The sequence below is a fragment of the Pinus tabuliformis genome, chromosome 1_1 (assembly GCF_031772625.1).
Source record: "Pinus tabuliformis cultivar Carrire ecotype Pingquan chromosome 1_1, CPIR1, whole genome shotgun sequence".
NCBI classification, from domain to species: domain Eukaryota; kingdom Viridiplantae; phylum Streptophyta; class Pinopsida; order Pinales; family Pinaceae; genus Pinus; species Pinus tabuliformis.
Window position 1 is genome coordinate 318056254 of NC_142297.1, and position 72089 is coordinate 318128342.

Here is a 72089-nt window from a genome sequence, read left to right on the forward strand (position 1 = left end):
GATAATGTTTATCTCTTCCTAACTCTCTGCTTCTAACACATAGTACTGTGTAAAACACGATTAGGAAGTAGCTAAAGACAAATCTAAGAAATGATAAAACTCTAAATGACAAATTATAACACTACTACGCCTTTCTCCAACATACTGCTTCCTACATACATGGTTATGTGTAACAAGTGGAAAAAGAGTTAGTGCTATAAGCCAAGACTACTTCAAAACAAGCTGTAATTCATTAGTATTCTGCTCTCTTAAAAATAAACAATTCATGATAAAGAGACCATTAATCAGTTAGCATACAACTTGTGAAATTAATCTAAAAGCTAACTAGAAAACATAGTAAAAGGGCAGCACTATGAATATGACAACTGCAACTACCACTAGATATAAAGCAAATACACAAGCACACACACAATCCCGGGTTAAAAACCTGCAGAGAAACAAATCTGATCAGTCAAAGTAAAGGCTGCAAATGAAATAGCAATGAAAATAAATCAAGCTGTACATGTTTCAAGAAAAGGAAATGCTGAATGTAAAATAAGGAAATTGCAAGAATATAAACATGAAATACTATACAAGGGCTGTCATGAACGGGGGCCCTCCATCCATAAAACCCACAGAAGACTCAGATGCTTGAAAACGTCAACACAACACTATTTTTCTATTACTCCATATGCAGAAATATACAGTCAAGAGTGCTAGAACAGCACTATAAAAACAGAGTCTTGAGATGCACTAAAATTATAACAAGTTCATAAACCACAGCAGCTAAAAAGTAACATTAAGCGTACGCAGACACAAGTTTTTATAGGCATCTGAAAGATGGCCTAATGCGTAAAGCTAAAACTGAAAAATAAACTAACTGTCATGCGTAATTAAGGTTCAGTAACACGTCATAAGCCTCGTGGATGAGCTGGAGGTTCTGGTCGTTATGGGAATTGAATCCAGAGTTGGATTATGTCCCCCACAACCTGCGTAACACAGACAAATCACCGTTTGCACTGACGTGACCCAACAGCTTACGCATCACCGTTAAGTTGCCTTTGTTGACCGTGGCTTGACCCTCGTTGACCGGAGGTGTAGATGATGTGGCTGGCCGAACTAATAGCACAGGAACCTCGAGCACCTTTATTCCTACGTGCCCATGTGGCTCGTTTTGCAAAATGACACGTGGAACCTTGAGATTAACAAAAAGGCTGTGGAATCATCAGATGGCTGTGGAATCGCTGAATGGCTGCGGAATTGCCAGACATCTGCGAAATCTCTGTAAATATGTCAAAATCTAAACAAAACAGTCACACATTAGCAAAGCTCACTTGATCATGCTTAATGACATCTAATGTAATGATCTGGGTAGGTTTACAATGAAAATGAGGCAAAAGAGAGAGGTAAGTGATGAAAAACAGTAGGTAATAATGGATGATGAGGTGCAAGTTAGAGGCTCTACACTCCCTGCGGGGGTTCGGGAGGCCAACCCCCCCTGGCTAGGGGGTCCGGGGGCCAGCGGTCCCCTGGCGGGGGTTTCAGGGGCAGCGCCCTTGAAGCTAAAAACAGATGTAAAATTTCCTTGCAAAAGTATAGTAATTTCTATTCAATCTGGGTCATTCATTAGGTGGATGATCTGATGGTAGAACTTATGTTTAGTTTAGGGTTTTTTGCCGTAGAAGGCAACCCCTCTCTTTGTATGAGGGCATTGTATTTGAGGCTGTGTAATAGATGTGTATTCTCCGAGTGAGAAACAGAGAGGTGAGACTGTGAGAGAAAACAGAGGATATTACAGCGGATCTACTGTAGGTCGTGTCTCTTCATTTTGCTGGATAATAGAAAGGAAGGACTGGCTGTTCAGGGTGGACATAACCCAAACTGGGTGAACCACGTATATCTGTGTCTCTCTTGTTTTATGTGTTTTTTGTGTTTATATTTCTGCAATATTTTATGTGTTCCATTGCTCCGTAATATATAATTTTATAACATTATCGCCTACCCTAGGGCGGATAATGATCAGACAGAAATCCACGCGATATCATGTGATAGCTATTGGATCTGGCGAGGCAGATCAACGGTGGAGATTTGATCGAGCTAGTTTTTGAGTGGGTGCACGATAGCCGTCAGATCAGATAAGACAGATTGATGTTGGGGATTTAAAGTGCATAAAGTCAGCGTTGAAAATGAATTGGGTGGTGATTGGTCGGGTTTTGCTATGTAAGGTAATCTATGGGTAAAAATTGTTTAAACGTGAATTAACAGCTTCCGCTCAGGCGTTTCATACTGAAGGAGAATGGGTGTATGAGTGAGATCTGGGAAAGAGGGTGGAGGAACAGTTGACTATGAAATGACTGAATGACCATGGAATGAACCAAGTAATAATGTAATGAACCCAGTGATTGCGTTAAACAAAAAACTCCCTGTGAAAACCAAAACCCTATTTTTTTGGGGTTGTTGCAGGGTTTCTTCCTCACGTCATGGTCCTAGAGGGAGGAGGTGAGGCCGAGACACCTGTGGGAAACCTTGTGGATCTTTTCTTTGCTAACCTGCTAATTGAATGAAAGCATAAATGAAGCAAACTGAAACATAACTAATCTACTCTACACTACTGTAATGAGATTGCAACTGCTTAAACAAATAAATAGTTAAACAATAAACCTTTGTAATGGAAATGCAACTACTTAAACAAATAATCAGTTAAACCATGAATCATCTACTCTATACTGTGGTGATGCAAATGCAACTACTTAAGCAAATAAACAACTAAAACATGAATCTATGCTAGTGTTGTAATGGAAATGAACTACTTAAGCAAATGAACAGGAAACCATGAATTTGTACTACTGCTGTAAAGAAAATGCATCTAATTAAGCAAATGAATAGAAAACATGAATCTATGCTAGCATAATAATACAATAAAGAGGAGCTTTGGCTACTAGGGTTGGGCCCTAACCCAAGAGCTTTAGCCCTCGGAGTTAACTCAGTGCTGCTCAAAACAAAACTCATCTTCATTATAAATAAAAAACTGTTACAAGGCTTGTAGCTTGAAAACAAAGTAGAGTTCTACAGTGAGAACTCCAAATTCTTGCTAACTCTATGTAACCCTTGGTAACTAAAAAAAAAATGAGGTCCTAAGCCTCTCTGCTTATACATCTAAAGTCTCCAATTACTTCCTTCAAAATTAGGGAAGCATAGCTCCCCATTCAATGATAAACTCGTGCTTTTCCTTTCACTAGTGCGACTGCCTTCTAGTAGGGAGGCTTGGCTCCCAAACTCAAATAAAATCATACTTTCACTTTCTTGGCTACCTTCTTGTACACAATATTTGGCTTTTTTTCACTCTCACTTTCTTGGCTGCCTTCTAGTACTCCTGATTTGGTTGTTTGCACCCTCACTTGGTTGGCTGCCTTCTAAAAGGGGGGCTTGTTGGTACTTTCAGCTGATGGAGGGATACTCGAATGGAGGGTAGTAAATGAGGAGGATTTACCTCCTGTAATTCCTATCCCTTATCCCATTCAAGTTTTTACCAAGGTCTTTACCATAGTTCCTTGCTTTTATCTTTTATCCCTGCATTTTTCTTGCTTTATTCTTTATTCCTGCATTACATTCACGTTAGACCACAAAGCAAATATCCAACTCTAATCATCTCATAAACAAAATATAATCAAAAGTATGCAATATATTGTGAGAATAGCTAGTTTGACTAAGCTAGGAGGTGAATTAAGGTCAATTAAGGCCCATATAATTACTCAATGATGAGGCTCATCATCACCCCCTACTGAAAGTGTTGCTCATTCTCTGAGCAACTTAGTGGATTTGGTAGCCTCTCTGACATCTCATGCTTCTGATGTGGTTTCTAATTCTTGCTTATAGAAGTCTTCTTTCCTTTCTACTTCTTCCCACTAATATTCTCTGGTCTACAAGCTATGTGGTACTGTTTTCCATCTCCTTATGAAGGCATGTATATTATCATTTCTTGGTAGCCTAAACATGTCCTCAGAATGTGAAATTGCTTGCTCTTGGGTAACAAGATATCTAGGTTCTAGCTGAGGATCATTTGCAATTAGATTATGGGTGGTGATTAGGGCCATGGGATTTGATTGTTCAGTTCTGAGGAAAAGAAGGTTCATTTTTCTCTTTGGCGAATATTCTTTTCATCTCTATAGCCCTTGACTTCTTATGGTTCATTGATGATGCCAAAGCAATTGATTATAGAACTCCTAGCTCTACATTAAGATCCAAAATATTCATGTCTGTGAGGGCCATGTTATGCAAGTAAAACTCAGCCATTTTGGCCCCATCCTTTAGTGCTCTTTGATCACAAAGATCAGTAAACTGTCTGTAGTCCTAAAATGGCATGGTGCTCCTTTGTGCTAGTTTTTTAATATGAAATTGTAGCCATTGTTCTCTGAGTTAAAGAGCATAGGATTTAGCTGGCCTCTTACACTAGATGGCCTCCAAGGAGACACTGGCTATATATGCTAGTTGGTCTTTCTTTTCCTGTAGCTGTCCTCTATGTTTTTCTTATCTCCTTCCTTTTGCTGTTCTTTCGCATCTCCATTAGTTTCTTCCTTTGTATCCTCCTCTTGTTTAGCATCATCCTCCTTGTCTTCTTTCAGCATGTTCCTCTATATTAGTTTCTTCTTCATCCATCTCTTCCCCATCTAGCTCTATATCTTCTTATTCTTGTTTTTCCTCCTCCTTACTAACAGAAGGACTAACATCTTAGATGAGGCTTTTGATGTTATCCCCTGCTGGTAAGTCTCCGAGGACTGACCATGTTATAGGGATCTTGAGGATGGAATCCTCAATGAGGATTCTGGTCAAACCATGGTGAACTATATGTTTGGAATTTCCTGTCTTTTCTTTGTTGCTGGAGTCCATGAGTGATTGCATCAGAAAATAGGGTATGTTGAGTCTTTGGTGAACTGGTGTTTCTACCCCAAATCATATTTCTTCAAGCTCTCTAAAATGGTAGCCATAAACGACACTGTATATACCCTCACATGAGATATACTTGATGAGCATCTTGCTTGTGAGGCTTGAGGAGGAAATAAGCAAATTCTTTGAGAAAAAACAGAGTTTCCTGTGTATGTAATTCACTAGCTTTCTAGAGGAAACTGGCCACCTTTTTACTTACAAATCAACTACCTCTTAACGTTTACAACTTTTAATCAAATGATTCATATGAGTGAGTGAGTAGGATACTTACCTATGGCCTTAATACCACGTTGTACTTGTCAAAGATCAGAGGTGTTGTTGATGGTCATTCTCCTTCCTCCTTTTTTTGTCTATTGATGGTTTCTTGACTGTAGATTTGATGCTGCTAAATGGTAATATTTCTTCCTCCTCTACTATCTGTTGATGGTTTCTTGACTACAGATCTGATGTTGCTGAATGGACAGAGGGAGTAGGAGTGTGCGTGGGTGCAAGGATGATGGTAATGGATGAGGTGAGGGGTTAGATCATGCCTAGAATGAATTTTGGGGATGTAACCAATCTACCAATCAGGGGATCCTATAGAAAACACAATTTTCACCTGAATTGGAGCAATGAAGTGAAAAACAATGGAATTTATGGAGGGATGCATGGTAAGGAGTGGAGGAGATGAACATATGTGAGGCAAGGCTACCTTTGGATTTTCTCTTTGCTCTCTGATTGTCTTTCTCATCCTCCTGCAAATAACAATTATGTTTTTTTTTCTCTTATCATATATATATATATATATATATATATATAAACACCTAGGTTTCCTCAGGGAGGTTTTCACCCTATATTTTCCCTGAATGCCTCAAGGAAGGTTTTCACCCAGTGATCTTCTTTTTCTTTCCATTTTTCTCATCCTTGGGCCGCCTCATGGAGGTTTTCAACCCAAAGATGGGACTCGAGTGCCTCATGCAGGTTTTCACCTGAATCCATATTCTGTTTCTTTATTTTTCAGTGACCGATGAGGGAGGAGTTGAAACTTGCTCCACCATCATCATTGTCTTATTGATACTGTCAATGAACTCTTGTTTAGATAAAGGCCTCTTGGACATTTTCAATCTGTGTCCATTAACTAGTAATGGAATGGATTTTTCATCTATAGTTCTGATCTGCACTAAACCATTTTCATGACATCTTTCCACCACATAAGGTTCGAGCCATCTTGTCCTTAGCTTGCCCTTGAAGTCTTTATACCTGGAGTCATATAACAATGCCTTGTCTCCTTCTCGAAATTGCTTCTTTTTAATATGCTTGTCATGTGAGATTTTCCTCTGAAGCTGAACTATCTTCGTATGGAGGAGGGCCTGCCTTCTGAATTCATCCAAGCCATTCAAATGGAATAGTCTTTCTTTTCGTGCATGACTGAGATCCAAATCTAGTTGGGCTGCCATCCTCAATGTATTATATTCAAATGTAATGGACAACAATGTGTTTTTCCCGTAGACCAACTGATAGGATGTAAATACAGTGGTGGTCTTCCATGTCATATTATAGGCATAGGTTGTTGAAAATGGCAACAAGAAATGCTAAAAATAGAAATGCTATAAATATCATTGCTATAAATAGAAGTTTGGGTACTAGTGTTGGACATAGCAACAATAAATGGAAAACGAAAGTGCTAAAAATAACATTGCTATAAATAGCATTTTGGGATGGATTCCAATTTTAGTTAGTCCCTAATCTAAAATTGAGAAGTAAAATTTGAATTTGTCATTAGCAGTTGTTTGCTTAATAATTAGTTAATTCATCTTGAGTTAATTAGTTGGAGAAAATCAAACCTGAAGTCTATGTGAATACATGCAACAGTTTCTCCATCGATTGAGGAATTTATCCCTTAGTTAATGAGATGAGTATGACTTGTATTTGAGTTGTAATTAGTTAACTCAGTTAACTGAGTTAAGTCCAGTTAGATTAGTTCTAACAGTTTGTAGAATTAATTGTGAGCTTAGCTAGTTGATGCTTGCATGCATGTAAATACTAGACTTCAGATAACTGAATATTCTCTCATAAATAACTCATGCATGTCAGTTCAGTCAGAGACCCAGTTGAGATCAGAGCAAGGGAAAGTGTACTATCGGTTGGAGGATTTTTCCTATATAGGAAACTCATCCATGCAGAAGGAATTATCTCCTTCAGGATTGCGCAGTTACTACTGAGCCAAGTGAGCAGTGTGAGGTGGGAATTCACAGAAGTGGAAGCACTGGACACCAGGAAAAACTGTGCAAGGAAATAGGAGGCTTGGAGGGCAGAGGAGAAGGTTTGTGAGAAGCCTTTGACTGTCTATGAGCAGTAGAGGGATTGTACTGAGAGCTGGATAGCTTATGAGCTAAGGCTTTGTGTAATCCTGACATATTTCCAATTGTATGATATTACAAAGATCGAGGTTTTAGGTTGAGGCTTTCCCCAGAGTATTCCTCTATGTTCATGTGTGATTGCTTTCTCATTCTCAGTTATATGTGTTCTATTGATCTTGTTCATATTCGATTAAGCTTCCGCAAAGTTTGTTGTAGAAGTAGATCTTGTATTTTTCTTTAGTATATTGCATAATATGTTGATCTACAGTGGGAAATTCTACATGGTATCAGAGCAAAGGTGATCAAAGTAGAGAACAGTATACACGAAGAAGAGAATTCGAAGTAAAATAAAAAATAAAAATTGGGCCGCGCGTTTTCAGAGCGGATCTGAAATTTTTTGTGAAAAATATTCAGAAACAAATAGTAGATATATATTCCTTGTGGAAAAATACCCAAATTCAAAAAAAAAATCATCCGAATCGGAGTTCAGATGAGGGAGATATCGCAGACTTAAAATCAGCTCTATTTCTAGAAAATTTCGTGACGGTGGGAAAGATGAAACAGATTGGTGTGCTAGCCAAGAACCTGTATGCACTTGAGGTACAAGGTGAATGCAAAGCCTTGAGGAGCAATGCAAAGGTTAGATACTTGGTGGTTGAGAGGGAGAGTAAATTACCTCTCAACATACAGCACCAGAAGAAGTCTCAGACAATTGTGGAGGAGCCACAATTGGTCAAGCAGCTTTAAGAGGTTGTGGAGCAGCCACAACTGGAGAAGTTGAGAGGAGATTGAGTGGAGACATCCACTCATGCAGAGACCTCTAGTAGGGGAAAATTTTGAGCCAAGTGGGCAGAGGGATCACATGCATCCATACCTCCAGGTAGGAGGTGGGATGATGTGGAGTGACAGTCCCAAGAAAGCTCGAATAGGGGTAGGATCATTGAGGTACCCAACCTCTTTGATTAGACCTTGCTACAGGAGCATCAAAGATGAGTAGCAGGACTGGCTGAGTGGGTAGAGATAGATGTGGATGGAGCGGTAAAGGAAGCTTCAGCATCAGAGGATGTTTCTAGCCCAACAGGGAGGTCAGTTGCGAGATTCGTTACTTACTTCTTAGTAACTGAGTTGTAGTGTAGCAGTGGGCATCAAATGCAACATGATGAGAGGAGGTGCAGTGTGGATGCAGTGCTGGGAGATAGGACCAGTAGCAGCATGGATGCAGCAATAGGAATCAGTGTGATTGATGTAGTTAGAGATCAAAGTGACAGAGGCTAGAGCAGTCAGATACTGAAGAGCACAAAGGTGCAGAGTTTTCAGTTGATAGAGGCAATAACAGTGAGAGACTTTGATGACAGAGGCATCATTCTGATTCAGGTTGGGAGTTTTTTTTTTCTAGATTTGTTGGAGCAATAACAATTGGGAGAAGTGTTGCATGTAGAACATACCAAAGGTTCAGGATTGGGTTCAAGTTGAATGCCTTTCTTGTTGAGAGGGAGTGATGAAAATGGCAACAAGAAATGCTAAAAATAGAAATTCTATAAATAGCATTGCTATAAATAGCAGTTTGGGTACCAGTGTTGGACATAGCAATAAGGAATGAAAAATGGAAGTGCTAAACATATCATTGCTATAAATATAATTTTGGGATGGATTCCAATTTTAGTTAGTCCCTAAACTAAAATTGAGAAGTAAAATTTGAATTTGTTCTTAGGCGCTGTTTGATTAATAATTAATTAATTCATCTTGAGTTAATTATTTGGAGAAAATCAAACATGAAGTCTATCTGAATACATGCAATAGTTTCTCCACTAATTGAGGAATTTATCACTTAGTTAAGGAGATGAGGATGAGTTGTATTTGAGTTGTAATTAGTTAGCTCAGTTAACTGAGTTAAGTCTAGTTAGATTAGTTCTAATAGTTTGTAGAATTAATTGTGAGTTCAGTTAGTTAATGCTTGCATGCATGTAACTATTGCACTTCAGATAATTGAACACTCTCATAAATAACTCATGCATGTCAGTTCAGTCAGAGACCTAGTTGAGATTAGAGGAAGGGATAGTGTACTATCAGTTGGAGGATTTTTCCTATATAGGAACTCATCCATGCAGAAGGAATTATCACCTTTAGGATTGTGCAGTTACTACTGAGCCAAGTGAGCAGTGTGAGGTGGGAACTCACACAAGTGGAAGCACTGGACCCCAGGAAAAACTGCGCAAGGAAATAGGAGGCTTGGAGGGTAGAGGAGAAGGTTTGTGAGAAGCCTTTGACTGTCTATGAGAAGCAGAGGGACTGTACTAAGAGCTAGATAGCTTCCGAGCTAAGGCTTTGTGTAATCCAGACATATTTCCACTTGTATGATATTACAAAGATCGGGGTTTTAGGTTGAGGCTTTCCCCAGAGTATTCTTCTGTGTTCATGTGTGATTGATTTCTCATTCTCAGTTATATGTGTTCTATTAATCTTGCTCATATTCGATTAAGCTTCTGCAAAGTTTTTTGTAGAAGTAGATCTTGTATTTTTCTTTAGTATATTGCATAATCTATTGATCTACAGTGGGAAATTCTACACAGGTGGCCTCAACTAATCTTTCTACCCAATCCTTCCTATCATTGTTCACTTCCTTGGTTAGGATGTTCTCTAGTGCTCTCTTGGTCACCTACACTTGCCCATTAGCTTGTGGATGATAAGGAGTGGAGGTCCTATGCTTGATTTTGTGATGCTTGAGTATTTCTTCAATCATGTTGGAGGTAGACTGGTTGCCTTGGTCTGTGACTATCTCTCTAGGGTACCGAAATTTGTAGAATATATTCTCCCTTAGGAACTTAGCCACCTTTTCTTCTGTTGTTGCCTTAATTGCCTTGGTTTCAACCCACTTCGTCAAATAATCAGTGCACAAAATAATTTGTTGTTTTTGCTTTGAAGGAGGATTGATAGGCCCAATGAGGTCCATGCCTCACTTTTCAAATGGCTTGAAAGTCACTTGAGGTTGTAGGGGCATTTCATCTCTTGGTGATCCGAAATGGATCTTAAACCCTCTAAAAATTTTAAGTCTTCAAACTATTGGAAAACATTATTGTAGAGGAAAAACCATGAAGAATGGTGGAAAACAGAGCTAAGTGGAGGTTGAAGTAACGTTGCACAAGAGCTTTTCAAATCGGACAGATCAACAATCTGGATCAAATCGGTAGATCACGTCGGGGGAAGCCAACGGAGTGTATCAGAGGTAGCCTTATGGGAAATGTGACTGCGGCCCACCGACACAACGGTCGAGTGCGTAGATCAACGACCGAGATTACAGTATCGCATCGTAGATTCCAATGGGGAACGGCCCAAACCACAGGCCCGAAGACCATGCAACATGTGATTGCGATTATCGCATCACAATATTGCATCGTACATAACCAAAGGGGAAAGGACCCGCAACATTGCGAAGGGCCGATATGCGATGTGCCAATATCGGCGATCGGGTAGCACAATCCAAAGGGTCATTGACATGTGACTTGTGATTGCGATCAAGGCAGACCCGACAGGGTTTATAGGTGCGGTTCTATAGAATTCAAGTTCCAATAATAAGCGTTTTGACGGGATTTCTATGTATTTCTTGGCATTTTTGGGACCATTGCCATTGGGCACTGCGACATGCGACTTGCGATAAAAGCATGACCTGAAAGGATTATAGATCATGCTTTATATCTTTTGAGTTTCGGCTTTGGTCTGTTGGTCGGATTTTCCATTATTTTTAGTGTATTTCCATTTTTTAAATGAGAAGTGTATTCCTGGGGATTTCACCCACACCAGTGGTCCTTTCCATTGTAAACAGGTGGCCTTGATGATTCAAGCATTTTTCAATGATTATTTAAACGCTCAGGAAGGAGATGAAGGGACAACGTCAGGGGCCAGAGAACTCAAAAAGGAATGCAAATCGACAACACTATTAGGCTTAAAAATGTATCCAATGACAGAAGAGGAGGAGTTGAAGATAGTCACAGAAAGATAGACAATCATTTAGATTGAGGCAGATTCGATAGAGGAACAAGATAGAGGGAGAGTCTATGCACTCTTTTAGACTCAAGGTTTTTGAGCAGATCCGTCTTTGATGTCATTGTTGGTTGAGACTCTGCTTTTGAGCTCACTCTTGTAATAATCTGTTCTTGAAGACATAATATAGAGGTCAACACTGATATTTGGACCAAGAGACGTAGCCAGGAAGTTCGGTGAACTCCTTTATTATTTTGGCTATGTTGATGTGTGATTGTTATTTTTTCTAACTGTTAATTGTCTATATTATTTGCAGTATTTTCGATCTTCTTCACTAAGTAATATAGGCATTATCTTGCACATGAGTCTGTAATACCTTTTCTTCTTGATTTAGTATCCATTTCTAATCAAGTGGTATTAGATCATTTGGTTTTGGTTTTATTAAGGTTAGACAAGCTTGTGCTGGATTTTGAATGCTAACTATATTAAATCTCAGACTAGGAGAAGGAGAACTAGTTGAGGCTAATCCGGAGATTGGAGGAGTCTATTCTTAGAGGGGAATGGCAGAAGAAGCTCCATTGGGATTAGAATCTCAATTTATAGAAAGTTTTATGATAGTCTGAGATATGGTGGAAGAGATGTATCTGGAGTTTAAGAAGGGTTGAGGTGAAAATACTTCAACATCCAAACCAGACAAAGGAGCAGAGGAACCTTTTCTATTTTCCTATCCAGAAGGCAACGGAAAAGGAGGAATGACTCCTCCACCATATGCTCCATCATCATCCTCATCATCATCATCTTCTAGCTCTTCTAAGAAGAAGAATAAAACTTCCTTAATCAAATTAGATGTGAAGTTTGATTTTCCAATTTATGATGGAGAATTCAATGCAGAAAAGCTAGATAATTGGATAAGAAAAATTGATGTATATTGCAGGGTATAGAACGTTGATTCAGAAAGGAAGAAGATTCAGTTGGCTAGCCTTCGACTTGGAGGAACTGCACTAGTATGTTGGGAAGGCAAGACACTGATCTACAAAAACATGGTAAAATCATTTCTACCTGGAATGAATTTGTTTCTGCTATCAAAAAGAAATTCTTTCCTTTAGCTTACATGTAGCAGGCAATGATGAGTTGGCAAACTCTTTGTCAATTGAAGGGTCAAAGTGTACAGAGTTATACTCAGGAATTCAGAAAGAGAGCTTTAACTCTAAGTATATCATTTGATTCACCTGAGACTTTATTGAAGTATATAGGTGGTCTTCATAGCTATTTAAAGCATACTATTCTCATGTTTAGTCCCACTAGCTTTGATGATGTATCAGTTCAAGCAACACATCTAGAAGCTAGAGGTAAGAATGTAAACCCAGAGGTTGGGGGATCATCTAAATATTCTGTAAGAAAGAACAAGGAAAAGAAGAAACTGAAATGGAAGGAGAGGAAAGCAAACATTGTAAAGAAGGATAAACCTTCATGGACTCACTATCAGAAAGAATGACATGATGAGGAACATTGCTGGTCTTTGCATCCAGAACGGAGACCTAAGAAGTTCGGTGGTAAGAAGAGAAAGAATGTTGCTGCTATTCAGCAAGACTTGGGATCAGATTCAGGTGATGAAACAATAGTTACAGCCACAGGTATTAAAGGTAAAGATTCTAAAGCATCCACAAGTATTCTTCCCAATATTTTGATAATGAAAAATGAGAGGGAAAGAAATGAGATTTTTCGTACTAGAGTAATTTCAAAGCATAATAAGATTGATACTTTGTTTGATAGTGGATCACAAGTAAATTTGATTTCTGAAACAATTGTAATGAAGTTGGGATTAGAAACAAAACCTCATGAGAAGCCATATCCATTAGGTTGGGTGTGTGATAAAAAAAAGCTACAAGTAATGAGACAATGTAAACTTAGGTTTGCTATTGGATCAACATTTGTAGATGAGGTTGAGTTAGATATAGTTCCATTAGATATATGTGGTATTGTTTTGGGAATTCCATACTTGTATGATAGGAAAGATATTTTATATAGAGTCGAGAATAAGTATCAACTCACTAAAGATGGAATAGAATATATTTTAAGAGCTCATAAACTCAAAGGTAACTATTCTCTCATAAACGCAAGGCGATAAAAAGATATTTGAATTCAGGTAAGCAATTTTTACTAATGGTTGTAAAGGAGAAGGATCCTAGAAAAACCAATGCATTTGAAGGCTGTGATTCTAAACAGAAAGCTGATTTAGTTAAAATTGTTTCAGAGTATGATGTTCTATTTTAGGAACCAAAAGGTCTGCCACCCAAGTGAGAAATAGTACATGCTATTTATTTGCATCAAGATGCTCCATTACCTAACATTGGAATGTACAGTCTGTCAGCTTTAGAGAATGCAGAATAAAGAAGCAGGTATAGGAATTGATCGATAAAGGGTTTATACGACCAATCACATCACCATGTGGATCTCCAATCGTGCTGGTGAGAAAGAAAGATGGTTCATGGAGAATGTGCATTGATTATAGAGCACTGAATAAAATAACGATCATGAATCATTATCCTCTTCCTCGTATTGATGATTTATTAGATCAATTAAGAGAAGCAGTTTACTTTTCTAAGTTAGACTTGTGATGTGGCTATCATCAGGTTAGAGTTGCAGAATAGGATGCATGGAAGACTGCTTTCAAGACAAAGCAAGGAATTTATGAATGGTTGGTTATGCCTTTTGTCTTAACTAATGCTCTTACTACATTTATGAGAGTTATGAATGATGCACTCAGACCATTTATTGATGACTTTGTAATTGTTTATTTAAATGAAATTCCTGTTTTTAGTAAGACATTGGAAGACCATGTGAAGCAGACTTTATATGTTTAAAAAAGAGAAAATCTCTATGTAAAACTGTCAAAATGTGAATTTGGCAGAACATCTTTAAATTATTTGGGTTATATTGTAGGGGGTGGTGAATTGAAGATAGATCCCTCTAAGGTTGAAGTCATTTTGAATTGGGCTAAACCCAAATCTACTACAGAGGTTCGGAGTTTCCTAGGGGTAGCACAATACTGGAGAAAGTTTATTGCTAACTTTTCTTTGGTTGCAACTCCATTACATGATTTAACAGGATTGAAATATGTGTTTAAGTGGGGAGGCAAATAGCAGAAAGCCTTTGATGCCTTAAAAGAGAAAATTAGTACAACACCAGTACTAACACTACCAGATATTCAACATCCATTTGAGATTGAGACAGATTCTAGTGACTATGCCATGGGAGCAGTGTTGATACAACACGGAAAACCCATATGTTATCTTTCTGAGACATTTACTTCTGGAGTAGTTAATTATCCCACATATGATAAATAATTGTATGCATTAGTACAAAGTGTGAAAAAGTGGAAACATTACATAATGGGTAAAGAAACAATCATATATACAGATCATCAACCACTTCAATATTTTCACTCACAAACTAAATTGCAGCAATCAAGACATTATAGGTGGATGGGTTTTCTACAACAATTTCATCTTGTCATCAGATATAAGAAGGGCATACACAATAAGGTTGCAGACATGTTATCAAGACCAATCATAAATGCATCTAATATACTTAATCATGACTCAGTAATTCATGAAAGTTACATTGAACAATATGCTCAAGATGTAGATTTTAAAGATGTATATGCAGCTTTAAGTCATCGCAAGCAAGTAGAAGAATTTGATTATTATGTAAAGGACCAACTCTTATATCATTTGGCAAAGTTATGCATTCCACAAACTGAAAGAGTTAACATAATTCGAGAAGCACATACTTCTCTCATATCAGGTCATTTTGGTGTAAGTAAAATAGTTGCACAATTGCAAAGGTTCTGTTATTGGCCAAGAATGCATGAGACAATTTCTAGATATATCAAAGGGTGTACTATGTGTGCTACAAGCAAGCCCAATAATTGGAAATTAGGCTTGTACACTCCACTTCCAATTCCTTCTCATCCTTGGGAAAGTGTTTCCATGGATTTTGTTGGGGGATTGCCAAAATCTAGGAAATGTCATGATTATTTGTATGTCATTGTGAATAGGTTCAGTAAAATATGTATTTTGATACCATGTAACAAGCAGGTTACAGTTGAACAAATAACAAATTTGTTCTTTCAGAATGTATGGGTTCATTTTGGGTTACCCACTTCTATTATATCTGATCACGATTCTCGATTTGTTGGGAAGTTTTGGTCAAATCTGTGGGAGTTGATGGAAACCAGGTTGAAGAAGAGCACAACATTTCATCCACAAACAAATGGTCAGACAAAAGTGGTCAACATGACAGTGATCCATTTGCTCAGGGGCTATTGTAGCAAGCATCCCAAGCTTTGGGATGAGCATTTGTGTTATGTGCAACATGCTCACAACCATGCCAAGCACCCTTCTACTCAGAGATCTCCTTTTGAGACTTGTTTTGGTTTTATACCAAAGTCTCCCTTGGATTTTGTCTTTGGTAAAGACATAGCAGTTGATGGACATAGTGATGTGGACAAAGCAACCAAGTTCATTGAACAAATCCAGGAAATTCACCAGGCAGTACAGGAACAACTGGAAAGAAGTCAAGCCAAGTACAAGGCAAGACATGACAAGCATCGAGCTGAACATAGTTTTCAAGTTGGTGATCAAGTCTGGCTATACATCAGCAAAGATAGAATGTAGGGTGAAGGTAAGAAGCTAAAACCGATAAGGAATGGACCTTTCAAGATACTTTATAAAATTGGTGAAAATGCTTTTTGCCTTGATTTTCTAGCTTATATGCAGATCTATTCAGTCGTTAATGCAGAAAACTTGAGATTGTATGAACCTTCATTGATTGAAGATCCTGAAGAGCAAAGTCGGTTGCCTTCTATTAGGGAATTGTTGCTTGAGTATTTCAATGAGTTACAGGAGGACACAGTTCTGGACAGGAAGGTAAGAACTACGCGTCAAGTGGATGTTGAGTACCTGAGAGTAGGACTCAAAGGTTCAAATCCAAGCAAATCACGATGGATAGAAATTGGACAGGTGAAGGAGCAATATCCTCACTTGCTCGAATGCTAAAAACCAACTTTTGGTGGTCCAAAAGCTTTTTAGTGGGAAGGCATGATCCAAAAAGGATCTTAAACCCTCTAAAAATTTTAAGTCTTCAAACTATCAGAAAACATTATCGCAGAGGAAAAACCATGAAGAATGGCGGAAAAAAGAGCTAAGCAGAGGTTGAAGTAACATTACACAAGAGCTGTAGGATCAGACAGATCAACGGTCTGGATCAAATCGTAGATCACGTCGGAGGAAGCCAGTGGATTGCATTGGGAAAGGCCAACAAAGTGTATCAGAGACAGCCTTATGGGAAATGAGACTATGACCTAGCAACACAATGTGGACCGTTGATCGGGCACACAGATCAATGGCCGAGATTACATTATCGCATCGCAATTTCCAAGGGGGGAAGGCCCAATCCACAGGCCTGAAGACCATGTGACTTGCGATTTTGATTATCGCATTGTAATATCACATCGCACATAACCAAAGGAGAAAGGACCCAAAATATTGCAAAGGGCCAATATGTGATGTGCCGATATCGGTGATCTGTTAACGCAATACAAAGGGTTGTTGACATGCGACTTGCGATTGCAATCAAGGCAGACCCAATAGGGGTTATAAGTGTGGTTCTATAAAATTTAAGTTTCGATAATAAACCTTTTGACGAGATTTCTATGTATTTCTTGGTATTTTTGGGACCATGGCCATTAGGTGCTGCGACATGCGACTTGCAATAAAAGCGCAGACCCGAAAGGATTATAGAGCAGGCTTTATATATTTTGACTTCCGACTTTGGTTTGTTGGTCAGATTTTCCATTGTTTTTAGTGTATTTCTGTTTTTTGAACGAGAAGTGTATTCCCAGGGATTTCACCAGCAGCAGTGGTCCTTTCTGTGTAAACAAGTGGCCGTGATGATTCAAGCATTTTACAATGATTGTTTAAATGCCCAGAAAGGAGATGAAGGGACAACACCAGGGGCCAAAGAGCCTGAAAAGGAATGCAAACCGACAACACTGTTAGGCTTAAAAAGCCATCCAATGACAGAAGAGGAGGAGTTTAAGACAATCACAGAAAGACAGTCAGTTAGTCAGATTAAGGAAGATTGGATAGTGGAACAGGACAAAGGGAGAGTCTGTGCACTCTTTTAGAATCAAGGTTTTTGAGCATATCCCTCTTTCATGTCACTGTTGGTTGAGAATCTATTTTTGAGCTCACTCTTTTAATAATCTGTTCTTGAAGACATAATATAGAGGTCAACACTGATATCTGGACCAAGAGACATAGCCAGGAAGTCTGGTGAACTCCTTTATTATTTTGGCTGTGTTGATGTGTGATTGTTATGTTTTCTGACTATTAATTGTCTATATTATTCACAATCTTTTCAATCCGTAGCACTAAGTAATATAGGAATTATCCTACAAACAAGTTAGTAATACCTTTTCTTCTTGATTTAATATCCATTTCGGATCACTTGGAGTAGGCTTTCCCATCCTATGGCATCGATCACACTGACTAACGTACTTCTTCAGATCCTGATGAAGAGTAGGCCAATAATAGCCTATTTGCAGCACTTTGAATGTTGTCCTCTTTGCTACAAAGTGATCTCCACAAGGCCCATCATGACATGTCAAAAGGATGTCGAAAAATTCCTCGTCCTTGACACACCTTCTCAATATTTGATCTGGGCCAAGTTTGAATAGATTGACCCCAATCCAGGTGAAGGGGGCACTTTTCCTGATTATCTTGCTCTTTTCTCTGGAGGGAAGGTTTGGTGCGAACTGTGTTTATACCAAATAGTTTTCTATATCAAGAAACCATGTGGAGAGCACTGAAATATCAAACAGATGCTTGTTTGATAACTGATCATCCACCATTCTTTCTTCACCTACAACTAGATTCATCCTAGATTGAAAGTCAACAACAACATTCTCCTTACCAGGCTTATCAACAGTAGTTTGGTCAAATTGTTGTAATAAAAGTAACCATATTATGATTCTAGCATTTACATCTGGTTTGTTCATTGAATATTTAATTTCAGCACGATCAGTATGCACAAATGTTTGACAGCCTGTAGTGTAATGCCTAAACTTGTTCAATGAATACACAACAACCAGGAGTTCTTTTTCGGTTACATATAATTTAACTCAACCTTTGACAGGTTTTTACTAGTAAAATAAATAGCATAGGGAAATTTCTCCTCTACCTGACCTAAGGTTGCTCTTATGGCTTTGTGTGAGGCATCAACATGAATATGAAAAGGGAGGGCCCAGTTTGGGCCTCTGAGAATTGGTGCAGAGGTTAACTTCTGCTTTAGAATGTCTAAGGCCTCTTGACAGCTCTTTGACCATATAAATTTAGAATCTTTGGCCAACAACCCAAACAAAGGAGAGGCCAACTTGCTGAAGTCCTCTATGAACCTTCTATAGTATCCAACTAACCCTAAGAAACTCCTGACATCTCTTTGCTTTTTGGGAGGTGGGACCCTTTGGATGATGGATTTTCTGTTTAGGTCCACCTGTAGTCCTTGTTGAGATATGGCATGACCTAGCACAATCCCTTCTGTCATTAAGAATTCACATTTTTCTGGACTAAGAGACAGGTTCATTTCAATGCATTTGTGTAATACTTTGCCTAGGTTAGTTAGGGCTTCTTGAAAATCACCGCCATATGGTGTAAAATCATCCATATAGATCTCTACAACATCATGTACTAATTCAGCAAAAATACTTAAGACTGATCTCTGGAAAGTGGCAGGAGCATTGCATAAGACAAAAGGAAGGACCCTATAGGCAAAAGTGCCCCAAGGACAGGTGAATGTGGTTTTATCCTAGTCTTGTGGGTAGATTTGGATTTGCTTATACCCACTGAATCAATCTAGGAAAGAAAACAATTTCTTCTCTACGAGGCCATCTAGCACTTGGTCAATGAAGGGTAGGGGAAAATGATCCTTCTTTGTTGCTTTGTTCAACTCCTTATAATCGACACAAATCCTCCACTTACTATTATTCTTGGGAACTAACACTAAAGGAGAGACCCACTTACTGTCAGAGATAGGGTAAATGAACCCTGCATCTAACAATTTTTGTAATTCTTCTTTGAATATGTCTTTAAGGGTTGGATTCATTATCCTTTGTGGTTTCCTGACTGGCTTGCAACCTTCCTTGATGTATATGTGGTGAGTACACACTGAGGGGTCTACTCCCTTCATTTCCTTGTAGCTCCCAGTGAAGGCTTCTAGGTTTTCTTTCAACATATTGCATAGCTTTTCCTCTTCAAGAGCAGACAGAGATGGGTTGATTTTCAAAGTTTTCTCTAGGCCAAAGTCTATAGTTTTGACTTGGAGTGGGTTGGAATTGGCCAAGCATAAGTCAATTTGATGATTTTTCAATGTTTCCTTTACTTCTTCTTCTAATGGTAATGAACTAGGAGTTGGACTGTGGAGTAGGTTTTCAATTAAGTCATCCTCCTCTTGTTGTCCTCCTCTTGTGATTAACTCCAAAGCATAAATTTGGGCAGAATAAAGCTCATCTTCTTCCTCCTCCTCCAATCATAAAGGTAAATCATGTTCTAGGGAGGGTTGATTAGGAGGGTATAAGACTATCTGTTTGGACATATGCCCATTCTTGATGGTCATATTCCTATCTCAGCAACTAATGTAGGCATCAGCTGTGGCCAACCATGGCCTCCCAAGGATGAGAGGGTAACCAGTAAGCTTAGCCTTAGGTTGGAGAACTAGGAAATCTACAAGGTACTCACAGGAGTCAACAGAGACCATCACATCCTACATAATTCCCTCAAGGGTGACTGTGGAACGATCTCCAAGTTGTATAACTGTTGTGGTCTTCCTTAATGACCCTTGGAGGTTAAACTTGAGTATGGTATCCTTGGTCATCACATTAATGGTAGCCCCAAGATAAATCAGAGTGTGTGGGACAATGGTGCCATTGATGTGCACATCTACTACAGGGCTTCCAGGGTGTAAGTATTTTGGACATATTACCTGCCCCAGCATTAAGTCAGATAACTTCCTAATGATATTAATAGTAGGGGCATCCCTTTTTCTTCTTCTTGGATGCTTGAAGCACTTCTCCTTAATCAACTTATTGTATATAGGAACATCTTTGATTGCCTGGATAAGGGGGATCTTTACACATAGATTCTTCAATTCTCCCATAAGTTCAGTTTCTTTTGGGGTAGGTTGGAGTGGTTGGGCTAATATTTCAAGAAAGGGTGGATTTGCTTTAAGGTTTCTTTCCTCTCTTTCTTCCTCAACCTCCCTATGTGGAGAGGGAGGTTGGTTATTTGGGAGAATTCTCCCAGATGTTAGATTGATCTCCTAGATTTCTATAGCATAAGCTGGGTATGATGTCTCTCTACTGTATCCTTATTGAGCCTGCCTATTCTTTGGGTTTGGATTTGGTTGGGCAGACATCTATGGTTTCTTAGGTGGAGTAGGGTGCACGAGTTGTGGTAGGGTAGGTGGTGGAGGAAATAGGGCCAGAAGATTGTTGAATTGGGGCCTCTACCCCTGGGGTGGGGTATTCCACTAATGTTGTGGCTAAATGTAAGGTTGAAATGACTGTTTGGCTGGCTGGGAATGATACTGAGGTGGATAGGACCAAGGAGGGGGTGTAGACCAAGAAGGATGAGCAGGGGGTCCCCAAGAAGGTATAGTTGTGGTTTGGTTGGGTCTGTAATATGCATGGGATGATCCTTGCATACCCTGCTGGTATGGTCTAGGAACAGGAGCTCTCATTTGGTTGATGTAGCAAAGCTACTCAGTGACCCTTTCAGCTCCTTGATATATAACTTTGAGTCCAGGTAAAGAAGGGTACTTGTCTGTGGAGTGGTTTTCTTTAGAGACTGAGCAAATCTCAATACATTTCAATGGGAAATCATTCCTAGGATGCCTCCTGGTGCATCTAGGACAAAAGATGGCCAAGGCTCTCTCTACTTCCTCTTGGTTCCTTTTGATATTCATGGTATCCAATTGCATGGCAAGGATTCGCAGCATCTCACTTTTGAAGTCCTCCAACATATTTCCAATTTCACCCTTGATGGATGAGTTGGAAGATGATGTACTGGACATAGGTTAACTACTCCTACCCTTTTTCTTGGTTTCCCTAGAATGGTTTCTAAAGACAGTCTTGATATCCTCATAGGGTAGTTGGTAGATATATCCTCCTACTAACAAATTCAAGGTATCTAGTATATCTTCCCTTACTGCTCTAAGCAGGACCAACTTCAGTGACTCAAGGTCAAGTGTGCACCTGGCCCTTTTGTAACTGAGTTGCAATATTTCTTCATAGTCTTCTAAGGATTCATTCTAGCCTATAGTCATCCTAAAAATCTCTTCTTTAGTGTCATTTTACCTACAACAGTCCCTATATTTGTTGTTAAAGACCTACTGCATCTGAGCCCAAGTTATGATGCTATCTCCAGGTAAACCCATGAACCAGCGCAATGTTGCATCCTTGAGGGTAGATAGAAATAATTTTAACTTTTGCTCATCCTTTGTATAGCCATAGGTTCGGCATATAACAATAAACTCAAATAGGAAAGTGTTAGGGTCCTCTATGGTCAAGCCATGGAAATGAGGTAGAGAAAAGGGGCTCATATTCTTCAATTTACTGTCCCCATTGGTTTCCCTAATGGGGAAAGCACCCTCAATTCTCTCTCTATCTCCTCTGTCATCTTGGTTTTCAGCCATTGGTTCAGTAGGAATGGGTTCTTCCTCTTCTTCTTCCCCTATAGGTTCTTCAAATATGTTAGGTTTCTCACCTAATGGTTCTTCCAATTCACAATCACTGAAGAAGAGAGAAGGTTGATTGTTGAATGTAGTGGGGGTATTTGGCAATAATTTTCCTGAATTATCCCTATTCCTACGAGGCATGAAAGGAAATGTTTTTGGGTTGGTTTTTGTAAGATTTTCTTTAAAGCTGGAAAGTACTCTGCAGAAAGGAAATTGATGATTAAACGAAAAACTACTAACATAATGGAAACTACTTACAAAATGAAATTGTTGATTGAATGGAAAGATTTCTAATAGAAAGAAAAATTCTTACAGAATGAAATTTCTTAATTGAATGAAAAACTACTAAAAAAAGGAAACTACTTGCTAAATTGAAATTGCTGATTGTAGAATGGAAAGGAAAGTAGATAAATGACAAATGAAAGAAAGAAACTAGAATACTTTTGTAGAAATAAACTAATGGAAGAAAATTGAAGACTAGAAGTAGAAGAAAAGAAAGTGAGATTCTAGAAATAGAAGAAGGAGCAGTAATTCACATCCTACTCTGACACCTCCCCAGCAATGGCGCAAAAAAGTGAAGAGCCTAGGTATTGCAACAAGAATGCTGCAACTCCCAGGGCTACCAACTTTACTTATCAACCCAGGGTTTGTACAAACTTGGAGGTGATAGTGCTATATGCACAAGTAGAAGTGAAGGTACTGCTTGTTGTCACTGCTCATCTGGAAAGAGAACCCAGGGGTTCCAATTCAGACTTCTATAAGGTCAGAAGAAGCTTGATTTTGATGGAAGAAGAAAAAATCTATTCTAAGGGAGAGCTACTCTATTGCAATAATGAAGAAATCAATCATGTAATGCTAAACTCACACCATGCCCTAGCTAACCAATTAAACAACTATGCTAAGCAGAATTACTGGATCAATCACTAATCTAATGCTAATTCTCTAAGTTACAGAAGTAAAAACATCAAAACTAGACTAAGGGGTAAGCAAATGGAACTAATCTAAGTCTGTGTTTAAGCGAAAGAGCAGCCGGATATCAAAATTGGTCAAAAGAGGACGTAATGAGCAATAATGCATAGGAGCAATTGGATCAGGCAGGTGAAAGGTAAATGAACGACTGAGATCAAATCGCAGGAGGGTACATGAATGGATGAAAAAATAGGGTTAACAGGAGATGGATGGCTGAGATTATATCATGGAAGCTAAGTCAAGAAAAGGTCAGACAGGATTAATCGGCAGATGGACAGTGGAGATTAGATTGTGGGCAAAGGAAATGAGTGGAAATGGTAGTAGGTTTGTGGAGGTGGTAAGCTATATTTCGCATGCCTTCAAAACCATAAGCTATATTTTTAGATTTCACGCAATTAGCCTTACCATGACACGTAGCATGAGAAAACCACCTTTCTCGTGTTCTCTCAGCCAGATAATGGTCGTGCAAGTGTCTGTGCAAGATTGCATGGCAATCGTTGGATCGAGCAGGGCTGATCTATTGTGCAGATTGACCAAGCTAGTTGGTGATCGAGTGAAGCGACAGCTGTCAGATCAAGATATAGATCAACGATGGATATTAAAGTGGGAGAAGAAAATGTGCGGAAATGACAGAGTGGGTTTAGAGGGCGGTAAGTTGTTTATCGCGCACCCTCAAAGTTGTAAGCAGTTTTCTAAAATTCTATGTGATTAGCCTCCCCGGGCGACACGTAGCATGGGGAAACCACTTTTATCACGTGCCCTTGGGTGGATAGTGATCAGACAAATCCACGCGATATCGCGTGATAGTCATCGGATTTGGTGAGGCAGATCAACGGTGGAGATTTGACCGAGCTAGTTGGCGAGCGGGTGTACGATAGTCGCCGGATCAGACAAGGCTGATCGATGGTGGGGACTTAAAGTGCATAAAGTAAGTGTTGAAAATGAATTGGGTGGTGATTGGTCGGGTTTTACTGTGTAAGGTAATCTACGGGTAAAAATTGTTTAAACGTGAATTAACAGCTTTTTCTCAGGCATTTCATGCTAAAGGAGAATGGGCGTATGAGTGAGATCTGCGAAAGAGGGTGGAGGAACAGGTGACCATGAAATGAATGAATGACCATGGAATGAACCAAGTAACAATGTAATGAACCTAGTGATTGCATTGAACAACAAACTCCCTGTGAAAACCAAAACCTTGTGTTTTTGGGGTTGCTGCAAGGTTTCTTCCTCATGTCATGGTCCCAGAGGGAGGAGGTGAGGCTGAGACACATGTGGGAAACCTTGTGGATATTTTCTTTGCTAACCTGCAAATTGAATGAAAGCATAAATGAAGCAAATTGGAACACAACTAATCTACTCTACACTACTGTAAAGAGACTGCAACTACTTAAACAAATAAATAGTTAAACAATAAACCTTTGTAATGGAAATGCAACTACTTAAACAAATAACCATTTAAACCATGAATCATCTACTCTATACTGTGGTGATGCAAATGCAACTACTTAAGAAAATAAACAACTAAAACATGAAGCTATGCTAGTGCTGTAATGGAAATGAACTACTTAAGCAAATGAACAGGAAACCTTCAATTTGTACTATTGTTGTAATAAAAATTCATCTAATTAAGAAAATGAACAGAAAAGAGGAATCTATGCTAGGATAACAATACAATAAAGAGGATCTTTGGCTGCTAGGGTTAGGCCCTAACACAAGAGCTTTAGCCCTCTAAGTTAACTCAGTGCTGGCTCAAAACAAAACTCATCTTCATTATAAATCAAAAACTGTTACAAGACTTACAGCTTGAAAACAAAGTAGAGTTCTACAGTGACAAGTACGAATTGTTGCTAACTCTCTGTAACCCTTGGTAACTAAAAAAACTGTGGTCCTAAGCCTCTCTACTTATACATCTAAAGTCTCCAATGACTTCCTTAAAAATTAGGGAGGCACAGCTCCCCATTAAATGATAAACTCGTGCTTTCCCTTTCACTAGCTCCGCTGCTTTCTAGTAGGGAGGCTTGGCTCCCAACTCAAGATAAACTCGTAATTTCACTTGTTTGGTTGCCTTCTAGTACACATGATTTGGCGTGTTTTTCACTCTCACTTTCTTGGATGCCTTCTAGTACTCTTGATTTGGCTGTTTGCACCCTCACTTGCTTGGCTGCCTTCTAGAAGGGGGGGTTGTTTGTGCTTTCAGCTGATGGAGGGATACTCAAATGGAGGGGAAGTAAATGAGGATGATTTGCCTCCTATAATTCCTCTCCCTTATCCCATTCAAGTTTTTACCAAGGTCTTTACTATAGTTCCTTTCTTTTATCTTTTATCCATACATTTTCCTTGCTTTTATCCTTTATTCTTGCATTACACGCACATTAGACCACAAAGCAAAATATCCAAATCTACTCATCTCATAAAAAAGATATAATCGAAAGTATGCAATAAGTTGTGAGAATAGTTGGTTTGACTAAGCTCGGAGGTGAATTAAGGTCAATTAAGGGCCATATAATTACTCAATGATGAGGCTCATCAGACGTGCGCAAACACACACCCAAAATCTAGTAACAATCTCAAATTAACTTTAACCCAACTAATTAACATAAACACATTGATGTTCCTAACTAGAAATAAATTATGCACAACTCATAAAACCAACAATTATATCATCCACAGTAAACACAAAATTTCAGCCCGAAAACACAATTCTTATTAGTCATTCAACAAGAATCTAGGGCTACCATACAAAGAAAAATGGCCCTTTTACAATGTTTATAAAATGACAACTACAATACTCTCAACCCTCTCGCCCTGCTCATGACCTTGCTAGAAATCATATGGCCCGTGCACCTAAAAAATCAGCCCAAGGAAATAACTCGGTCATTGTTTTTGGGAAAACTAGTGTCTTTTCGATCTGCTAGCCCTCTAAGATTGGCAGCTATCCTAGAAACAAAAAATCAAAGCAATTTGGGATTTCCTCTATGTCTGATATATAAGAGAGAGGCAAAGGAACCAACCTGGATCTTCCGCTTAACTTCTTGATTGATCTCTCCCCCCCTTGGTAGAGCTTGCAACTCCTCTCCTACTTATCCTGCTTAAAGAATACCTGTAGAGACAGAGTAAGAAAACACCATCAAAGCATCTTGATCTGTTATATCATAAGCATTGTAGAATCAGAAATACAATGAACATACAATGGAATTCACAAATAACAACATTCACAAATATACAATTGTATGGAGGAAAACTCAAAGAAATTTATTAAATATGAAGGGAGAATTACAACCCAGCTGTCTGATCTAGCATCATCCTCCCAGCATCAAAGCCCTCTTCACCTCATGAAAAGCAAGATCACCCAATAATACAATGCTCTTTCTCAAAGACAAACCATCAGCACTTCCTTGCAAATTACAAAATTCCAGCCTCTAGATCTCTCAGATGAGGGATCCATTTATAGATGTGTGCAAGGGTGTGAGTCATCTCTAGGTTTTTGGTTAGTGTCATTCCACTTGTTGTTCTTGGTTCCACTTGGAAATTTCTTGGATCTCTTACTCATCCCCGGGCGAATTCAAAGAGGATAGTGTCATAGGAGAAGTTTCTAAAAGATTCCATGAGCATCCACTTAGAAAACTGTCTCAGAAATTTGTCCATTCTCGCTCATCGCACCCCACAGAAGGCCTCTTTAGTATGCATCACACCTGGCTAGTGTAGAAGTCAGTATGCATCGCACCTTGATAGTGGAGCAGTGAGTATGGTCCAGTTTTGGCTAGTTTTGAGTGGTTTTTCAGGTGGAACTTCTGGGGAATGATGTAATTAGTTGACCATGATCTTTTAGGGTATGAAACAACACTTTTAGGAGTTAAAGAGCCCTAGTTTATTGAAATATAATATTGGGGTTGAAGTGCCCAAATATGTCTATAATAGTTGCCCCCTAAAGCATGAAATCGTAAATCTTTGATGTCGGGTGAAATGCTTTATCATGAGCATCTGAGGTATTCGAACTGGAAGGTGACCTATATAGGATACAATAAAATACATCATCATCATATAATTTTTTCATGATCTAGCTGAGGCAGGCATTCCCATGCTCAGCTTTATCAATTCATTTTCATGTACATAGAACAGATAATCGTTTGCGGTTGCAGACTAGCGATTCTTCATATGTAGGGTCATCATACCTGGCTTGGATGACCATTTGTGTAGCTTATGTGTACATTTGATGTCTTTATATTCCTGAATATATCATAGACCAAATGGATGAAACTAGATCTGGGGTCATCAAACTCGTTCAATATTTGCCCAATGTACAAGTTAATCCATGTGAAAAGATGTTTTGAAGTCGAACATGGAAAGACATCGCTTGATTACTAGCCAATAATGTAAGTTGTTAATAGACACAAGAGTAATCACCGATAATGATAATGACCCTCAAGGTACTACAATATAATTCACATGGTGTGAATATATGATTCGATGTCAAACACCACGCAAAATCTTTCGGTCGAAGGCCATTTATGTCAACTTGTCGCTGGAAGTGAGAAACTTGCCATTGAGGCATGCAAGCTTCAATGTAATAAAAGGGTTGTTTCTAAGTCAACTTCTTGGATAATGAGTTGATGTCGACAAGAAGTTACCCCTCGTAGGAGGGCCTTAATGTATCCCACATCTACGACATGAAACGAAGCTATCGTGCGGAAAGAGTCGATAGTGCGGACACAACCAACCTCCCTAGAAGCCTAAGAATTTCTAGTGACAAACAAGACAATTAAGAGGAATCCTTCTCTAAATATGCATTTATACTATGAGAAATCAAGTGTTTAAATCCTACCTGTAGTCCAACGTTGTTGTAGTAGTCCAGCCTCGTCGATCCGGATGAGCTCCTCCTTCTCTTCGAAACCTGCATTCACTAACAATCAAATGATTAAATAGCACCTGAATATCTCATAAAACAAAGCATATTTAACATACAAACCAAGGAGTATATGAAACAACTCATAAATAACAAATTGTTGAGAAGAATGGACTTATTTGTATTAATAGGAAACAAAAGAAACGATTACAACCTGAGCCTTGGTGTTGTGCAAGTTCCTCCCAGGGTCCAGCAAGAGTTTTCCTTTACTTTGATTAGCTCACCCACTTCCAAATGAAACAAGAAAGGATGACAATCTCTCCTCACAAGCTTCTACAAGGAAGTCCTAATCTCAGCAGCATCTACCCTTAGGAATTTTCAGCTTCCAACCTCTCCTCCCTCTGGTCCAATGCATGTATTTATAGTGCTGTAGAGGAAGTTAATCAGGTCCACCATCAATGGGATAAGCCCCTCTTTGGGTGGGTTAGCTCCCCTCTTGATGGGATAAGTTCCTCTTCCATAGGGATACATGAACCATCTGGAGGCGCTCCATACACGTCAAACAAGCTTCTAGAATGCTCTAGAAATAACCACAAGTAACGTTTTTGGAGTGAAACTTGCGCTTATTGACCTTTACAGGAGTACGCACCCATTTCTTTACAGACAGAGCGTACAAGTACGCAGGTATTGTGAACTTGGATTGCGTACCCACAGGTAAGGCTGAGAGAAACTGCGTACCAGAGATAACTTGACTTTAAATGACTTTTCTCTCTTTCTTTGAGTTTGACATGGAATGCAGAGGCATGAGACTTGCCAAGGAGGATAGTATGACAGGTGATGGAGCCATACAAACTGCAAATAGTCATGGTGACATTTTTTAGTGTAACAGATTGCCCCCTAAAGTGCGAAGCCTGAAGTAGATTTAGGGTTTCAAAACATCTAGGAAGGGTGAAGTACTTTATCATTTCAAGGATTATCTTGTGGAGAGCCTGGTCAGAACCTGCAAATATTCAACACAAAATACATATATAAGATGATATCATCGCTGAGGTAGGCATTCCCATACTCAGATTGACAACTTTAACTAACAATCTAACTACTGCTCTGATACAAGAATGATTTTGCAGTATATCATAATCATAGACTCGTGTAGACACAGTATGGATGCAGCCATCTATTTATAGTCAGTCTATTTTATACAATGAATACAAAACTCCTCACAGCCTCGATGGTGGAAACTAGCTCCAGGGTCTTCATTTCTACTTCCCGAATTGGTACGATTCTATCCATGCGAATAAATGAGTTGATGTCGAACATGGTAGAAACCACTTGATTACCAGTCAATGATGTAAACCGTTAACAAGTGTGAGAGAGACCACCAGTGATGTCAATGGTTCTCAAAGTACCCAGTACAATCCATGAGATGTGAATGAATGAGTCGATGTCGAACAGGTCATGGAATCCTTCGATCGAAAGTCAATGATGTAAACTGTCGTCAAAGGTGAGAAACCTGCCATTGATGCATGCAGACTTCAAGGTACTGATGATTTCTAAGTCATCTCTCTAGATAATGTGCTGATGTCGATAGAAAGCGACCCGTTGCAGGCAAGCCCACAACAAGAAATCATAGTTCAAGTTGAAGAAATATTGCTGTAAGGACTGACTCAGGGATGGTCAAAATGGATGACAAGTATTTTGCATATGAATGGTTTATTTGCAGAGACCTCTTGAACACATAACGACATGACAGATGGCTTGGCGACGATTGACCCAAAGTTAATAACCAGAAATGGTTGAAGACTTTCAAAGTGGTTTAATCAACTTTAAGACAAAGGATTTCCCAACCCAGGTGAATGAAAAGTGTCGTGTTCAAGAGTGGTAATAAGGTTTTTCTGTGACTAACAAATAGGTTCATTCTTCTCTCTTTTCCCCCACCATTTCTGGCAAGTACCTCTTTATTTTTTACAAGCTTGAGGAGGATAACATATGCTTGATTATAAGCTCATCCTTCGGATGAGTCCAACTTAGTTTAGATTCAAACCCTAAGAAGGAGTGGTTCGTTCCTGTTTGTAATCGAACAGGCCCTTTACTGTGAAATTTTAACGAGTCCAGTATAGGAGAAACTCGGCGTTTTTCAATTTTAGAGAGTCCGAAAAAACTAAAGAAGACTCCAGGGTTGAACTTTTTCGTAAATTTGTGTCCCTCAAGCCCGAAAAAGTATAAAATAATACATGAGAGAACCGCTTGAGCTTGCGACCAAGGAGTACTTTCATGATTAGTGCCTCTGACCTGAAAAGTAAAAAGCAATCAAGGACACGTCATTTTATTTCCAGTATCGGGTTTGAAACGACAAAAACCCGGCAATCTTTTCCTGTTTTTACGGTCAGAAAAGAGCTATAAGGGGACCGTCTTTTAATTCCGTTTTAACGAGTGTAAAAGAAACGCTCGGCAATCTTTTCATGTTTTAGGAGTCAGAAAAGGGCTTAAAAGATGACTCTGATTTCTTGGTTCGTGAAAAATGATAGTTTACCCTAAAGTCCCTTTGTCCTGCACAAAAACAACACATTACTCATACCTATTTAAGATAGGCAAAAATACATTGAAAAATATCTCTTTATGGTGAAAAATAAACAAACCTAGCATTCATTTATCCAAAAAACCTATAAAAAGACTTTTTACCATGTCATTTTTACCATTTTACTATTGAGGGAGAGAAAAGGGCTTTTGACAAGAAACTTCCCGTGGACTTTGCGGAGAATCCGACCGTCAGAATCGAACGCCGTCTCTTTCAGGTATTCCACAACATCCTCCTCTTCAATTTCATCCGTTTAGAATTTCATTTCAAGGTTTAGTTTGATTTTTTAGAGGGTTTGGGGTTTTGGGATACGCCTTTCGGGGTACGCAGGTGCCCCATGGGCGACCTGCGTACCCCGACTTTTTTATATATGGGAAAAAGGTCGGAGTACGCAGGCCGCCTTCAGAACAGCTGCGTACCGTCGCTCTGTTTCTGAACGCGAGGTGCGTACTCCGCGCAAAGCAGATTTCCAAACCCCAACCTCAAAAATCAACCATTCAAATTTGATTTAATGAATTCTAATCCATGTTTTTTGATGTGCAGGTTTCCCACCATGCTAGATTGGCGCGAAAGAGAACACGAAGATGTCGATTTGGCCGCAATAGATCATCAACCCTCCATTGATGCTTTGAAGGCATGCGGTCTCTACAAGTACTGGGCCATACCTGGCATGAGGGCCCAGGTGCCATTCTTAGAGTGGCTGGTTGAAAGGTGGAACGTCCAGGAACAATGCTTTTACATCGGAGGGCACCAGCTCGAGATAGAGCCCTCTGACATATATTTTCTCACTGGTTTGCCTAATAGGGGCGAGCAACTGTCTCTGTTCGGGACTAGGCCGGGTGGCCAATCCCTTGCTAGTCTCCGACTAGAGTGGTGCAACAATCAGAACCAGGAGAAAGGGATAGAAATCAAATATATATCCCTGCCTGAACTTATGGTAATTGCCTTCACAGTTACGAGACTCTGCAGCGCAGCCGCCTTGCACATTGCCACCGGGTCCCAAATGCGGATGGCGATAGATTGCTACCGAGGCGCCATTTTCAACTGGTGCAATGCTGTGTTGGCCAACATGAAGGGCCAACTGACTAGGGCAAAGAACGGGCAACTAAAGACCTTTGGGTATGGGCCTTTAGTTGTGAGCTTTTCCCTAGAGAGAGTTCCGATGCTTATCCCTCAGCATCTCACTGTTGCGGTTGGGCCACCTCGGGAGCCAAAGTTGATACGATGGGTTACGGTGATGGCCCGGCATCCTGATGAGGGAGCGGGAGTTGTTCGATTTCCTGCTGGTTACTTTCACTGGTTGGAGAACCAGGTCTTTGCGATTCAGGACTTTCCTTATGCCGGAGTAGATTTTCGCGATGATCCAGACATGGTTCTTCCACAGGGAGAACAATGGGACGACAGAGGTATTTCATTTTTCACAAGTTTTTAAATTATTTACTTTTTATTTGTTTTTTATATCGTCTCAGAACTGACAGTGACAATTTTCAAAATGCAGATGTAGGCCCACAGCGTCCGGCCAATCTCCGGCCATTCGAGAGGAGAGTACCAGTTGCACCAGCACCGACCCCACAGGATGCGGCCGCAGAGGCCTTAGCCGAGCTGGAACAGGACCTAGAGCGTCTCACGGCGGACATACCAGAGACGACTATAGATGATATTCCTATCCGACTTCAGCGCTATGTGGTCGCAGTCCCAGGACCTATCAGAGCGTTCCTGTGTAGGGTAGCGCAGGCAGTGGTCTCGTATAGAGAGCACCACCAGTGATTGGCTAGTCACTTTTTGTAGACACATATGACATTTTTGGTTTTTTGTACTTATCATTTTTGCCGATCATAAGGTGTTTTTCAACCTATGATCGAAGACGATGTATATTTTTTGACACACTTCTATCTATATATATATCATTATTACCGGCTTATCTTGTTAAACATGTGTGATTAAATGTTAATGTTTTTAAATTTACATGTATGATTATTGCAAATGTCTGTCTAACATTCGAGAAGAAATTGCATCTGCTAATGTATTAAAAGACCTTGGAATATGTTGATATTCAATGTAATCAAATTCACGTTCCAAAAGACGCACTCTCAAAAATAACCTTAATAACACTGGATTTCTAATGGCATAAACTCTATTAAGCTGTAATACAACAAGTTCAGAATCTAACCTCACTATCAAACTCCGAATCCCAAATGAAATGGATTCAGATAATAATTCAATCACTGCACTGTATTCTGCAATGTTGTTTGTTGTTTGACCGAGGCTCACCCCATGCATAGAAACTAACTCGTCAGAGGGCGAATAGATAACCCAAGCTGCGGAAGAGATATTCCGTGTACTACGACAAGCACCATCAGCAAATCCAATGTACTTTTGGAGAGGCATCGACATCTGCAATATCAAGAGTAAAACCAAGATAAGCCAGAATAACGACGAAAAACACACTCTCTAAACTAAGCACACTTGTCTAAGCTAAGCACACATACCAGCTAGAAAGAGAAAATTAACCTAACTATCCTAAAAATCTGCACACCCACCATTTAAGCATAGTACCTCTTTAGGTAAAGTCCATTTCTGGGTTTACCCAGAGAGTCCCCATCAAAGTCAACCAGCTCATAGGCCCCTTTTGCTAGCTTCGGCTTAACAATGTAGGGTCCATGCCACATAGGAACGAATTTTCCAGCACCTAATTTATCGTTAGCTTGATCATACAATAGCACTAGGTCTCCTTCCGAAAAATTTCGAGAGGTCACATTTCGATCATACTGAGCTTTCATTCGTTTTGCATGAGTCTCGATTGCCAGTGCAGCATCGCGTCGAGTCTCATCTAATTGAGCTAAATACAATAAACACTTCTCCTCTTCGGAAGTAGCTGGAAGTAATTCGATAGCCATTTGAAGTGATGGGATTTCGCATTCAATGGGCAGCACAGCTTCCAAACCATAAACTAGTTGGAAAGGAGTGAACCCTGTTGATGTTTTCACCGAAGTTCGATATGCCCAAAGCGCGGAAAATAACATGTTGTGCCAATTCGACCGATGAATGCTAATGATTCGTCGAATCATGATTACCAAAACTTTGTTGATGGACTCAACCAGACCGTTGGCTTGTGGGTAATAAGGCGTTGAGCTATCGTGGCGCAAACCAAGCTGGCCTGTAAGTTCTGTCATCATAATGTTTCGAAAATGGCACCCATGGTCAGTGATTATCGCTTGTGGGACACCAAACCTAGCAATAATGTGATTGAATACGAAAACTGCAGCAGTCTTGCCATCTGCCTCGAATGTAGGCATTGCCTCGGCCCACTTAGTAAAATAATCAACCGCAAGGATGATATACGCATGCGCCCCGGCCGAGTGAGGGTTACAAGTAATAAAGTCGACACCCCATTTAGCAAAAGGACCAACGGCAATTATAGGGTGGAGAGGAGCTGGTGGTGCGCGCATCTTGCGATTAAATACTTGACAGTTGTGGCATTTTCGGACCGTAATGATACAATCTTTAAACATGGACGACCAGAAATAGCCAGCACGCAACACCTTCTGAGCTGTGGCATACCCAGACATATGACCGCCACACGCCCTAGAGTGACAGTCATTCAAAACCCTTTCTGCCTCTTCGTGAGTTAAGCAACGTCGGAAAACCAAGTCCGCCCCAAGGCGATAAAGAGTATCTCCAATTATTTTGTATTGCTGGGACTGGAATCGAATTTTCCGACGTTCCGTCTTAGAAGCTTCGGGCCGAAAGGATTGGGTTTGGAGATAGACAATTATATCCCCATACCACGGATCTAAAGTGCTGATGAGAAACAAAGATTCGTCCGCAATGGGTTCCTCTGCCACTGTTTCCGTGTCAGCACGCGGGAAGTCACACATCAACTCTGCAAAGACTAAAGATTTCTTAGACTTAGATTTTTCAAACTCTAAGTCGAACTCTTGCAGGATAACAATCCATTTAGAGTACTTGCCCCCTATCAATTGTTTAGTCAAAATGTAGATCATAGGGTTGCAATCCGAAATGACTGTAGTTTTACGGAGAAGAATGTAATGACGAAAACGTTGGACAGCCTGAACGGCTGCCAGGGCCAATTTCTCCACATGCGAATATTTTAGCTCAGTGGGATTTAACGTCCTACTAAGATAATATATCACATGTTCCGTTGCGAATTCGTCTTCCTGAACTAATACCATCCCAATTGTGGAATGAGAGGCGGCGAGGTACAAAAAGTAGTCTTGGTTGTAGTTGGGAGGATGCAACAACGGTGTATGGGTCAATGCGTGTTCAAGTGCATCAAAAGATTGCTGAGCTATCTCATCCCAAGCGAATTGAGCGTTCTGTTTCAACAACCGTGTAAAACATTTTGTAACCTCGGCGTAGTTAGGAATGAATCGGTGTAGAAAGTTTGCTTTCCCCTGCAAACTTTGGAGTTGGCGAAGACTCGAAGGGGGAGGCAATTTGATGATAGCTTCGACCTTCGAGGGATCGATGCGAATGCCGGCTTTTGAAACTACAAATCCCAGCAATCGTCCCACTTCTATACAGAAGACACATTTGTGTGGGTTCAAACGTATACGGTAATGCCTACACCTCATGAAAATCGCTCGTAAATGGACAAGGTGATCAGTTCGATGTAAGGAATGAGCAGGCAAATCATCGAGGTACGGTTGCACAATGTGTTTGATGTCGTGAAACGCATAAGACATTGCCCGTTGGAAAGTGGCTCTGGCATTCTTAAGTCCAAAAGGTAATTTGCAATAAGCAAATGTCCCCCAAGGACAAATGGAAGCCGTTTTTGGTTGCTCGGCAGGTAGAATATTGATTTGGTTGTAACCGGAAAAACCGTCCATAAAGGAAAATATTTCACTGCCGGCACAATCATCAATTATTTGATCGATATAGGGCATGGGATAGTTGTCTTTTGGACAAGCACGATTAATATCCCTATAGTCGATGCATATTCTTATTGTTCCCTGTTTCTTGGTAACCGGAACAATATTCGATAACCAATCCATTAACGGGATCAGATAAATGAAACCTGCTTTCAATAGCTTCTCAACTTCTGCTTTAATTGTAGCCGCTTTCCTAGGGTGTATCTGATGCAGACGTTGCCGAACGGGTTTAGCGTCCGGGTAAGTCTTGATTTCATGAACAACAATGGAGGGATCAATTCCTGGAATTTCCTCATAGGACAAGGCAAACACGTCGCAGAATTCTTGAAATAGGGCCTTGTATGTTTGAATTTCGTCATCTGTACACGAGGCACCTATATGAATGTTCTCAATAATTCTAGTTTTGACTGAAATACTAATGGCAATAGTTTGGGAAATGTTTCCCAAATTCAACTCTGAATCAGGATGTTTCGTGGGATTCTGAGTGTCCTTAACATATTCAGCCGTAAAAATTGATGAAAAATCATTTTCAAAGCCATCACCCTCAGGTAAAAACAAAGACCTATGATGGAGATCTTCCCATGGTAGATCGTCTACACTTAGGATTTCGCGAAGTTGCTCGTCATATGACACGACTTCGGGAAATGCTATCCATTCTGAGGTTGATGTGAAAAGTGATTCCTCACGGACCACATTCATTTGGTCGATTTGGGTTGAACGATGGTCGGTAAAGGACTGCATGGCCTCATAAGCAATTTCATATGGACTCAAAGGCATAGCATCACCGAATGAATCTATCTCAGATTCAGATGGGACAATCCAAGGATCATCGAAAATAATAGTATCTGATGTAATCATATGAATGGATGCGAGTGAAGGGTCTGCATTGATTGGAGGAAAAGGAAAAGTGCCCAGTAAACTGGAATCTTTAACTAATCCTACGCCAACATCCCGATAAGGGATAGTTGTTTTACCGACATGCTGGATACTCTCTGAAGAGGCTGGGTCGGATGAAAAGAAAGCCAGCTGGTCTATTGTCACGATCTTGCCATTATGTGGAAACTTTATAACTCTGAAGACTGATGAGACGACAACTGTCATAGCGTAAGACCAACTGCGACCCAAGAGAAGGTTGTAGTCTAGAGGGGCATCAACCACTTCCACATCCAGACTAACGGTTTTTCCTTCAACCCCTATAGGCAAATCCTGTAGAATGCCAAATGGATGGAACCCACGGCCATCAAAGGCCTTAAGGATTGTCGGGGATTGGTTCAGTGAGAGAGAACCAAGGGATCTCCAACACTGAATCGACATAATACACGTGGAAGCTCCTTCATCAATTACAGTCCGATGAATAGGCCTGTTGTTGACTATCACTGGAATATGAAAGCCATCTGATGAGGGAGACGCGGTGTACTATTTTCTAGATCAAAGATTATCAGGTTCGGGTCTTGAACGTCAACAGCTCCTATAGCCGACAAAATTAATTTTCGTTGTGCCGGGCATGATTGCAGCACTTCTAAAGCCGACATTGCTGAGGGTGAAACAGCTAAATCCTCAACAATGTTGTAATTTTGGGCCGCTCTCGCATGTGGATTGAAAGCAGACCTTCGAAGTACACCCTTGGCGGGTGGTTTGATTACTAAGTCAGGGTTAGGTTTCTCGATCTGTAGTGGATCAGCACTGGGAGCTGAGGTTGATGGATTTGACTGAGAAGATTCTGCTTCTTTCGATCCATCAACAGGACTTTTACTACCATAATCGTGCGATCGAGTTGCAATCCATACATGAGACATCATCAATATGGGTTCTTCACTGGCATTCGAGGAAGAACCTATCATCTTACTCTCCTGCTTTGGAAATGGATCTTTCAAAACAGCAGGAGTTGGGGAACCCTTGACGATTTTCACAACCTCGGCCCGATGAGGGCAATCTCTTGTAAAATGATCCTCTTCACAAATAATACAAGGATATCGAGGTTTGCGCTTTTCGTCATTGGTTTCCGACTTTTCTTTTTTCTCCTTTGGAGCCTTCTCTGCTTTATCCTTCTTCTTACCTCTCTTTTTTCCACCGTTTTTTGATTTGGCCGTAGATGACTCTATAGCGTGAATATCGGCAGAAATTTCAGGAGAAGATTCTCCTGTCGGGGAATCGGGTAAGGTGATAATGGGTGAAGAATTCTTTGAAGACTTCTTCTTGCTTTTAGTATTCACCGTACCAATCATGCCATCAGCAGCATGAGATCCCGAAGGAGCAGCAGCAATTTGATTCGACTTTGGAAGATCTGGGATCTTTTCGTGTAACGTACCCGACTGAGTATAAACTAAGTTAAGGTATTGCGCTTGAGCAATGACTTGCTCCTCAGTAACTACTCCGGCCTTAGCTACGTCTTCAGTAATCTTCGGTAATAATGATTTAACAAACCATTCAGCTAAGATTTGGTCCGGGATAAAAACTTTCACTAATCGCCTTCGACGTCGCCATTCATGAATATGGTCGGAAATATAAGTGGACGTCGATTGTTTTAATGAAGTCAATAACTCGGTGCCATTATCATACCTGACCGACAACTGAAAATGTGTTAAGAACGAGGTAGCTAACTGACTAAAGTTATAAAAAGAGGCCCGTGGTAACTCAATGTACCACTTGGCCGCGAGACCAATGAGCGTACGCTGAAAAAGACGTAAATGGATCGAATCATCCGAGATAGAATTTGAAGCACACCAGAGGTGGTAAGTCATCACGTGATTTGATGGGTCCTCTCCAGACTTACCTTCGAACTTGGGTATGTCACTGGGCAACTTATTTGGCATTGGCGGCCAGAACGGAAGATAATTTATTGGGTCATTCGTTAGGCGCGTCAAGTCTGGTAAATCCAAAGTTGCGATAAACGGCAATTGCCGGTTAGGATCCCTAAAACTCTGGGTCACAATACCAGTTCCAGGAAGAGGATATCCAGGATAACTAGGAATAGGAATCGCGTTCGGGATATTATATCCTACTGGAAAACCAGGATTAACCAGACTGTACTGGGGTTGCTGAGGTTGTTGATAAGTGTACCCAGGATATGGTTGATACTGGTAAACTGGTTGTTGGACAGCAGGTCCGTATTGGTACTGTCCCTGGTACTGTTGATAAGTAAATTGTGGTTGACTTGTTACAACAGTACTTAAACTAGGCTGCCCTACAGGCATCTGGACCGTGGTTTGAATCGTAGATCCAGACAACGGTAAAGATGTCTGAGGAGTGGTTGCAAAAACAGTAGAAACCGGAGCTGTCGATACTCCAGAAGTAAGTGCGGTAGATGTTGCGGTAGTTGCAGCAGACGTTTGAGATGGAGTACTAGGTGCAATTGGCGGCTGAGTAACTACCGAAGTTACAGAAGTTTGAACATTTGACTGGACAGGTTGTGGTTGCTGGGGTGAACCAGAAACTACAGGTTGTCCAGTTTGAGGTAACAACTGTATACTTGGCTGCAACACTTCTTGACCTTGTGATGGATCCCACACTATCATTCCAGGGTATTGACCCGTAACAGGTTGAGGATACTAAGACCCGTAACCAGGTTGAGGGTAGGATTGATAATTGATAGGTACATTTCCCGTACCTTGAACGTAAGATTGACCTTGAAGTGGTTGATAACCTTGACTCGAGTACTGACCTTGGGGTAGATACCCTTGAGGTAAGTACTGATACTGGGGTTGACCTTGATGCATAAATTGATACTGAGGTTGACCTTGGGGTACATATTGAGGTTGGGGTTGACCTTGAGGAATGTATTGCATCATAGGTACATACTGTCCTTGAGGCTGCCCCCCAGCTGCAACTTGTGTACCTTGAGGTTGCCCCCCAGGCATTAATTGAGGCTGCCCCACAGGCGGTAATTGACCACTTTGAGGTTGAGAACCGGGAATTGAACCTGACATCATATAAATGTCTCCTACACCCAACGGTTTATTACCATTGTTTCCAGCTAATGACCCATGTCCAATGGGTTGAGGAGATGCTCCTGCAAAGGTACCAGAAAGTGATTGATACCCAGTAGGAACAGAAGGACCACCATACAAGAAAGATTCAGAAGATTGAGTAAACACGGACGACTGACTAGACATATTTACAGGAGTATAAATTCCTTTGGGTGGATAAGGAGTACGAGGTGGAGAAAAACCTATCCCTGAGTTGTCTAAATAATTAGTTAACGAAAGGTACCAAGTAGTACTTCTAGGTGGACTGTAAAAGATAGATTCACGCTCTCTTAGATCAAGAGTAGGTTGATCTTCAAGAATAGGGCCTACTTCTTCTTCTGGAGTAAGTTCTTCAATAGCTATCAAACCAGAAGGAAGATTTTCGGTTATGACTCTTTCTACCCTAGGTGAATCAGGAACACTAGAAGTTGGAGTAACAGGTTCAGATATTTCAGGTTCTTCGCCTATATCACTAGTAGATGAAAAACTACCAGCAAGCTCAGAAACTGCAACAGCTTCAGGATTATAACCTGTTTCTAGACTTTGGTAATCTGGATGGACTACCAACGAAGATTCTCCTTCTTCAGGTGAACCTACTTTACTGCCACTAGGAGGAGTTACAAGGACTTTCAAACCTTCGTAATGACTCGGGTCGTCTCGAGGAGGTTCACCCCGAAGTCTACGGGACTGTCTCGGTAATTCCGCCACAGTTAAAAACTTTTAACTACTGCACACGCAAACAAAGTAAAATCTCAAAACAAACCACCTAAAGTCTCTAAAGAACCAAAAAAATTTTAGTGACACGCCTAAAGAATCTACGGCGTCAAACCATGCACAAACAGTAGCCTTCCGGACCGAAAACACTAGTTGGTGATGAAGCCCAACATCGCCGAATTCAGTACAGAAGTGGTGGGTGGAACAGTTACCCCGACAACCTGCTTAATGAATAGACCGGCACAAGTTCCTCCACTTTAACCGTCTCAAGTGAATTGAACCCCCCGGAAAATCCAAGTGAGTCTAGTCGACGTCTGCTCCAGGTACAGTGGGATCTTCCCTCCACCGTCACCTCGGGTAGAATCCTAAAGATAATGGTCACTAAGGTTACCAACAGCAACAAATACACCTGGGGGAACAGTCTACACTCCGACAGCACGCAAGGGCAGAGTATCAAGCTCAATCCCCTTGCCGGCTCCTTGACAATAATCCAAGGTTTACCGACAAGTGACCCCTGGCTCCTCGACAATGGTTAATCCGAGGTTTACCGTTTGTAATACGTGCATGTCTGGCGTCGTTCCCAACGAGGGAGGATTGATCCCCTCACTGGTTCGGACACGAGCTCGTGCTTCTCCTTTAAGAGGAGCTTTCCCAGAGTATAAATGAAACAGTTGGATTTATCCTACCACAAGATCAGCTACTTGTTTGGTTTTTCTGTCTTGGAGAGTTAATTACTCTCCTAATCCAAGACACTAGCCTGATCTATATTGGTGTTTCAGAGCCCTAGTAAATAAAAAGTTACTAAGTTGATTTTACTTTAAGCATTAATTTTTATGGCTTTTCTTTAAGACAAAGGTAGCGGAGATGAAACTGATGGTGTGTAGACTCGACTCAAACCACTACAAAGATGCACTTAGGATGATTTATGCTACTTTTCTTTTTCAATGAGTTCCCTAGCTAAGAGAGTTGGAAAATGCAAAATTGATAAAAACAACTTTCTTAACAGACAATCAAAGAAACAATCTTTTTATCTTTTCCAAGCATGCAACTCATGACCACTAATTATTTTGCGAAAATGCCCTTTTCATTCAAAGACTCAAATACCACTAAGCAAACTTTTCTTTCAAAGGAGATTTTTGGATTTTTTCCTACTTAACAAAGCATTTAAAAATCAAAAGCAAACCTTTTGCAAATCTATCAAACCAAAGCTACTTAAAAGCAAATCAAACGAAAATTCACCTAATAAGCAAATCTAGAGAAATGCACCTAAAAACTAAATCAAACAAGGCAAAAGCCTACTAAAGATGATTCCTGGATGTTTTACTTAGTCAAAATGCAACTAAGGACTAGTTAATGCAGAACCAAAAACTAGTCAAAAACAAAAATCAAAATCTTTTGTTCTTTTTTGTAAAATGAAATTCACCGTTCAATCAACAACTTTTCGAGATTCGCAAAGAGAAGACACAAAGGTAGGTCTCTCACAAGGGTGAATTCTATGACAGGCCCGACTCCTAAGAGGGTTGAACAAAACCAGGGAGATCCAAAGTTTGACAACCTCTAACGCCAAAGTCACTGCAGGACCAGTTAAAAATCAAACCCTAAGGAAAAATCTCTATGAATTCCACTAAAACACTTGACGCTGACGAAACAAGTTTAGATGAATATCTCTGGTAGGTAACCAGTGGATCTGGGTGGAAAAAACAGATTAAAAACAAAATCTAGTAGGCAAAAAGGAGAAAATTGAAATTTTCTCAATTTTGACAGGGTACGCAGGCAACCTGTTTACACAGGTGCGGGTACACTCTGTGCACACAGTCGCAGTGCGTACAAGTACGCACTGTGCTGAACTCAGAGGCTGTGTACTTCTAGAAAAATTAAGAAAAACTAAAAACTAATTTAACCCTAAGCTAGCCCACCCAAACACACAGTCAGACAACCAAAAACCAGAAAGAAAAAGACTTTTCTCAGATCAAAGTTTCAGACAAAGGAAAACACATTCACATCAATGGAGATCCCCAGTCGAGTCGCCATTTTGTCATGCGGAAAGAGTCGATAGTGCAGACACAACCAATCTCCCTAGAAGCCTAATACTTTCTAGTGACAAACAAGACAATTAAGAGAAATCCTTCTCTAAATATGCATTTATACTATGAGAAATCAAGTGTTTAAATCCTACCTGTAGTCCAACGCTATTGTCATAGTCCAGCCTCGTCGATCCGGATGAGCTCCTCCTTCTCTTTGAAACCTGCATTCACTAACAATCAAACGATTAAATAGCACCTGAATATCTCATAAAACAAAGCATATTTAACATACAGACCAAGGAGTATATGAAACAACTCATAAATAACAAATTGTTGAGAATAATGGACTTATTTGTATTAATAGGAAACAAAAGAAACCATTACAGCCTGAGCCTTGGTGTTGTGCAAGTTCCTCCCAGGGTCCAGCAAGAGTTTTCCTTTACTTTGATCAGCTCACCCACTTCCAAATGAAACAAGAAAGGATGACAATCTCTCCTCACAAGCTTCTACAAGGAAGTCCTAATCTCGGCAGCATCTACCCTTAGGAATTTTCAGCTTTCAACCTCTCCTCCCTCTGGTCCAATGCATGTATTTATAGTGCTGTAGAGGAAGTTAATCAGGTCCACCATCAATGGGATAAGCCCCTCTTTGGGTGGGTTAGCTCCCCTCTTGATGGGATAAGTTCCTCTTCCATAGGGATACATGAACCATCTGGAGGCGCTCCATACACGTCAAACAAGCTTCTAGAATGCTCTAGAAATAACCACAAGTAACTTTTTTGGAGTGAAACTTGCGCTTATTGACCTTTACAGGAGTACGCACCCATTGCTTTACAGACAGAGCATACAAGTACGCAGGTATTGTGAACTTGGATTGCGTACCTGCAGGTAAGGCTGAGAGAAACTGCGTACCAGAGATAACTTGACTTTAAATGACTTTTCTCTCTTTCTTTGAGTTTGACATGGAAAGCAGAGGCATGAGACTTGCCAAGGAGGATAGTATGACAGGTGATGGAGCCATACAAATTGCAAATAATCATGGTGAAATTTTTTAGTGTAACAGAAGCAAATGATTTTCTGGAGGTGAAAATGATCTGACAACACAAGGTTCAGGAATGGTGGTCATGGAAAATGGAGGGTGAAGGTATTGCAGTGGATGAGGCATTAACTGGATTGTGGTTTCTCAATTGAATGACTTCTCTTGAACATATCAGCGACACTGAAATGGATTGGTATCGTTAACCCCAAAAGATGGATGGTATGGAGGACCAATGGTGATATGACCAGTGAACGGAATAACCCAACCCGACTCAATCATGTTGATGGAGTGAAAGTGTTATGTTCAAGAGCAACCTACTACCATAAAATTCTTCAAGTTTTCTTCCCTGTTTCCCTAGTCATTGCTGGCCAATACCTCTTTATTTTTGTCAAGCTTGAGAAGGATAACATATGCTTGTTCTATAATTTTCCCTTCGGGAAAACCTGTCACTATGTTTTAACGAGCCTAGCGACAGTGAAACTCACTCTTGTCTACGGGATAAGTTTGTTGCTATTGTTTTAACGAGTTTAACGACAAGGATAACTCGGTCCTTTTCATGTTTAGAGAGTTTGAAAAGGGATGAAAAGGAAACTCCAACAATTCTTTTTCGTAGCATAATCCCTTAAGTCCGAAAAAGGATAAAATAATACAAAAGGGATGACTTTTCGATCACTTTAGCGAGCCGAAAAGACAAGCGCTCAAACTTTTTCGTGAGATAATCCCTCAGGTCTGAAAAAGATTAAAATATATAGGAGGGATGGCACTTCCCATTACTTTAACGATCTGGATAGGCCAATAGCTCGATAATATTTTCATATTTAACGAGTCTGAAAAAAGTTTAAAGAAGGCTCATTTTTGAGGAACGAGTGGCATTTAGGGTAGCAACTGGTTCCAGGTAAGCGTGGAACTTCTCAAAACAAGGTGATGTGAAGAGGCTGGCTAACAAGACCACTCGTTGCAGCTATTCCTAAAAAAGGTAAACAATCAGGTGGAACCGTATGATCAGCGAAAAGGATGGAGGTGATAGCAGGAACACAACCAAGGCTCAAAAGGTAGAGAGCATGGAAATCACAAAGGTTATTTACCGAAGGCGAGTTCATTTTTTAACAAGCTTGAACCATTGGGAACTATGCTCAGTGGTAGTTTTATTTTTTAACGAGCTTAAACCATGCGACAACATGCTCAGAGGTAGGTTTATTTTTTAACGAGCTTGAACCATGTGATAACATTGCTCAGTGGTAGGTTTATTTTTTAACGAGCTTGAACCATGCGATAACATTGCTCATTATGGTGGTCAAAGATGTTCAATTCACCATTTAACACATTAGATTCTTTCGTCGGTCGTTCAACCTGCTCAATTACTCCATCAAATTGATTAGAAATACATATATATGCATGAAAAATGAATTAAAAACTAACATTTTACTTGAAGTACGTGAATAGTAATATAAAAAGTAGTTTTACCTTTCACTTTCATCATTTCATTTCAAATTTGGGATTTTGGAGCTCTAGAGTGGTTTCCCCCCTCAAATTTCATCAGTTGATTTCAGGAGATTTGGTGGACTATTCTCTGCGCCGTCAGGACCAGGTAGGAGCTAACCCTGAGCTCTTCATTTTCATTCCATCCTTTCTTGATTCTGAGCAAGTTTTTCCATTTTTCTGGGCCCCTGGGGTTTGAAGAAATCATTCTCCAACCATCACACCTAGCCTATATCGAAAGGTGCGATGCATACTAAGTTGTACACTAGCCAGTCAGTATGCATCTCACCTTGCTCAAAGGCAGGGTGCGATGGGCGTAGAAGGAAAACTTTACACAGTAATTTTTCATGAAATTTTTACCTATTTTTGCTCAAATTTTGATCCTAACTCATCTTTTGTCTATGTTTTAGATATTTGTTGGATCAAGATGGTCATCACATAGTGTGAACACGAACATGAAGAAGAGGACATGATTGCCTTACATGACCAGGGCACAATTGCTGCATTACAAAACTATGGCTTGCTAAAGTTCTTCTGCATATCCAGCTTGAGGCAAAAAATTAGTTTGTTGCAGTATTTTCTCGATGCTTGGGATCCGATCAACCAGGTATTCCAGATCAGAGGCAAATCTATTCCATTGACATTCGAGGATATTTACTTTCTGATGGGGTTATCGAGGCGTGGTGCCCCTCTTTCACTATCAGGATCTGCCCGTGGAGGTGAATCTGTGAAAGATTATATTCGCCAGTTCTGTAGAGATGGATCTTAGCCCATCACAGATGGCAAGATCAATATCTGAGATGTCACTGATCGACCCTTAAGGACCATTTTATTTACCTTTGCTAGAGTTGGCAATGCGGCTTTGCACTTGGAAAACAGATCTTACATGCAGTATGCCCTGGAATGCCTGGAACCAAAGGTGTTCAACTGGTGTGAGGCGATACTTCCTGTCATAAATAAACACCTCTCCAAAGTAAAGAATGGAAGATCCAAGAATTTTGGCTACGGTTCCATATTGACTGCTTTTTCCTTGGAGAGGATTCCACTGATGCAACCTCAGAACATTTCATTGGGATTGCGAGCACCGAGGGAACCACGGATGAAAAGATGGGTTGATCTTATGGCCAGACATGCTGGTCAGTCACAGATTTCCTTCTCTGATGCCTTTTTTTGAGTGGTTCAACCATCAGGAGATGGTCTTCGCGGAGTACCCATATGTCGGGATTGATTTCCGAGGTGACCCAGATTTGGCTTTACCAGCTGGCGAGCAGTGGAGTGCTATAGGTAAAATGAATTGACCACATCTTTGTTTATCAGTTTTATAATTTTTTGTGTTTAATGCTATCAAGACTAATAAAACTCATATGTTTGTGTAGATATTGGGCTAGTGCGACCAATGGCACGTCCACCAGTGGTAGCGGATGTTCCAGCAGGAGAGGCTGTAGGGAGGGCTGTCCTTTGGGATCTGGACATATCGGAGACCCTGGTAGTGCTGTAGGATCAGATCAAGGGCCTCACTCTCGGTATTCAGGATGTTAGGACTGATGAGTTACCTCTGAGGTTACAACGCCATACTACTGGTGTGCCGAGTCGATGGACCAGGCTTTTGAGCATGATTGCATAGGCGATGACATGTTATCACCAGCATCATTAGTCTAGGATGCTTTTCTGCATTCATTTTTGAGTTTCTGGGTCATGTGACCAATTTTGTCTTGGACACAAAACATTTTGTAAAAACTATAAATAGTTATATATTTTTTATTTTTAGAGTTTTATTTTGGTTAAGTTATGAAATCCTGATGCAAATGTTAATGTAAAATGATTTCTTTACAAATGCTGCAAATGTCTATCTAACACAGTTTTCTAATGAATCAATTAATGTGTTTAAGTTTCTGGAAATGTGTTGATATTGAATGGAATCAAACTGTCTTTCCAAAATCCTGACTCTTAGGAACATGCGATAAATAGCTGGGTTCCGAATGGAATAAATGCCAGTAAGCTGTAGAATGACGAGTTGTGAATCTAGCCTAACAACGAGTCGGCGTATGCCATGCAAAATGGCATCAGAGACAAGCTCAATAAACGCACTATACTTAGCGATGTTATTCGTCAATCGGCCAATACATATCCCCCTGAAACTCACTAACTCACCACTTGGAGCAAAAATGGCCCAGGCTGCAGAAGATAGGTTCCGCGTACTACGACTAGCTCTATCAGCATAGCCAAAAAATGGTTCCAAAAAGTCTGACATCTGCAACAAATGAAAAGTGGATTACCTAACCAAAATGACAACTCTAAAAGAAAACAAAAATGTAACAAAAGCATATATAAAAAGAGATTACTACACTTAATCAAGCATAGTAACGCTTAAGATACAACCCGTTTTGGGGTGTCAATAGTGGAATCCCATAATAATCGACCAGTTCATAGGCTGCTTTTGTCAATACTTGTTTAACAATGTAGGGGCCCATCCATAATGGTTCGAACTTACCTGCTCCCAATTTATCAGAGTCCTGATCGTAAAGCAAGACCAGGTCACCTTCTGAGAAGACATGAGGCTTGAAATTTTTGTCAAATTGTGCCTTGACACATTTCTTATGTGCTTCGTTAGCCAGCGTGGCATCACGATGGGTTTCATCCAGGCGGATTAGTTCTAAGAAACGAGCCTCTTTCTCTGAAGTTTCGGGAAGCAGATCAATTGCGAGCTTGAGAGATGAAATTTTGCACTAAATTGGTAAGACAGCTTCCAGACCATACACCAACAGAAAAGGTGTAAATCCGGTCGCATTTCTCACTGAAGTCCTATATGCCCACAGAGCTGAGTACAAGATTAAATTCCAATTCCGTTTGTGGACTCCGATCATTCTTTGCAGGATGCGCTTAAGGGCTTTGTTGATTGCCTCAACCTGTCTGTTAGCCTGCAGATAATATGGAGTAGAACTATTGTGGGATAGTCCTAATTTGGCAGTCAATTCAACCATCATGTGATTGTGAAAATACGATCCATGATCTGTGACTATAGCCTGTGGAACACCAAATCTCAAGACTACATGATTAAAAAAGAAAAGAGCAGCCATTTTGCTGCCGTTGTTTAATGTACGCATCGCCTCGGCCCATTTTGTAAAATAGTAAACAACGACTATAATATACCCATGCCCCCCGGCCGAGGTGGGGTTACATGTCATGAAATCAATGCCCCATTTAGCAAATGGCCCAACAACAACTACTGGATGCAGTGGTGCAGGTGGTAATCTGGTTTTATGATAAAAAATCTGACAAGCATGGCAACTTCTGACTGCAATTATGAAATCTTTGAATATAGTGGGCCAGAAGTAACCAGCTTGTAAGATCTTTTGTGCAGTAGCGTAACCAGATAGATGCCCCCCACGCGCACCTGAATGATAGTCATTTAGGACTTTTTCGGCCTCCTCATGCGTGAGGCACCTTCACAGAACTGTATCGATACCACAACGGTAAAGTGTATCACCAACGATCAGGTAATCCTTGGCTTGGTATCGAATACACCGCTGTTGAGATCGAGAGGTGTTAGGCCTAAGAGTTTCAGTTTGGAGATATACCAGTATATCCTTGTACCATGGATCGGTTAATGATATCAAAAAAAAAGTCTCATCCACGATTGATGCTTTAGATGTTAAATCGTTGGATGACGATGGAAGGTTACAAAGTAACTCTGCGAAGACGAGAGACATCTTTGATTTGGATTTGGTGAATTCTAGATCAAACTCTTGCAAAATGGCTATCCATTTGGAATATTTGCCCCCTAGTAATTGACGCGATAGAATGTAGGTCATTGGGTTGCAATCTGACATGATGGTAGTTTTGCGAAAGAGAATATAACATTGAAATCTCTGTACTGCTTGAACAGCTACTAAAGCCAACTTTTCAACATAAGAGTACTTGCTTTCTATATCATTAAGGTTGCGACTTAAATAATATATAGGATGTTCTATTCCATTATCTTTTTGCACTAAAACCATGGCGATGGTTGTATCTGCGATGATGAGATACAGGTTAAAGTATTTTTGATAGCCAGGAGCATACATTAATGATGCTTTTATCAGGGAACATTTTAAAGCATCAAAGGAAGCTTGCGCAACCTGATCCCAGTTGAAGGGTACTTATTTTTTCAAAAGACATGTATAACCTTTAGCGAGTTCGGCATAATGTGGAATGAACCTCCTCAGAAAGTTAGCTTTCCCTTGGAGTTTTTGAATCTGAAGAAAATTTGAAGGTGGAGGCATGTCAAGGATTGCCTGAACCTTACATGGGTCAAGTCGAATTCAGTCCTTGGAAACTATGAAACCAAGTAATCGACTAGAACCAACACAAAACACACACCTTGATTGAGTCGTATCTTGTAGTGTCGGCAACATAGAAATATGGCTCTCAAATGCTGCGGATGATCAGTCCGCTTTCACGAATGAGCCGGAAGATCGTCGAGATATGGTTGAACGATGTTCTTGATGTCATGGAAGGAGTAGTTCATCACCCTCTGAAAAGTTGCCCCTCCATTCTTCAAACCAAAAGGTAACTTACGATACGCGAATGTGACCCACAGACATATAATCTTCGACTGGTCCTGTGGGTGGATATTGATTTGGTTGTACCTGGAAAATCCATCCATGAATGAAAATATTTCACATCCAGCAAATTCATCGATTATCTGGTCGATGAAGGGTGTAGGGTAGTTGTCCTTTGGACACCCTTGATTTACATCCCTATAATTGATGCACACTCTAATCGTTCCCTGCTTTTTCATTATAGGAACAATATTCGATACCCAATCAGTGAGAGGAACAGGGTAAATGAAACCAACATGCAAACGTTTTTCAACTTCTGCCTTAATGGCAGCGGCTTTCTTCGGGTGAACCAGTCGAAGTTGTTGTTGTACTGGTTTGACATCTAGATACATCTTGATTTCATGTTCAATGATTCTCGAGTCAATGCCTAACATTTCTTTATATGACCATGCAAAGACATCTCTGAATTTGCGAAAGAGAGTGCAGTAAATTTCAAGTTCTGATGGAGAACAAGATTTGACAACATGAATATTCTCTACAACATTAGGTTTGGTCGAGATATTAATGGCGATAGTTTCTTCAATATTGGATAAATTTCGTTCAGAATCCACTGTATTTACAGTATTTGATAGAAAATCAAAAAATGAAGGATGATTAAGGTCGCTTGAATAATATTCATTGTTATCTTGAAGGTGGGAACGATGGTGGTAATCTTCCCACGACGTCTCTCCTATCATCATCGACTAGATGATTCCTTCATTTGTAGCATGTATATGAGACGAAGGATCGGAAGAGGTACCATACTCTAGAGACCTATCTATCCAAACACTCGTTGTGTGTTGATTTGGGTATGCCGCCCAGGCCCAAAAAATTGATTGCTACAAACATTCTATGGGGCTTGGGGGTAACACCTCTCGATGATCCACACTATCAAAATGGTTAGAGTTCTTAATCTTTAATGATCTAGAAGATATCATATGATAGGTTTCCACTATGGCCTCTTCCGCCAGATTACTTGGAGGTGGGAGGGAAAAAGTACCCATTAAGGAAGGGTCTTTTAGGAGACCTACTTCGACATCTTGAAGTGATTGAGAACTTCCATGGATCAATGGCATGCTTCCAGTAGGTTGTGAACTATTGGGGAAAAAGGTTAGTTGGTCAATGATTGTAATTCCACCTTGGAAGGGAAATGCAATATTTCTAAAATATGTAGACACAACGACAGCCATAGCATAAATCCAGGGCCTTCCCAGTAAGATATTGTAGCCAAGGTTTCCATCAATGACCTCGACTTCAATTTCTATTGTCTTTCCCCCTAGTTCAACTTTCAAGTTACTTAAAATCCCATACGGCGTGTATGTTCTTCCATTGAATGCTTTTAATGTCAATGATGATCGTGACAAGGGTGGTGAACCTAAAGTTTTTCAGAAACTCATCGACATAATATAGGTATATGCCCCCTCATTAATTATTGTTCAATGAACCGTTTTATTGAGGGCTTTTACCTGTATAAGGAAAGAGATTTGGGCTAGTAACTGAGGTGCGTATCCTTTATGATTAAAGGCCACAAGATTGGAATCTGCTGGATCAATCCCACCTATTGCTGATAACAAAGCCTGCTTTTGGGAGGGGCAATCCTATAGTACCTCAAGTGTTGACATAGCGGATGGCGATTGAGCTAGATCCTCCACTATATTATAATTTTGTGCTGCTCGAGCACGAGGATTAAATGTCGAATTATGTACTACTCCCTTTGGTGGCTTTATAGTTAATTCAGGAATGATGGGCAGAACGACTTGTGGTGAAGTTGTTGTCGAACCACTGGGTTGATCTGTAGCCTTATTGTTTGACGATGGTGGATTCCCATAATCTTTATTCCTTGTTGATATCAAAGCATTTTTTTGCTGTTTTGAGATGGATAGCATAAGCACTTGGGATGTGGAAGCATGATCGATAGCAACCAGATTAGTTTCTGGGTTCGGAAATGGATCAGTCAACACCGTGGAGGTAGTTGAAGTCTTTAACAATTTCGTAACTTCAGCTCGATGTGGAAAATTTCTCGTATAATGGTCCTCGTTACAAATCTAACATGGATCACGATGTTTCTTTCACCCAGTAGGGTTCTCAGAAGATTTTTCAGGAGTTGAATTCTCTTGTTTCTTCTTATTATTTTTTCTTTTCTTCTTGCTCCTTGGTTGCTTTGGATTCTTGCTCTTGTCAAATGACACGGAATTAATCTCCAAGGCAAGAGGTTTATCATTTTCTTTTTGATTGGAAATTGCAAGGGCTTTACCAGATGGAGCCTTTGTGGTTTGCGTGCTTGAGGTACCGATCACGCCGTCACCGGTGTAAGAGTCCCTGTTCGATTTAGGAGGGGGAGGAAGGGAAAATTCTGGTCTGGGAGCGTCAGGAATTTTGTCGTAGAGTGTGCCAGACTAAGTATAGATCAAGTCTAAATATTGGGCACAAGCAATGACTTTCTCTTCAGTGACAACTCCTCTTTTGCCACATCCTCAGTAATAGAAGGCAATAAGGGCTTAATAAACCACTCAGCTAAAAGCTGATCAGGAACATACATCTTTACCATTTGTCAGCGATGTCGCCACTCATGAATATGATTAGATATGTGAGTGGTTGTGGTCTATTTAAAGTTGGTAAGGAGTTTTATTCCCATTTCATAACTTATGGGTAACTGAAAGTGGGTTAGAAAAGTAGTGGCAAGGGCGTTGAAGTTATTGAACGAAGCTCTAAGCAATTCAATATACCATTTCGCTGTCGGACCAGTGAGTGTTCTCTGAAAAAGGTGAAGCCTAATCGAATCATCATTGAGGGTGTTAGACGAGCACCACAAATGAAAAGTCATTACGTGATTCAATGGATCTTCACCTGGATTTCCATTAAATTTAGGAATATCGGAGGGAAGTTTATGAGGAATCGTTGGCCACCAAGGGGCATATGCAATTGGATCATTCATCAGCCGATTCAAATCTGGTAATTCTATAGTTGCTACAAAAGGAAACTGTTGATTTAGGTTAGGTGAAGCATACCCAGGATAAGATGGAATCGCCTGAGCAGTAGGTCTTTGCATACCAGCATAATGTATCTGATGCTGGTAACTTTGATAAGGTTGTTGGACATAACCAGTATATTGTGGTTGTTGATAACCATTTTGAAATGTGGTTGTCCATTACCTACAAAGCCTTGTTGCTCAGGTCCTCAGTAGGTTTGCTGGAATTGCGGTTGTTGGTATTGCACCAGCCATGGTTGTTGGACCAATTTCTATTGTCCAAGATGTGGGATGATAATACCCGTTTGAGCCTGAGTCGTTCCAGGTAAGGAAGCACTAACCTAAGGTTGCGATTGAGCTGTAGAGACAAGAGGCTATTGTATTTCAACCTGAGAGACTTGAGGTTGACATACAACAGGCAATGCTTGTACTTGTGACACAGTCACAATAGCTGATGTAGTGGGAATATTCGACACAGGTTGGACCGGTTAAATTGAATATACAACCCTTGGTTGTTAAGGTAGTATTGGTACCCAACCGCTGGATGTAATTCCAGTTTGACCTGAATTTTGTTGTGAACTCTCATATGGTTTTTCTCCAGGAGGGAACAATGAAAAAGCATACTGCCCTCCATATGGTGGCAGTCCAGTGTTCAAAGGATATATTGGTCTTTGAAGACTAGTCTGCCCAAATTGATACTAGCATGCAGGATCAATTTGTTGAACTTCAATATAAGAAATAGCAGATGGGATTCTGGATGAACAAATAGCAACAGAACATGTCGTCGAAACAGTCCCTGAGTGGACTCCAGCTAGTGATTAATAACTAGTTGGGACAGATGGTATACCAGCAAACATTGTAGGAATGGTAGTAGGAAGCTCTGCCGTAGCTGTATCAGATGATATAGTCCTAGATGTTGATGGTTGCTCAGACATATTTAGTCTATCCAAAAGATTTCCTAGTGATTTGACAAGAACGTGCGATGAAGGATGATGAAAAGAACTAACTTCAGGAGTAGAAGGATATAAGTGGATCCCAGTTCCAAAATGTAAAGGGGTACTGGATGGAAGATCCTATACTATCTCCTCTATAGCAATCAGTCCAGGTGGAAGAGGTAGACCGTCAGGTCCGTAAAATATTTCTGGAGCCGAAGAAGGTATAGCTTTTGCAGTGACAGATACTGGAGGGGTGACACCTTCTGAATTCTAGAACTCAACTTCCAGATGTTCAGGTAAGTGAACTTCAGTCTCTGTATCAACTCTAGAGGGAGCTGTTTCAGGTATAGAAGTGTCTACCAGCACACTAGGATCAGTTCTAATGTCCTCTCGTAACTGCGGAACTTCTTCTGTAAAGGCAGATGTACCAAAAATGATCGGAGTAACTGTAGTCTCTGACGATGTTGAAACACAAGTTTCAAATAAATCAGGTGAATTGGACTCAGTTAAACGAGACCGTTTTGCCCGGAATGGCTTCGTTTCCAGAGTCAAAGACGGTTGACTCACTAGTCTCCACGAACGACGAGGTTTTGATTAACTTTCTTCGATGATTGCAGATTACTTGATCAACTCAAAATTAAGGGGAAAATGATGTTATTCCGAATTAAATAAATTTTAATGACGCTTTGACACAACTTTTCTTTTTCAATTTTTAAGAGTTGAGAAAAAGCTAAAGATGACTCTAGTCCCCTTCGATTTTTAATGAGCCTGAAGTGACAAGTGCTCAGATGGAACTTTTCTTTTAAGGAGTCAAAAAGGAATGAAAGTGACTACTCTGGAAATCTAGACAGAGGGATTACCAAACCAATCGCAAAACTGCAATATACACCTTGGTGATAAATTAAAGATAAATTACCAAGGACTTATGCACAACAGTCAATCTTCCTAAATGTTGTGTTCAGTGCATTGTGATCGATAGGGTGGCGGACATGGCTTCCTATGGATAAAGGATATAAGCTTATTGTGGTCTCCCAATATATACGCGACAATACGGGGAGCACGAGTCCGTGCTAGCACTTGTCGTATCAAAGAGGAGGAATCACCCAACCTTCAATGAAAACTATAGTTACTAGATTTTACGATGCCAGAACACGTCTCTAGCCTAGACCTCTAGATGTGTTGCATTAGGTTCCAAAGCGTTATTAAGTTCATTGAAATTTATTTTAGAGTTGATATTGTTTAGAAGTTTTCCTTTCAATGGTTCACCGTGTGATGTAGATGTAAAATTCCTAGAATGCAATCTACAATGATAAACAATCACTGTTCATTTTTAGAAATGAAAATCCTAGCTACTATGGAAAGAAAATTACAATTTTTTCAAACAAAGAGCAAAGAGCACACACTAAATGCACTTTTCCTAAGTCATTTTTCACACACAGTCAAAATGCAAATGCAAATGCATGTATTTGTTTTTCATTCCCCTTAATGTGAAAAATGCTAAAAGAAAAACGAAGTAGAGCAAAAGATATGAAATATTTTTACTCAAAGCGACATTTCGACAATTTATTTTTCAAAATGGAAAGGAAGACTAAACGACAACTTTCAATCTCGAATAGAAAATTCTTTCGACACTTCAAATATTAACAAATAAAATCAAATGCATGACAAAAAGTTCAATCTACTATCTAGGGAAGGAAGACTCAACGACACTCTCTTTTTGACACAAAACGACAGTTCCGACACTTTTTGTACCAAAACGACAGATCGATTTAAGAAAATTTTCGACAAAGGATTGTAAATGATGGAAAAATACATAAAAATATTTACTCATCCTAATCAATGGAGGCTGAACTATGTAATGCAGACAGGATTCAACAATGAGGTACTGTTCATAAGCAACAAATCAACTAAACAGAACTAAAAACAAGGACAAAGACACCAAATTTCAAGCATGGAAATAGGATCACTCAGTCATCGCACCTGGGCTTCACAGAAATAGGGATGCATCACACTTTTCAGGCTCAAGAGGTGCGATGCATGCTGGTTGACAGTGACAGACAGTGCGATGGGCCAGGGAGCGCAACTAAGATTGGTTTTGGCTGAAATTTGCAGTTGATTTCAGTTAGTTAAGCTGAGCTATGATGGACAGTAAAGAGAAAAGTATAGAGGAATGATATTGAGAGGTTACTAAGCTACCAGAAGGGCATCTAGAATGCTTGTAAGTCAGATGTTCGACTCATAAACTAAATCGGAGATTGACTGAAGTAGCATTCATCTACTATGCAATTGCAGAGAAAGAGCAATTCGAAGGCTATCTAGCTAACTTCAGGCTCTGTCTATAGTTTATAAAAAAAACAACAATAGCAAACAAAACATCTATTCATTCCCCAGCGTAGTTGCCATTTTGTTTTTGGGAAAACTAGTGTCTTTTTGATTTGCTAGCCCTCCAGGATTGGCAGCTATCCTAGAAACAAACAATCAAAGCAATTTGGGATTTCCTCTATGTATGATAGATAAGAGAGAGGCAAAGGAACCAACCTGGATCTTTCGCTTAACTCCTTACTTGATCTCTCTCCCCCTTGATAGAGCTTGCAACTCCTCTCCTACTTATCCCGCTTAGAGAATACCTATAGAGACAAAGTAACAAAACACCATCAAAGCATCTTGATCTATTATATCATAAGCATTGTAGAATTAGAAATACAATGAACATACAATGGCATTCACAAATAACAACATTCACAAATACATGATTGTATGGAGGAAAACTCAAAGAAATTTATTAAATATGAAGGGAGAATTACAACCCAGCTGTCTGATCCAGCATCATCCTCCCAACATCAAAGCCCTCTTCACCTCGTGAAAAACAAGATCACCCAAAAATACAATGCTCTTTCTCAAAGACAAACTATTAGCACTTCCTTGCAAATAACAAAATTCTAGCCTCTAGATCTCTCAGATGAGGGATCCATTTATAGATGTGTGCAAAGGTGTGAGTCATCTCTGGGTTTTTTATTAGTGTCATTCCACTTGTTGTTCTTGAATCCACTTAGAGATTTCTTGGATCTCTTATTCATCCCTGGGCGAATTCAGAGAGGCAACCGTCATAGGAGAAGTTTCTAGAAGATTCCATGAGCATCCACTTAGAAAACTGTCTCGGACATTTGTCCATTCTCGCTCATCACACCCCATAGAAGGCCTTTTCAGTATGCATTACACCTGGCTAGTGTAGAAGTTAGTATGCATCGCCCCTGATAGTGGAGTAGTTAGTATGGTCCAGTTTTGGCCAGTTCTGAGTGGTTTTTTAGGTCGAACTTCTGGGAAATGATGTAATCAGTTGACCATGATCTTTTAGGGTATGAGACAACACTTTTAGGGTTTAAATAGCCCTATTTTATTGAAATATAAGATTGGGGTTGAAGTGCCCAAATATGTCTATAATAGTCGTCACCACAAATCAGCCTCTCATCTCAATCCTTCTCTTCATACTCAACATCCTTTGAATTTCTTCAGAAATCTCCCCCATCAATTCCTCAATCTTCTTTAGTTGACTAGAGCCTCTTACCCACCTTAGGCCCTCTCAGACCTCCACATGTCTAAGATGTACCAGAAGCCCTCTTGGCCCTGAAAGGCCTAGGGCCTACTCAACCTTCTGCGCTTGAGAAAATCACCCTCTCAATGGACACCTTCCACGAGACCTCAAGATCTCTAGTTGAACTTCACTCCAAGTTTCTCACTTGGATCTCCAATGGCTATATCAGCCCTCTAACTATCCTAGTCCTACCTATTCATCTCTTTTCCTATTTCAGGACCACTTAGACCTATGCAAACTTATCTGCCCAAGCTACAAACTCTAACATTGAATTATGGAAAAGTCAAACTATACCAGCTTTAGTGTATGGATTCCAATGTACCCTTTGGATGATCTAATGTCTCTAAGTTGAATGAAATGCAAATTTTCATCTACCATAAAATGCAAGCATCATATTCATGTTTTGTAAAGAAAAGCTACTCAGTTGCAAAAATAAAGCACTATTGTTGTGATATCCTTGCACAGTTTGGAAATATCTCTACAACAAATATCAAGGTTATCATAATGCATGGCCCTCAAAATTTTGTGTTGTTTTTCAGAAGCCATATGTTTGATGGGCTCAAGTCTTCTTTCCCTGATTCCATTTTAGAACATTAAAGTCAACCTAAGTGACATGACATAATGACACAAGACATGGATGACACATAAACACAAGTGTCTGACACGAGACACAACGACCTTGGAAACAGGACACAGTACACAGACACATATTTGTTATATACATTAAAACATATAAAAAATAGTAAAGATTCCACCTTTTTTAGAATTTAGAAACATTTATAATTTTACATGATCATGACACAAATTCAATCATACAACTTTTTCTCTTTAGCCTGTTGCCTTGTTAAAACAATGGTTTTTTCAACATTTGAAGTGATTTTTGTAGCCTCACTTCTAGCAAATGGAGCATTAACATACCTTGAAGAAAATGGAGAGGGGACGATATCAATGGGGGAATTCATCCCTTTCCTTTAGCTTTTCCCAACTTCCCTTGATGATTGAGCCATGATTTATGTGAAATGAGGAAGACAATGGACTGCTATAGGGGAAAACTTGAAGATCAATGGACAAATCCGCTTGCACAACACTTAACAGTACAAAATAACTCTCGATTGCAATCCAAAACATTTGACACCTCCAAACTATTGAGTGAAATGAGCTCAAATGAAAGGGAAAACAGTTTTTATGGGCCATAGGCCTCTTTTACAAGGCACACAGTGAGGGCATGTGTTGGACATGTGTTTGGCATGTGTCCTATGAAAAGAACACAAGCCAAACTATTTCAGACATGTGTCCTCACGTATTAGTGTTTAACACATAGGATACGAGACACATGACCTATTTAGAGGTATTATTTTACTTAGAATTCAACCTAGACCAAATGGGTATTTAGATGGTAAATTATAAGGAATCTTCGATTTGTAAAGAATTTAATGTGTCATATGACACAAACTAGTGGAATATTATATCGAAAATAAAGACAAACAAATATCACATGACCCAGATCAATTATGATCTAATATCTAGAACATGGTGTTAGGTAAAGTTCAATGATTAAATTTTGACTATCTTCTGATGTCCTTTCTCTAAGACTCTCTCATTGGCCTCCTTGGACATCTCCTTTGTCCTTAGCACCTCTCTGCCACTTGCTAGATGTGGACCCAAACTTGATTTCATTCTTAAATATAGCTTGATAAATGAAGCACCCCTCTTCACGTATGCTCTGCCATCACAATTCTATCAAACTAAAGAGGAAATCCCATCCTATTTGTCATTCTCCTCATCTGTGAATATAGTTGAGGTGCAATCTAGAAAAATCAAACACCAAGCTACATTGTTCCTTATTATAGTTGTCCATGACTTCTCAACCCATTAGCTCACTAAGATATCTTTCTCAACATTCACAATCATATGAAAAATATAACCAGCAAATCAAAACAAAAAAAGTTTAAAATACAATTCATATACTTGAATGATTCCTAAACTCTCCAAAATCTTGTGCACACAGTTTTATTTGAGCTCCCAGTACAAGATCTCTCTATTTTCCTATCACAACATCTGCCCCCTTAGGTCCATGAGTTATTGAACAACCATTTTCACATCTTTGCATACTCTTGTAATTTTTAGAACATCGAAATTGTTACCAATCACAACATGGTTCTCAATTTTCAACAATCATAATCACCCAATAGGTTGGGATTGCTCATTATCAAATTCCAAACCAAGTAATGGAAATAGATGTTAAGTGTGAATCCACCCAAAGTTACAAGAATGGAAATGGTAATGAGACAATTTTAATTAAACAAGAGGTGAGGACATGAATCAAATATATAAGAGTAAAAAACAATCACAACATTTAGAAGAACACAAGAATTTCAATTAAAGCTCTTACGCCAACTCACATTCTCATGTACACATGTTCAACAAAGATAGAGGTATGATTCAAAGTACACAGAGATGTCGCCTCCACTCATGATGCTATCTCAACTATTGAGGAACACAATGCTTCACTCAACTAATTAGGACTTTCTAATTATGTCTTCATAAAGACCATGAGAGGTAACTCACAACCCACTCATAAAATACTAAACTAAATCATAATATGCTAACAACAATTCCATTGGTTGCATGTGTGTCACTAAAGACAAAATACACTACAAGACAACATAACATAGTAACTATTTAGAGCTAATAAAATTATGTTGATCATTGCCAATTGTGGAAGGTGTATTCTGATTGCAAGATACACTAGCATTCATGGCACTGGACATTGAAATGGTGGATTATTATATTGCAATACCAAATGAACATGGAAATAAGGGTCAAGAAGAACAATGACGCTAAAGATATGCCATAGGAGATGGAAAATATATGCGAAAAACATTACCCTTTCCATTCATGTGTTGTGATCATATTGAAGATGGTGCTCATTTTGGGGGGTGGACATAATAAGTTATAGCCCACCTTCCTCATACAACATAGATAAAATAATATTATTGACGCCCACAAGAGACCAAAAAGGCAGGTCATGGGACTCAAAAAGTACATCAGTGGTGATAAGCAATGGGAGAGAAAAAGCAACTCCTCTAGTTAGATGCTAAAAGCTAAAAGAGGAAGGAAAAAGAAACAATATAGACAATAGTATCAATAAAAAGTGAGAGTGGCATACTTCAATGTATCGATAAAAGTAGATATAGAGGAAGAAGAGAAAGAAGAAGAAGCAGCGTCAAGACCTGCAAAGGGCGAAGATGCCACCAGAGCAGCAGAGGAAATTCCAGATTTCAATATATCACAAGGATGGGACCTATGCACTTCTAAGTACCATATTATCTTATCTCATATACTATTATCTTTTTCAATCTGATCATTGATGCCAAGAGGGCCTTATCTTGTCTCACCTAGTACCTATCTTAACTAGAAGCACTTGTGATATTTACCTTTCAAACATATGAGCAATGAGTAAAGTTATATCTATTCACAATAGTCAGAAATTTGTGCTTATGGGGTTGTTATTTCTTTGAAAAGTAGAGTACAATATTGTTATTAAGGGACACCCTCCTTCAACTGACTTCAACTAGGCATTTGGTTACAGATCTGAAGGGTTATACAACCCTGACAGAGAATACAACAATTTAGGCCTCTTTAATAACATCAAATGCACTCAATCCCTCTATTAGAAGCTCAAGAAACATTCTGGTTGAAGAAAATACCACCACAATTATTAAATACCCTATTTTTAAGGGTTGGTTATAGGTTATACAGTCCTGGTTTCATACTTTGTACAGGTCACTGCTATCAAATCTTGGAGAAGACAATCATACGTATTACACACTCACCCTCCAATTCTGAGCAAATTCTATTGGTTAAAGATGACAAGTTTGATGTGTGAAACCTAGGGTTGGCTTTACACAATTTACTAGAACCGAGAGCATAAAAACACAAGAAGTACACAAAAGTTTAAGAGTGTTTCACACCTTGAAAATAGTTGTAAAAGTTCCTCAAACTTTCTTATCTGATCCAAGTAGCCAACAGCTCCAAGTGATCCTCTATGACCTGAGATAGAACTCTATGTGACTGTAACTCTTGATGGAAAATAGAGCACTTGAAACTAGTTGATGGGCCTCCAAATTAGACATAAATTAAGGTCCATGCCTCTAAATTAAACACAAATTAAGGCCTATGACCATCCTTTAGCACATTAATCCTCTCTTTCTGCATTAGATAATGTATTTTTAACTTTAATATATTCATTAGGAAGGATTATGAATAATTGCATATTTGTGCCCAATATTATTTCTTTCTGTGGAATATTATGAGAATATTGAGCAGATTATGAAGATTTGGAGGAGGAGATAATTTAGGGACTTTCTCCCTACTACAGGAGGATCAATAATAAATAATAAGTCAACAAGATATTATGGAATTATGGCACAGATTGTGGAACTCCAGTGATTGAGAAAATCTATGAATGTGTTCCCTTCCATTTAATGCAAATTCCTAGTATGGGGACCAGATCCACTAATCAAGGGCTTTTGGCGGGGAAATATTCCTCCATTCATGGGAAATGATTCTTAATCATTTTGTATTAGTACCAAGTCAAATTTTCCTATAGCGATATTTTGATTGGTGTTATTATGGAGAGAGGTTGTATTTTTGCAACTCCATTGTATTTTCTTGTAGGGATGTAATTCTATTGACGAAATTAATGAAGATTGGTGTCATGTTCAACTTCTAAATCTTGGTCTCCTCCATAGGTCTCTGAGTTTCCTTGGGCTTGGCTATCCCAAGAGCCTCAGAGCCCTTTTGTATCATTTTCTTTCCTTCTTTTCACTGCTTATTCACATGCATATCTAGTTTTTATTTCTTTCTACTTCTGCTTTTAGTATTAATGATTTCTTGTTGTAGGATTGAGTTAAATGGTTAATGAAAGTTATTTTGCAGGATCACAAGCATTATTTCATCCTTGTAAAATAATTGGAAGTTCATAGTAATCATTGAGCTGGTTGGATTATGTTATGAAACCAGCTCAAGAAAAGATAGAAAAGATAGATCAATGCCTTAGAATTCAGCCTCTTCAAGGGGGAAACCTCCTTTACATTATATAAATGAACAATTATTGGATGATTCAAATGAAAAAACCTCCTTTCTATATATAGGATTCTAAGGAGTCACAATATAACCCAACCGACCTAATAATAATAATATAAAGCCACAAAAATAACAATAGAAGGATTCTATGGGGCACAGTAATAAAAATATGGGGGCCATAGGGGCACAACAATGTTAATAAGGGATACAACCACAATAGTAATGGGGTAATCACTAGTATTATAGGGACCTATCATGCCCCTCTCCTTCAAAAAGAGTGTTGTCCTCAACGCTTGGGTAGTTTTGGATGCTTCTGTATAAAATTCTCATCCTCCCATGTGGAATCTTCAGCAGATAAGTTCTTCCACTTGATGAGATACTCCGAAATTGATCGATTTCGTAGCTGTCGAGTTCTTGTTTCTGTGACTGCTTTTGGTTCCAATATAATTTTTCCTTCCTCGTCAAGTTCTTGCAATATTGTTTGAACTAGGAGCTTGTCGCCTATAACCTTCTTTAAACATGAAACATGGAAAACTGGGTGCACTCGAGAAGCTGCAGGAAGCTCCAATTTGTATGCCATCATACCAATCTTTTGCAACACCTTGTACGGACCATAATACTTTGGTGATAATTTATTATCCTTCTTAGCTTGCTTGAGGGACATTTGTTTATATGGTTGTAGCCGTAGGAATACCCAATCACCTACATCAAAACTTCTTTCGCTGCGATGTTGATCTGCCTGTTGTTTCATTCTATTCTGTGCCAGCACGAGGTTATCCTTTAAGAGTTGGAGGACTTGTTGTTGATGTTCGATGTGATGTTCCACTGCTTGAACCTTAGAACAAAAAAACAAAAAGGATAACACTTGCATTGATCTAATGCAAGTGTAAAGGTTGAGGACAACACTTTTTTTGAAGGAGAGGGGCATGTTAGGTCCCTATAATACTAGTTATTACCCCATTACTATTGTATTTTTATCCCTTATTAACATTGTTGTGCCCCTATGGCCCCCATATTTTTATTACTGTGCCCCATAGAATCCCTCTATTGTTATTTTTGTGGCTTTATATTATTATTGTTAGGTTGGCTGGGTTATATTGTGACTCCTTAGACTCCTATATAGAAAGGAGGCTTTTTCATTTGAATCATCCAAATAATTGTTCATTTATGTAATGTAAAGGAGGTTGCCCCCTTGAAGAGGCTGAATTCTAAGGCGTTGATCTATCTCTTCTATCTTTTCTTGAGCTGGTTTCATAACATTTGGTATCAGAGCAAACTTGTACGACATGCCACGAGTCACTGTTTCAACCTTTGGCTCTGAAAAAATACATACAAGAAACTACAGTCTGTCCTCTTTTTGTACCTTCTTACGAAATTTCAATCCGATGCTTAGAAAGAAAGTTATGACGATTTTCCCCAGGTCACCTGTTTGGAATGTAATTCAGGAGTCTGCAAGAAGACCAACTTCCTCAGATCATATCTCCGCAAATATAGCGAAAAGTTCTGAAATTTGGACCCGAGATTCAGCGCGATGTCTTCTCAAATGGGTTTTGTTTTTAGCTTCTGAAAAATCGCAAAAAAAAAAATTATAGCGAAAATTCCACGATGACCTGTTGGGAGTAGCAAAACCCTAGAATCCAAAGCTCTGATACCAAATGTTATGAAACCAGCTCAAGAAAAGATAGAAAAGATAGATAAACGCCTTAGAATTCAACCTCTTCGAGGGGTCAACCTCCTTTACATTACATAAATGAACAATTCTTGGATGATTCAAATGAAAAATCCTCCTTTCTATATATAGGAGTCTAAGTAGTCACAATATAACCCAGCCGACCTAACAATAATAATATAATGCCACAAAAATAACAATAGAGGGATTCTATGGGGTCCAGTAATAAAAATATAGGGGCCATAGGGGCACAACAATGTTAATAAGGGATACAAATACAATAGTAATGGGGTAATCACTAGTATTATAGGGACCTATCAAATTAGTCTTCTTATTCCCAAATCTAGATTTCTGGAACTCCTTTATGGCAAAGAACAATGAATGTCTGTTATTTTTTAAAGCATGCTAACGAGATTCAATCAAGTTGGTTCCACTTGAATTAGATCAAAAAAACATTCTAGTGCATAACAAAAACTACCCCATTTCATTTTCACTTGATTTGGTTAGTCATTTTTTAGATTTACTAGCTCACTAGTTCTCGAATTTCTAGATTTTCAACTAGTAATGTTTTTCGATTTTTTAGCATGGGTTAACATAGGTCTTTTTGAGTGATTCCACTTGGAATGGGGACCTAAGACATCCTAATTAATAACAAAAATTGTCCCATACAATTTGGATTTTATTTTCTTGGTCATTCGATGAATTATAATTTCATATAATAAACCTGTAACATCCTGTAGCATCTTGTAGGAAATCCTGTTTTGAGCCCGAATTCAGAAAAATCATCATTGAAGCTGGGATTAGGTCTCTACTTGACCTCCATTCCATCAAGACCATTTTAAACCTCTTGATCCTCACTTAGGTAAGCTTTTTTCTAGTTTTCAAGGGTAGGATTTTATTTCCATTTCTTCTATCTTCAGTCTTACATTAGATCTCATCAATATTTTATATCATTCTACAAATTTTTCCCATGCATGAAATATGCAGCTAGCCCATGAAATTCGGTTTTCCTTAGTTAATTGAAATCCTTCTTGTTTACATGATTTATGGATAAATTTCAATGGTTGATGTAGTACAGGAGTTTCAACAGTACATAGAGATTTCATGATCAAAAACCTCATCCCAACTTCATCCACCCATGGTCCTCACCTTCTTTCACTAAACACTCACCAATTTCGTCATTTCACAAGGAAACTTCTCCAAGATTTTTGAGCAAATACAGCCAACTCCCAACTTTGGTTTTGAGTTCTGAAGTGGTCCTAGGCACTCCCTTTCCTCAATCCACCCACCAAGCACCTTCCCTAAGATTTCCATCACCTTCAACATCCATCCTTTTTCTCTCGGTTGTATCCTGTAGGTTTTCAAGGGATCTTGTAGGTTTTTAGAACATCTTGTAGGAATTCCTATAGCATCCTAAAGGAAATCTTGTTTTGAGTCCGAATTGAGGAAAAATCCTCTAAGAAGCTAGAAAAGTGTCCCTACTTGTCTCCCAAGCCTTTTGGCCATTGATCTTCATCTCCAAGCCGCCTGCCACATCACTAAAAGAGATTAGCTTTCACACTCTCACACGAAAAAAAGACAAAAAGAAAAACAAATTTATTTTATTCATTTACATGCACAGTAGTAGAAGTTTTGATGGTTTGAATCTGCACGCTTAAGATAGTAGGATTGCATACATGTTAACTTAGAATTCTTTTGAAGAAAAGCCTTTTAGCTGTTAGTTAGAAAATGGTGTGTTTTATCATTTGATTTTAGTCTCTTTCCTTGTACTTTCTTTCTTGCAATAGGTCAAGGTTCCATTTCAAACACTTAATTTTCTACAATTAGTTTATGATTTGACTTCAGTACATGCACTCCATTACATCATAAAAACAAAGGAAGGACACATTGTATGCTGCACATATAGTGTCGATACCTCTTATGTTTGTACGAACTCCAGGTTAATAATCAAATTCGGTAGCCTTGGAAGTTGCAACATTCTTGTTGCCCTACTCAGGCTCATCAGTAGTCTCACTACAAGGCCTTACACATGTATCTTGGTTGAGAAAGCAGAGAACTTTGTAAAACTAATCATGTTCAAAGACAACTAGGTACCACAATTTTTGAGACAAGTAAAGATGTTGTAAATGTGGATTCCTGAGTGTAATAAAATATTAACATATTTATTTGGAAATAATGTTTCTTAATTTTAGTAGAAAAAGTTTTCAAATCAAATTCAGTGATAGTTTGAACCTATATTTTGTCAATAATATTTATGTTAGCAATAGTTACTTTCTAAAAAACCACTAAGAATTTCTAACTTGGTTTCATGTTGACCTTGTTTCACTGTTTTTTTTATAAAAACATTGAATCCTTGATGAATACTTTAGATAAGTCTGTATGGTGTTTCGTAAACGTCTAATACCTCCTGTATTTGTGGTTGTTGTTGCTTTCTTTCTATATTTGATGACGCAAATGCTTCAATATTTCATCCCTTGGGTTGTGAGAGGTGGAAAACAACTTCATGCATAGTGTTGACAATGTTGGACCCACCAACATGTCAAGGGGATCTCCCTAGTAAGAAGTCCCAATTAGACCTCAGACCATTTGGTGTAGAAGTCTTAGCAGTGGGTCGTAAGGTAATGCCTTGACCGTGATGTTGCATAGAGGAAAGTAAGATAGCTCTATCAGTAGCATGGGTGTGACTAATGCAATGAGTCAAGGAAGGTGTATGATAGGTTATAACACTTCGAAGGGGGAAGGAGGTGAAGGTGAGTTCTAGGTTGAAATGGATCAGTCCCAACTTGGTTAGGATCACACAACACAAAAGGATGTGCACAGCTTCCAACGGAGCAGTCCACTCGATGCAACAGCCACATCATACAAGGTAAGATAACATGTACAACGCTCATGGATCAGCCCGAGATGAGTGCGATGGTTGTTACAACAAGGTTCATGTAAAAGGTTTCTCTGATGTTCGGGAGAGTAGTTGACACGGATGGTGAAAACATTAACAACATATACAACACATTAACAACAAGATTAATATATTTGCATGTGAATTAGTTCATACACAAGTACGTAAGTTAAACAACATATATCATTAAGGCAACCAGAGCAGTCCGACTACAATAACAACATATGCATGAAAATGTGTTGGCTCTTATTATCTAAAGAAGTTTAAGTCTCAATCATACAATACATCCATGTAAATCTGCTAGCCCCAATAGTGGAACGTTACAGCCACATTTGCGTACTCCTCCAAAGAGATGAACTAGCTCTGTGCAGTGGAGAAGCTGAGGTGCGTTACAATACTGTTCGAGCCTTCTTCAAGATAGTCTTAGTAGAAGCTTGGCTAACCAAAATCCCATCCAATGAGTTATGAGGGACTATTTATAACAAAGGGTGGGGTGACCCTTGACATTCCCCTTTGTGATAGTTTAGCTACCCTCATGACTCTTCACCTACTCTATGATTGTTACATCCAACCATTGACACTTGACTTACACTTGACATGACTCAACATTACAATGCACATGTACTCATGTGAGAAAACATGGCTTGAGCAAGCCTTGCAAGACGTCACTGACACTCGGTCCACTATGATGAGATAAACTCTTTGACATGCTTGTGATGGGGAAGGTGGTGAGATGATGCCAAGCTTGGTCGTCCGTGATGGTGTGCATGCACCTCATGGTGACATCTTGCTGAAGCGAACTCTTTCATCCATTGCAACCGGTGCATTGGTTTGACCCCTTCATCCAAGTCGTCTGCTAACATGTGCATGCTCTTCCTTGTATAGTTCAACCGGCAATACAATAATGCATAGCATCCGTGTTGATCTTCAAGTGTATGTTGGTGGTCATGTGCATCAACTTTCTGAAGTACATGTTCAGCCCCAGCTGGACTTGCTTCTTGTCTTTGCCTTGGTGAGTATGTTGAATGGGTTGGATTGCATGCACGCACTCAATTTCATGCATGCTATTGAATCCCTTGCATGCGATCAACAACACTGCTCACCATGTCTACTCTGTGTCAGCTGCTAGGATGGATCCTTAAGTTGTATAGGTGCAGTTTCGTCCATGAGTGCATGTTGTGCCCACTACTATTGCAACTCATTCATCTATCTGTGTAGTTTCATGTTCTTCCTGAGTTGCTGCTTCAGCGTATGTAACTCATTTTTTCTTCCATCTTCTGCCTTCGCACGATCTTCATGTCGCACCGTCACTTCATAACTAGAGTCTCCAAAGTTTCTTTCATCATCAATGGAGTTGCTTGTGCTTTCAACCTTGTTCCACTTCCGTGTTGTCAACAACCCTATTCTTGCATTCGTTGCATTTGGTATGCTATCTTTAGCTACTGTTCATGATGCTTCTTGTTGTGATGCTACTATTGTCATACCTTGATGTCCTTGTCTACGAACAACTTGATGTCTTTGTTGGTAGGCAAGTCCATGGATAGTTGATCGACTACATCCCCAAGTATGCTTTGAACGATGTCTTCATCTCTGCTCTCCTGGAAACCATTGTACCTATACTGTTGAGAGGCATATGAACACATGGGATACCTGGAGACATGGCAAAATTTATGGCAAGCAATCTGTCAGTCGAAAACCAAAATGAACATGAGAACTAACTTGAAACACACCTGGGTGCATGATCATGAAAGTTGCACAATTTCGGCCAGGAAGTCAGGATACCGACTGCCAAGACTTCATAAGGCACAATCTAGTTTGGCTGCTAACTACTGGGATTGTAGAATGCGCAATTCCAGCCAGGAAGGACTGTTGGCCTAGGGACATATTTGCGCAATTTCTTGGGCTGAGAAACCATTGTCCTCCAGAAATGCGTAAAACAATATTGGAGGCTAGTGCTGGCTAGGAATGCACAAATCTGGAGAGGAAGGTGAGCCTTCCTTCCCCAGATTGTGCAATGCAACCTTGGTGAAGGCAGAGTTCATGCCAAGGTTAGCTCAACTCACCGACGGGAAACTGAAGACAACTAAGACAGTAAATGCATGGCGACACTAAGTGATAGCAGAAGTGATTAACAGTGCATGGAAGAGATGAATGAAAGATTCAACAAACATATCAACATGCATGTGGGTGAGGCAGTTCACCGGTTGGGTGAACATCTGAGCAAAACAATTTCATGCATGCGACAACAGTGAGATAGCAACAAAAACTAAAACACAACTAGGACAAGCTAGTATATATGTAAATGACAACAAGCATTCAAAGAAATCAAGCAAACAATACTCCCACAAGCAAAAACACAAAAAGTGACAGAAATGAAGCACAAGGCATGGGAAGCAGGCTTATCGAAAAATAGTTGAGCTGAATGTACTGACTACTCCTAGATGTGTTGTGGGATGTCAAAGCTGCAATGTTGATGTGAGGAATGAGCTCTATGGTGTCCGGTTGATGAGTTTTGATAACATCGAGGTTGTGACGCGCATGCCACAAATCTAGGGGAAGCGACACTTGGTGAGAGGTTTCGAAATTATTCCTTGCATGTAACCTCCAACTGCTAAACATAGATCCCTGGAACAAGGGATGCCTTTGCATGTTACCTTAGGAGAAGCAGCCCATGCATGCAAGTCTGTTTTTCTCAATTCCAAAGGGAACTGATCAACTCAACTGCACATGTAAGAGACTTCTCGACTGTTGGAGAAAAATGTGCATTTATGGGTAGAGCAATTGCTGCCACCTAGATTTGCACAAATTCTAGATGAGAAACCTTGCTGGGGAAATTTGCACAAATCCTGCTGGGAGTGTTAGCATGTAGGATTGTGTAATCCTGGAGCCCAGCAAGTTTCCAGAGAGGATTATGAAATTTTTGGAGGGAAGCCTGGTTACCCTCCAGAAATGTGCAATTTTCAAGGGGAAGTTGATCAGGCTGCAGCTGAACCAAGTCTCGGTGAACAACCTATGAGGGGAATGGATCAAGCTATGTCTGACAGGCTTCCTTTGTGCAAGAAATACACTGAAGCTTGTGAACTTTATGAAGCAAGGAAAGCTACTATGAAGGTTTTAAGGGAGGCTCCTAAATGGGGCTAAGGCAAAATTTTAGAGGGTGGTTTTCACCGCTACAACACTTGGCGACACACTGGTAGAACTCCAGCTCTCTAAATGGACCTTGTTCGTGAAAAACAAGTCTAACACCTCGAGAAGTATTGTTCATTTTTCGTCTCATATTGGTTTCACACTAACTTGATTGTAAGATGTAGCATCTACCAAAACCTTGGTCGATTGACACACATTCCAAGCCAAGGCAACACAATTTTTTCGATTGGGGTTGAGGGGTATATAGGTGCACAAGCAGTATAGGCGTTAGAGTCTTAGTTTCATCTATGGTGTTGCTCCACTACCAGCAGGCCTGGACAACACCCCAGTGGAGTCACATAGGAACACAAGCATGGTTCCACTGCGAGCAAGCCTAGTCAGTACCCCGACGAGTTACTTGCATCACCTCCCTGCACAGGAAGCCTTTCTTTTCTTTTGCCTTATTCATTTTTCATTTTTCATTTTTGACTTTTCATTTTTTCATTTTTGACTGCGCATAAAACTTATTCATTTCAGAGGTGGAAGAGGGATCCTGACTTATTGGGAGCAGAAGAGGTTGTTTTAGCAGAGAAGTAGTTTATTATATCTCTGACGTGCCTGTTAAGTTTTTCCCCCTTACCTTACTCTACTTGACTAAGCTGACAAGGGTTAAACCAAAAACAATCAACTAGAGAAGGTGACACTAGTTCGTGCGCAAGCGTTTCGTTTACACCAAGATTCACTTCGAACAATACGTATTTTCCTTCAATGCATCATGGACTAAAAGTAACAATCTCATCATACAGAGGCAAGATGTCAGATAACCAAGTAGTCATAGTTGTACAAGCCCTCTTGTACTTTACCCAACTCGCTTCAAGAGTCATACATGGTTTCATGCAAAACTAACCTATGAACAAAACAAGCGAACGAAGTAACAATCAACAAAGAAATGTAAAATGAAAGCGAAGCAAGTAAACAAACAAGCAAACAATGCACATAAGAAAACGAGCATGCAAGCAAACAACTGAAAGAAAACACTACTACTCCTAAACTAATGGTACATGGGCCTGATCACATGAATTGATACTTCCAATGCAGCCACCGATGCATTGGTAGACCCAAGTTGGTGAAGGCTTGGTCTGTGAGAAACCCAGTTGTGTGAACCAGCAATAAAGAAAGATATAAAAATGAAGACAACCACACTTCGTGATTCAAAGTGCCCACTAGACATAAGTGAGTGCATGTGCATGATGAGTAGTCCATGGACTTATCATGGTCCTATGTGACACTACATGCAACTTTGAAGCATAAGCACAATCTTGACTGTGACATGAAAGCAAACGAAAGAAACAAAGATAACTTGCGTCACGCACAAGTGCTTGCAATGTAAGACTCCTCAAATGCATGAGAAATGGGATCATGTTGTTCGAGTGGAGGAAGTAAAATCTGAGTGTTAGGTTGATCTTGAGTGCGTACAGATGAGTGATGAGGATCCTTGAGTGTTTGAAAAATTTCCTGATTGGAAGCGGAAGCAACCTCAGGACAATGAGGGCTTGACATAACCATCAGCTCCAGCTAAAGTGCCTTGATGGTTTGTGGGGTTTCGACTTCATTGACAGATGTATCTTCGTAGACTAGTGGCTTAAACGGATTAACGACGAGTAAATCAATGTCGTGATCGGATGATGAGGTGAAGAGATCACGACAACCAAGATTAGAAAATTCAGGATGTTGGTCAGCATCCTCATTATTTGATGAATCACACAGAGGGGTAGATGAGGAGGAAGGATGTTCACCCTCTACATTTCTAGAAAAAGAAGATGAAATATCAAGTGGATTTCCAACGAATGATTGGTCCTCTCCATTGTTGGACGATGGGCTAACAAACGGTGTGTCCTGTGAAATATCGACAATGGGTGCATCCATGGATGAAGACGCACATGTGAAATCATGGATGGAAGGTTCACCAATGATGTTAGGAAATATCGGAGGGGGCTCGGACGAAAGGGAGTCATCCTTCACTGAGTGTTGATGCTCAAGCTCCTGCTCATACTCTTCATGAATGACAGTGCATGTTGCTTATGCAACTCCAACTCCATCAGTGGGTTGTTCCTTGTTCAAAACAAGTGAAGAGTATGGAATGGACAAACACAAGACAACATCATCCGGAGGAACACCCGGGTGCGAAGACGGAGGTCGTAGAAAATAATTCATATGAGGACTCGATGGAATCACAACGAAATATGTGCAAAAATTGAGTGAAGTGATGTTGGGAGGGTGTGAAGGATGAACATTTGTGTGAGCATGACCCTCAACATCACTGGGTAGTGGTGGAGCTATTGAATAAGAGGAAGGCGAACATTCAGTTGAGATAGTGCACACTTCCACATGAGATTGTTGAATCCCATCAACGAAGAATGTTGAGTGAGGATTGATCTCAAACTTTCTCTTGGGACGGTTATATTTCTTAACGCAGCACTTGAACTGGTCCAAATGATAAGAAAATTTCATTTGGCTCTTGGGAGCTTGAAACTGCAAGCCAGAGAAGCGACTCCAAAAATCAATAACGGATTCATGCAGAGCCCTCCATTGTTGTAATAGTTTATGGTCAAGATGGTCTGGATCAAAATGATATAATGTGTCTTCAACAAGATCACATAAGTGCTCAAATGAGTGCACAGTGTCATCTGGTAGGCTGAGCA